General features: G+C 45.9%; 2 non-coding genes across 2 annotated transcripts; both read right to left on the reverse strand.

The window, feature by feature from the left end:
* Window positions 1-17,364: 17,364 nt before the first annotated feature.
* trnat-ugu (transfer RNA threonine (anticodon UGU)) lies at window positions 17,365-17,438 on the reverse strand. Its single transcript has one exon. It is a non-coding gene; the product is annotated as a tRNA-Thr (tRNA).
* A 5,854-nt stretch (window positions 17,439-23,292) lies between these two features.
* trnas-gcu (transfer RNA serine (anticodon GCU)) lies at window positions 23,293-23,374 on the reverse strand. The gene has a single exon. It is a non-coding gene; the product is annotated as a tRNA-Ser (tRNA).
* Between the last annotated feature and the right edge of the window lie 48,715 nt (window positions 23,375-72,089).

The raw sequence follows: 72,089 nt of genomic DNA on the forward strand, positions 1-72,089 counted from the left end.
TGTGGGATCTTACCAAAGGAAAATGCAAATACCACACATCCACTGGTTCTCCTTTATCTGTTCTAGAGGTAACATCCTCAAAAAACTCAACAGGTTTTTCAAACCTGTTTTCCTTTTTATAAATCTATGTTGACTCTGCCCAATCATATCATTATTTTCTAACTGTCTAGTTATCACATCCTTTACAATTGGTGTATTCTTCTCCATGCTGCTATTGTACACTTTCAGTGACTCAGATGGGGGTGTTCACCTGCACATCAGAGCTGACGACAAGCTGTTCAACTTGGCAAGACTGTGCGCCAAGACCAAAGTGGGTAAATTCCTTGTCTGTGAGTTGCTGTTTGCTGATGATGCTGCGCTGACATCCCATAATGAAGTTCAGTCACAGCAGCTTGCAGATCGGTTCTCCCTGGCCTGCAAAGAGTTTGGACTGACGATCAGCCTCAGGAAGATCAAAGTTATGGGCCAGGACGTAGAGACTCCACTTTCCATCAACATCGACAACCTCACTTTGGAGGTTGTCAACAGCTTCACATACCTTGGATCAACAATCACCAGCAATCTGTCCCTTGATACTGAAATCAGCACCAGGATTGTCAATGCTGCAGCTGTCATGTCAAAGTTGAGAAGACGAGTGTGAACCGACAGCAAACTGAACGATACAAAGCTCCACGTGTACTCGGCTTGTGTTCTCAGCACCCTCCTTTATCGTCAAGAAGCATCAACAACTTATATAAGCCAAGGAAAGCAGCTGAACAGCTTCCACCTCCGCTGTCTCAGATGGATATTGGACATCTCCTGGCCGGACAGAGTGCCGAATGCGGAAGTACACCAGCGTGCAGGGATCCACAGCATGTTTGCCCTCTTGAGTCAGCGGTGACTCTGTTGACTGGGCCAAATGAATGACGGTCACATTGCCAAATAAATGCTCTATGGTGAGCTTGCGATTAGCATGAGACCAACAGGTCAGGAAAAAAATTCAAGTCATTTGGAGAGGTTTGAGTTAACTAAGGAGAGTGAGCATGGATTTATAAATGGGAGTTCATGCTTGACAAATCTAACTGCATTTTTTTATAAACTATCTGAGAAAGTTGATGAAGGGAATGCAGTGGATGTTGTTTATTTGGATTTTACGAATGCGTTTGAAAAAGTACCACTTGCAAATTCCACACAAGCAGTACTCAGAACTAAACCTGGGTCATTGGAGTTGTGATATTGCAGTGCTCACCACTGTATCACCTTTAGAATGTGGATAGAATAAAAAGTGAGATTGGATGGACAGAAGCAGTCTGAAAAGATGGCTCAAACAAAAGGTGAAAACCCTGAAATGTTAATTCTGTTTCTCTCTCCACAGATGCTGCCCGAGGTGCTGAGCATTTCCTGCACTTTCTGTTTTTATTTCAGATTTGCAGGATGTTGCTTTGATCAGAAAAAAATGGATGATCGGCTGTGGGCGCCAGTGAAATTCCACAGGAGCAAATAAAAAGTTCACCAAGAGCGGCTCGTTGGTCTAGGGGCATGATTCTCACTTTGGGTGTATAAATGATTAACATATCAGAGGTCCTGCGTTCAAATCCCAGACGAGCCTTTCTCTGTTGCTATTTTTAGTTTAAGGTCATCGATTGGTTTCAGCCTTCCAGAAGGTGGAATCGATTTCCATACTGAGCCTGCTTGAGGACGGGTGAACTGGATTCAAAGAGCTTGTCGACAAAATTGAAATGAACAAAATATACAGGTTGTCAAGTGGGAATATAAAGTTGCAGCAGTAACTAAAGGCCTGCTCAGGTCTGCAAATGTAACCCGACCCAAGCCTGACAGCACCACATCCGACCTGGTCCGAGTCCTTTCATTTTTTCCCGTGCCCGAACCGACCACCAGAATGTTCAGTTAAACTTGCTTCCGTTTTTCACTTTTTAAGCTTGTGCAGATAAGGCAACAAAAACTGTAACTGGACTTGAAAGGTTGTTTAAATGTACATTAAGATTAGAGCTACATACCGGAGGTGATGAGCTGAAGATTGTTACCATAGAAGTTAGTGATTGTTAGGTCACTAGTTAAAGAGAAAGTCATGGAGTTGTGCCCAGACAGGTTGCCCCACACTGTATTGATTAAAATATTGCCCGAAGGCTAGAAAATATCATTATACATTCCCTAGACTCCTGCTTTACAGGTTGAAATACTTGCTGCAATTTATCCAGAGAGCAGCTGAGATGCAGAGACCAGGAAGGTCTTGAGTGATTAATTATTATAAAATATACATTCTTATATTAAAGAGATTGTGCTCTACCTTCAATAGAATCGCTCACTGCAGACTAGTGCAGAGTGTTTCCCACCTTGACGTCCTGGCTGTCACTGGATCTTGAGTCCAGGCCTCTGGATTACTGGTCAAGTAATCTTTGAAATGTCTCCTTTGATTTAATATTTTAGTCTGGTAAGTCAGATTTTACAAAAAAAAATTAACTTATTTAAGACTGCTTCGTATTTAGCAGTGTCAAATGAATAAAGAAATTAAAATATATTCAAAATTATATATCAACTATTAAATACTAATGCCCAGCTTTGTATATAAAAAATGCCTCTTAATTTCATTAATTATCCATAAACACTGAGGCCACATTAAACTAAAAGCAGCGATTTATCAAGTCTGACACTTAATTGATTAAATATATTCCAAATTTAGAGCATAATTCATTGTCTTTCCCCTTTAAATCTCTTAATTTGCATTACAAGCCTCCGTTACTTTACAATCTTTATTCAATACAATATGTTTTGAGGCAGGCACAAGAAGTCTTGCCAACCCCTAACGGGATGTAGTCAATTCATTTGCAAACTGTGCAATTAAAGAAAAGGGTGAAGTTGCTATTAATGCAGATTGTAGCTGTTCAACTGCTTTTGTCACCAAGAATACAAAGCACGAAGGAAAACCAAGAGAGAAACCAAAACACAAAAAGGTTAAATTTGTGTCAATGGAAAATAGAACTCATTAAAAACATCATATTACACAACAGTGCAGCAACTGATTACATTGTACATATTTCATTATGATTAAAATGGTAAAGAGCTTCAACACCCCTCGAATCAGGAAAGGGCAAGAAAGGGCTAACTGGATAATTATGTGCCTGGGGCTGAGTTCTGCTACAATGTACGCCAAAAACTGTTTATTGATTAGTACACAGTAAGTTGAAATACCAAGCAGAGTAGGAAGTACACTTCAAAAGATCTGCGGTTTCCAGTGTTTCACTAACACAATTTGAACACAAGGCATTTAGAGTATTCGAGTGTGTCTGACCCAGCCTGGCCTGACCTGAGCCCGAATGCCGAACCCAAATGCTGAACCAGGAGGAGCGACCCAAACCCGACACATGTCATCGGGACCCGTCGGGTTAGGGTCAGGCAGGTAGCCATGTTCTAGCATTAACTGAGACCTGGCTCCAAAAGCAACAATACTGTGTTCTGGTCTGGAATGGAATTCTTCAATTGTTTCTGTTTGGCTTGGATTGACTCATCGATTTTCTTGTTTTTCACTTTGTCGATGCCTTTGAATAATTGTGGCTCCTTCTTCAGGGTGTCTTCTTTCACCAGGTAGTTCTGACCTCTGATGATGTTGATCGTAATCAGCTTCAATTTGCTGATAATTTTGGAACTGAGCAGATTTCCTTTGCTTGAGTCTACAACATGTAACTCAGTCTGACATGTGGACTCATGGGAGGATTTGAAAGCTGCCCTTGCATTGGAGCATACAGTTGCATCCATCCAAACAGAGGTAGAGTAGAAGTGACAGTTCAGTCTGTCAATCATGGGACGTTTAATCTCAGGGTTGTGAGTTTGAGCGCCATTTAGTTTTTCCCTATTTTTCGGCTTCAGTAGCAGAGATGACAAGGAGTGTTTGAAATGAAGTTCAACAACAGTATGAGAAAGTCTCACTTTCATTCGGGACCCTTAACTCTCTGCAGCATCTCGCTGTGAAAGATTGAACTTTATCTCATTTCTTTTTCAGCTGGGAGTGAGTGCGGCTCAGTGGGACTTCTAGCTGTCTCCCACCTCACAATCCATCAGTACTGAGAAAGCAACGGGAAATATTACTCATGGCTGAGTAAGCAGAGGACACCGATTTAAGGTGATTGGGAAAAAAACCAAAGGCAACATGAGGAAAAACCTTTTTTTAAGCAGCGAATGGTTAAGATCTGATATGTACTGCATGAGAGTGTGACGGAGGAAGATTCAACCATAGCTTTCAAAAGGATATATGATAATTATCTGAAGAGAAAAAACAAATCAGGCTTTCATGGAATACATGAGGATGTGGCATGAGCTGAGTTGCTTGTGCAGAGAGGCAGCACAAGCACGATGAGCTGAATCCCTCCTTTTGTGCTGTAGGTATTCTGTGATCTATGATTCTATACAAAGTGAAACCAACATTCACATATGAGAAACTGACAGGTACAGTGTAAACCCCACACTAACAAACCAGCAAATGCCAGGGACAGAGTAAAACCAACAGTCCTAGACAAGAAACTGACAGATACTGTGTGAAACCCAAAAATCATTTATCAGGATTTTGCAGTTAATGTGTAAAAACCTCTCTTCAATATCCATACTGCAAGGTACAAAGAAAATTAGGGACAAAACCAGGCTCATACTTCAAAGACTGAGAGATAAAAAGCAAAACACAGACTCACCTACAAGAGACTGACCATTACAGAGAATAAAACACACTCACCTAGAGGAGGTGCCGATTAAAAACACATGCATGTAACAGAAAATGATAGGGACAGAATCAAATCCTTTCTCACACATGACACAAAAATTGGTTGTGTTGTAAATAGTGAGGAGGAAAGCTTTAGATTACAGGACGATATAGATCGTCTGAGGCATAGAATATAAGAGCAGGGTGTTGTGATGGAGCTGTATAAAATGCTAGTTAGGCCACAGCTGGAGTACTGTGTACAGTTCTGGGCACCACACTATAGGAAGGATGTGATTGCACTGGAGAGGGTGCAGAGGAGATTCACCAGGATGTTGCCTGGACTGGGGAATTTCAGCTATGAAGAGAGACTGAAAAAGCGAGGGTTGTTTTCCTTAGAGCAGAGAAGGCTGAGGGGAGAGCTATACAAAATTATGAAGGGCATTGATAGTTTAGATAGGAAGAAAGTATTTCCATTAGCAGAGGGGTTAATAACGAGGGGGCGTAGATTTAAGGTGAGGGGCAGGAGGTTTAGAGGGGATTTCAGGAAAAGATTTTACCCAGAGGGTGGTTGGAATCTGGAATGCACTACCTGAAGGGGTGGTAGAGGCAGGAACCCTCACAACATTTAAGAAGTATTTCGATGAGCACTTGAAATGCCATAGCATACAAGGCTACAGGCCAAGTACTGGAAAATGGGATTAGAATGGTTAGGTGCTTGATGGCCGGCACAGACACGATGGGCCGAAGGGCCTGTTTCTGTGCTGTATATCTCTATGACTCTATATCAGAAACTGATAGATCTGGACAAAAGCTGATGCTCACATACAAGTTGTTGAAAGATATGTGGTGAAACTCACATAGCAATAGCAGAAACAAACAGTCACAGACCAAAAACTGAAACATACAAAGTAAAAACCCACATTCTCGCACTCGAAATTCACAGTTACGAAGTGAAGTTGACTCTCTCCTCCAGGCACTGACAGGTACAAAAGAAAACACACACTAACATACCAGGAAATGAAAGGGCTGCATTTGCTGACAATGCCACCACTAGGTGGCGCTGCATCAGCACATGTGCAAAAGCAGCCTGTTCAAATCAGACCGCAATTGTTGACAACGCGATCGGTAGGTGGCGCTCTTTTGGCACATGCGCAGATACAGCATGTGCCACGAAAACGTCACAGCCTGCGACTGTTGCAGCTGCCAGGTCCAAAGATGGCGCTGGTCAAAAAATCACAGAGATGAAACCTAACAAACACGTGGCAGAATACAATGGCCGGATTGAGAGAGTGGAGCGCGCCGGGAGAGCAGTGCGGGGAGACCAGCGGTAGCGGTGCCCGGGGGGGGGGTGTGAAAGGGGGAGACCAGCGGTAGCGGTGCCCGGGGTGGGGGGGGTATGAAAGAGGGAGAGGGAGGGGGGGGGATGGGAGAGGGAGGGGGGGCATGAAAGAGGGAGGGGAGGGATGAAAGAGGGAGAGGGAGGGGGGGATGAAAGAGGGAGCGGGGGAGAAAGAGGGAGAGGGAGGGGGAGAAAGAGGGAGGGGGGGAGAAGGGGAAGAGGGAGGGGGGAGAAGGGGGAGAAAGAAGGAGAGGGAGAGGGAGGGGGGGAGAAAGAGGGGGGAGAAAGAGGGAGGGAGAGTGAGTGGGGGAGAAGGGGAAGAGGGAGGGGGGGAGAAGGGGAAGAGGGAGGGGGGAGAAGGGGGAGAGGGAGGGGGAGAAGGGGGAGAAAGAGGGAGGGGGGAAAAAGAGGGGGGGAGAAAGAGGGAGAGGGAGGGGGAGAAAGGGGGAGAGGGTGGGGGGAGAAAGGGGGAGAGGGAGGGGGGAGAAAGAGGGAGAGAGTGTGGGGGGGAGAAAGGGGAGAGAGTGGGGGGGAGAAGGGAGAGAGTGGGGGTGAGCAGCGGAACGGAAGAGGAGTGCCTTTTTCTGTGCATGCGCTATGAACGCAACAGCAAAAGACTTACTGGCCAGTCCCTGGACCCGGTGACACCAAGGTCTTCGCACGCTCGCTCCCCGCGGCTCTCTACGGCCTCTCGCTTCCGGCCCTCTCCATTCAGCCCTTCCCTCCAGCTGCGGATGCCCAATACAGTTGCTTTCTCCCTACCCAGTTGCTTTCTCTACTTCTCCTCAGTACTTCAGGCATTGCAACTGTTTGGTCCCTGCATTTTGCATGCTCCCTCTCCCACCCCTCCCCCTCTTCACCCACCCCTCCCTCTACCCCCCCACCATAGTTGAATATCTGAAGTGCAGTTGCAAAGTCGGGGAAATAACATGCAAAACAAAACCTCAACAATTCTGGGTTTAATTATTGAAAAGTTTTATTAAGTTCATTAAGTATCCGAGGAACTGCTGTGCATGGATACATGAGTGTTGTGTCCAGCATTCCCGTTAGACAGACAGGCCGAGTCTCTGCTATGCACAGCTAAAGAGATTGTTCCTGGAGAGCTTGTGGTGAATGACGCTTGGCTCTCTATTCCACTACTGTATTGTCCATGTGAAGAAGGCAAAGTCACAAGAGTCTGAGCTCAGTCTATTCTTGGTGAATGTTCCCCAAGCGCATCCCAATGTGCATTCCCAATTCATCCAAAAATGTAATGTTCCTTTCCACATCGTGATGAGCTCCGCAGCATGATCCAGTTGCCTTCGTTGCTTGAATGCTGACCGTAAGTCTCGAGGATTGTTTCTCGACGGCATGTTTTACATGAAAAGAAGAAAAGCAAATCAGAGTCAGAGCTTCCCTCCCTCCAATGAAATTACTGTTGCGCATGCTTTATGCTCTGCAGTATAGGCCAATGAATCACTTAGTACCCACCTCAGCTGTAGGAGGCAGGATGATGTAACTGCCCTTATCTCGTGATGGTTCAATGCGGCTCTCAGGGAAAACATGAATGATGTGAGGGTGCTGGAAAAAGAAGCACATTTCTTTTGGACTATGAACATAAAGCAGGCCATTTAGCCCAGCTGTTCCCTGCTAGTGGTTATGCTACTCGTGCGTCTTTCCATCCATTCCCATTTAATCCTGCCTACTACTATCAGCATCATCTTCCATTTCTTTCACTCTTATCTACCTTTGCCTAAAGCAACACTGAGGATGGAGAATGGTGTGGCTGCACTCCCACCTCACCAGTTGTGTACGCAGCAAGAGCATTCACATTTGTGCTACCACTGGACACGGCATGCTTGTTTCTTTTAGTGCTCAGTCTCTTCTTGCTGAATGTTCCCCAAGTTCTTGACCCCTTTGGACGCCTTCTCTGCTTGACAGGCAGCAGCTGGCAATTGCGGAGTCTCACAAGGCTCTGCATGGTTGTTCAAGGCGGATGGGGAAACATGTGGCAGTATGTTCACGTGCACTGCTTGGATGGGTGCAGAACAGGTGACTGTGTAACTGAACAGCAAGGAGAGGGTACTGCAGGTGGGGGAAGTGGAGCTTTGTAACAGGCAGGCATATGTATGGTCCATCAGATCATTAGGCCAGGGGGTGAAATGCTCAGGATCCATGGATTGTGGCACGCGACTGATGTCCAGCGCGTGGCCACCTCCATCCGAAGGTGCTCCGGGCAATTGTTGGGCAAATTAATTGGCTCCATCTCATCAGCCAGTCCTTGTGTCCTCCACCCTCCCCCCTTCCCCCCGTCCCTCCCTTCCCTTCCCTCCTTTCCCCCCCTCCCTTCCCCCCTCCCTTCCCCCTACCTTCCCTCCTTCCTTCTTCCGCCCTGCCCTCCTCCCTTCCCCCTTCTCTCCTCCCTTCCCTCCCCCTCCCTTCCCTCCTCCCTACCCCCCATTCCCTCCCCTTCCCTTCCCTCCCTTCTCTTCCCTCCCCTCCCTCCCCTCCCTTCCCTTTCCTCCCCTCCCTTCCCTCCCCTCCCCTCCCCTCCCCTCCCTTCCCTTCCCTCCCTTGAAATGTATTTTCAGAGCAACTTACCTTGGAACAATCTCCTCTGTCTAATAAAAATGAAGCAAATGTCCAAAATGACTAAATAATTGAGATAAAATGCCCGACGAAACCTCTCCTCCTTCCATTTTCAAAAACTCGCGCCGAAGCATTCGGAAGATTGACGCACATGCGCACACGGGCTCTGGTCATCTGCGCATGCGCTGCGGTCCGGATTGCCAGGACCAGTTTGCGCATGCGCAAAGGCCAACCTGACGTGTTCCCCGAGGAAGATGACGTTACGCGATGACGTCGTCTGCGCATGCGCAAACTGGTCCTGGCAATCCGGACCGCAGCGCATGCGCAGAGGGCCCGAGACCGTGTGCGCATGTGCGCACCGCGGCGCATTCTGATGACGTGGCGTTGTCATCAATCACTTTGTTCAAAAAAAAACGTCCCAGTCAGCGACGTTCTGGCAGCTGCCAGGACTAAAGATGGCGCTGCTCAAATAATCACACAAAGGCAATGTAAAGCAAAACAAAGGCCATGTGTTTAAATGACAGCAGGGAATGGCTGGTGAGATCGGGCGGAGGGGGTTAGGGTGGAGGGAGGGGGAGGGGTGGAATGGCCGGAGAGATCAGGCGGGGGAGAAAGACCGGAGAGATCAGGTGGGAGAGAATGTCCGGAGAGAGCGGGGAGGAGGAGGAGAGCACACCCACCGCCACCAAGGTCTTCGGCCGCTCCCTCCCCACCTCCCCCTTGCTCTCTACTTGCTTCCCCCACACTCTCTCCCCGCTTCCCCCACGCTCTCTTCCCACTTCCCCCACACTCTCTCCCCACTTCCCACACACTCTCTACTTGCTTCCCCCACACTCTCTCCCCGCTTCCCCCACGCTCTCTACTCGCTTCCCACCCCTCTCCCCGCCCTCTCCCCTCACTTCCCCCGCTATGTCCCCCCACCCTCTCCAACCCCCACTACCCCCGCCCTCTCCTTCTGTTAAGTATTTCCGTGACCTTGTCCTATCAATACCTTCTCCTTTGTTATCTCTTGCCCCACCCCCACTTTACTTGCTTAAAATCTTTTACATTTCTTATATCTGCCAGTTCTGCAGAAAGGTCACTGACCTGAAATGTTAACTCTGTTTCTCTCTCCAATGTTAACTCTGTTTCTCTCTCCACAGATGCTGCCAGACCCGCTCAGTTTTTCCAGCACTTTCTGTTTTTATCATCGATTTTCTTCTTTTTTACTTTGCCGATGTCTTTGAATATATTGTGGATCCTTCTTCAGAGTGTCTTCTTTCACCAGGGAGTTCTGACCTCTGTTGATGTTGATCGTAATCAGCTTCAATTTGCTGATAGTTTTGGAACTGAGCAGATTTCCTTTGCTTGATTCTACAACATGGAACTCAGTCTGACATGTGGACCCATGGGAGGATTAAAAGTAACTTGGATGATCCCTAGGACTGGTGGAGGAGTATCTGATCCATGGGAACCCAGGTTCAATCCCGGGTTTCAGCAATTCTGCTTCCTTATGCGTCCCTTGCCTTGGTTCTGATTTTCCAGTTGCACAATTTACTTTGAAATTATTTACCAAGCACCAGTGGATTGGATTTGAGAAACAACACAGAGTCATTTACAGCACAGAAGGTGGTCGTTTGGCCTATCACGTCCATGCTGGCTCTCCCCGGAGCAATCTAGTCAGTTCCACTCACCAGCTCGATCCCTTTCCTCCTGCAAGTTTCTTTCCTTCAAGTATCCATCCAATTTCCTTTTCAAATCATTGATTGTCTCTGCTTCACCACACTCGTGGGCCGAGACATTACCACCCACAACATAAAAAAGTTCCACCTCACCCAAGGATGCGAAATATTTATATCTTCTATATTTAGCTTATTCTCTATTTCTATGAGAATAGACTGGCAGTCAACATGAAAAGGAACCCAAAAATCTTTGAGCAGCATGTAAATGATAAGTGGGTAGTAAGAGGTAGAGTGCAGCCTATTAGGGACAAAGAGGGTAATATATGCTTCGAGGTGCAGGGCAATGTTAATCTACTTAATGAGTACTTTGTATCAGTGATCATTAAGGAAGTGGAATTGGACAAAATATCAGTAGAAGTGCAGAGAGTAGAGGCAATGGATAGGGTACAAATTGAGAGAGGGAGGTACTAAAAAGGCGGAGCAAAGCAGCACCGCAAAGTGCTTCGTGATAATATCCAGGGCATCACTAAACTAGCAATCCGCCGCCTGGTTCGCCGTGGCGGGGTCAAGCGGATTTGGTTTGATCTATGAGGAGACTCGCGGGGTGTTGAAGGTATTCCTGGAGAATGTGATCAGGGATGCGGTCACCTACACTGAGCACGGCAAGCGCAAGACGGTCACTGCCATGGATGTGGTGTACGTTCTGAAATGGCAGGGCCGCACTCCACGGATTCGGCGGCTGAACAACTCGACCCTTTCCAGCAAACACACAACAAAGGCTCTTCTGAGAGCCACCCACCGCCTCACACAGAGAGAGCAGTGACCTGGAAACGGGAGCTGGGATAGGCTGTTCAGAACTGACTGGAATAAATCTGTCCTGTATTCGGGAATAAAACTGGAATCCCCGAATTTGACATTTCATTTGCAGCAAGGATGTGCAGTGGATTTGATTTTCTAAACGGGCTGTGTAAACAGTGCCCGAGGTTCTACAGTTAGTTATTTCCCCAGTCGACACATGCCCTCAGTGAAAAGCCACATCTTCTTCTTTGGCCTCCTTGTCTCGAGAGACAATGGGTAAGCGCCTGGAGGTGGTCAGTGGTTTGTGGAGCTGTGCCTGGAGTGGCTATAAAGGCCAATTCTAGAGTGACAGGCTCTTCCACAGGTGCTGCAGATAAAAGTGGTTGTCAGGGCTGTTACGCAGTTGGCTCTCCCCTTGCACTTCTGTCTTTTTTCCTGCCAACTGCTAAGTCTCTTCGACTCGCCGCACTATAGCCCCGCCTTTATGGCTGCCCGCCAGCTCTGGCGATCATTGGCAACTGACTCCCATGACTTGTGATCAATGTCACAGAACTTCATGTCGCATTTGCAGACGTCTTTAAAGTGGAGACATGGATGGCCGGTGGGTCTGATACCAGTGGCGAGCTCGCTGTACAATGTGTCCTTGGGGATCCTGCCATCTTCCATGTGGCTCACATGGCCAAGCCATCTCAGGCGCCGCTGCCTCAGTAGGGTCTATAAGCTGGGGATGTTGGTCACCTCGAGGACTTCTGTGTTAGAGATACGGTCCTGCCACCTGATGCCAAGGATTCTCCGGAAGCAGCGAAAATGGAATGAATTGAGACGTCGCTCTTGGCTGACATATGTTGTCCAGGCCTCGCTGCTGTAGAGCAAGATACTGAGGACACAGGCTTGATACACTTGGACTTTTGTGTTCTGTGTCAGTGTGCCATTTTCCCACACTCACTTGGCCAGTCTGGACATAGCAGTGGAAGTCTTTCCCATGCGCTTGTTGATGTCTGCATCGAGAGACAGGTTACTGGTGATAGTTGAGCCTAGGTAGGTGAACTCTTGAACCACTTCCAGAGTGTGGTTGCTGATATTGATGGATGGAGCATTTCTGACCTCCTGTCCCATGATGTTTGTTTTCTTGAGGCTGATGGTTAGGCCACATTCGTTGCAGGCAGTCGCAAACCTGTCGATGAGACTCTGCAGACACTCTTCAATGTGAGAGGTTAATGCAGCATTGTCAGCAAAGAGGAGTTCCCTGATGAGGACTTTCCGTACTTTGGTCTTCGCTCTTAGACAGGCAAGGTTGAACAACCTGCCACCTGATCATGTGTGGAGGAAAATTCCTTCTTCTGAAGACTTGAATGCATATGAGAGCAGCAGGGAAAAGATGATCCCAAACAGTGTGGGTGCGAACAGTTCCGGATCCAAAACGTTAACTCTGCTTCTCGTTCCAAAGATGCTGCCAGACCTGCTGAGTGGTTCCAGCATTTCTTGTTTTTATTACATTGGTTTAAACTGTCGACCTGGCAGAAAGTTTGAATTCGCAAAAGGCGCCAACTTCAGTGTCGGAAAGAAGCGATTACTGGAAAATCTATTTAAAGTTGTTCGTAAAATATTTTCCACCAACCTTTAAAAACCTTTGTTTATTCCACTATTTTCGCCACAAATTCCTGGCGCTATTTTACGCACAGTTTTAACCTGTCATTTTTTTCCCACTTCTTATCTGTAACTGGCGGTAAAAGACTCCATTCAGCAATCCTTAAGGGACCAATAACTCAAACTTGGTGTGGAAAGGAATAAATTAGACTTTTGGTAATTCCCCTTCACACAGGGATCAGGGGGACAGTGAGAAGCCACTGAAATAGTTGCTTAAACATTTTAAATAGATCTTATTCTGTCCTGTTACAGACATGCTGGAATTAGACAGTAATCAGCCCTTTCACAGAGACTGTGGGTGGTTCTGAAAAGAGCCTTTGGGTTATTAGATGACATTTTGGCCGCTTTCCTTTTTCTGGAAGCTCTGAGCGCTGGTTTTCTTGGGCAGCAGCACGGCCTAGATATTAGGCAGCACCCCGCCCTGTGCGACGATCACTCCTCCCAGCAGCTTGTTGAGCTCCTCGTCGTTGCGGACGGCCAGCTGCAGGTGTCTGGGGATGATGCGGGTCTTCTTGTTGTCCCGGGCCGCGTTACCACCCAGCTCGAGGATTTCAGCGGTCAGATACTCGAGCACAGCAGCCAGATAGACCGGGGCTCCCGCACCCACACGCTCAGCATAGTTGCCTTTTCTCAGGAGCCTGTGAACACGGCCCACCGGGAACTGCAGTCCAGCCTGGGAGGAGCGAGACTTGGCCTTGGACCGAGCTTTTCCGCTGGTCTTTCCTCTTCCAGACATTTCCACAATCTCACAAATACTTTCACAAAGAATGGATAACTACCTCAGCATTAAGCATCCACATGGGGTAGACAGGATGGTCAAGCAGTCTGAAATGGTGCATTCAGATCACAACGCTCTCTGAATGGGTGGGTTTAAATCCCACTTCTGACAAGTTGTGCTTTGACATGACTACAGGCATTTGGGAGCAGTGGTGAAAAACACAGAGCATGAAAGAATTTTGACAAGCAAAATCAAAACGAATTCAAAGATATTTCTTCAATATATGGGAGTAAGAGGCAACAGAGGAAAATGTAGGGCCCATCAAAGAACTAAAAAGTAACCTATGTGTCAGGGTTGAAGATGTTGGTATGTTTGTTAATGAATACTTTACTGTCTTCACAAATGAGGGGGTGATGCAGACATTATCATTAAGGAGAAGGAGTGTGAAGCATTGGACATGATAAACTGAGGGGGAGAAGAAGTATAAATGGGATGAGCATCCTTGAAAGTGGATAAATCATCAGGGCCGGATGAAATGTACCCCAGGCTGTTAAAAGAAGCCAGTGAGGAAATAGTGGAAGGTCTGACCATCAGTTTCCAATCCCTCACTGGATACAGGTGTGATGTCAGAGGATTGGAGGTCTCTGCAATAAAAGCAAAATTCTGCAGATGCTGGAAATCTGAAATAAAAACTATTAGTGCTGGAAATACACAGCAGGTCTGGCAGCATCTGTGGAGAGAGAAGCAAAGTTAACATATCTGTTCTGATGAAAAGTCACTGACCTGAAATGTTAACTTTGCTTCTCTCTCCACAGATGCTGCCAGATCTGCTGTGTATTTGCAGTCCATTTTGTTTTTATTGCTAACATTGCACCATTGTTGAAAAAGGAAGCAGGAGATAGACCGAATAATTAAAGACCAGTCAGCCTAACCTCAATAGTGGGTGAATTATTGGAATTAATTCTGAGAGACAGTTTAAACTGTCACTTAGAAAGGCTCAGATTAATCAAGTATCATCAGCATGGATTTGTTAAGGGAAGCTCCTGTCTGACTATCTTGAGTGAATTTTTTGAAGAAGTAACAATGAGGATTGTGAGGATAGTGCAGTTGATGTGGTCTACATGGATTTTAGCAAGACTTTTGACAAGGGCCCACATGGCAAACTGGTTTAAAAAACATAAAAGCACATGGGATCCAGGGGAATGTAGCAAACTGGACATAAAATAGACTCGGTGGCAGGAAGCAAAAAGGAATTGGGTACGGGTGTTTGTGCAACTGGAGGTCTGTTTCAAGTGGTGTTCCACAGGGCTCAGAACTAGGTTCCCTGCTTTTTGTGGTATATATTAATGATTTGGACATGAATGTAGAGGGCATAATCAAGACGATTGCAGATGACATGAAAATTGTCCGTGTTGCTGATAGCAAGGAGGATAGCTGTACGCTGCAGGAAGATATCAATAGACTGGTCAGGTGGGGAGAATAGTGGCAAATGGAATTCAAATTGGACAAGGGTGAGGTGATGCATTTGGGAGGTCAAAAAAGGCAAAGGAATACACAATTAATGGGAGAACACTGAACGGTGCAGAGGAAGTGAGGGACGTTGGAGCGAATGTCCACAGATCCCTGAAGGTAGCAGGACAGGTCAATAAGGTGGTTCAGCAGGTATATGGAATCCTTTCCTTTATTAGCTGAGGTATAGAATATAAGGGTGACCTGGGTGTCCATGTCAATAAGTCACTGAAAGCTAACATGCAGGTGCAGCACTCAATTAGGAAAGCTAATAGTATGTTAGCCTTTATCACAAGACGATTTGAGAACAGGAGTAGTGAATTCTTGCTTCAATTGTACAGAAACTTGGTTAGACCGCACTTGGAATACAGTTTTGGTCTCCTTACCTTAGGAAGGATATTATTGCCGTGGAGGGTGTTCAACGAAGGTTCATCAGATTTCTTCCAGGGATGGTGGGACTGTTGTATGAAGAAAGGTTGGAGAAACTGGGGCTGTATTCTCTAGAGTTTATGAAGAATGGGAGGTGATCTCATTGAAACCTACAAAATACTTAAACGACATTCAGGGTAGATGCAGCTAAGATCCCTGGTTGGGGAGCCGAGAACCAAGGGAAGGAATTTCAAAATAAGGGAGTAGCCGCTTAGGACAGAGATGAGGAGAAATTTCTTTACTCAGAGGTTTGTGAATCTTTGGAATTCTCTACCCCAGAGGGCTGTGGAAGCTCAGTCATTGAGTATGTTTAAAGCAGAGATTGACAGATTTCTAAATACAAATGACATAAGGGAATATGAGGAAAGTGTGGGGAAAAGGGTATTGAAGTGGACGATCAGCCATGATCATATTGAATGGTGGGGCAGGCTCGATGGGCTGAATGGCCGACTCCTGCTCCTATGTTCCTATGTTCCTAACTCCACATGATCAGCGAGGCACAGCCTCAGGCCGACTTGGTGGGTGGTGCAAACAGATATTACTGCTTCTGATCTTCACCAGAACAGAGTGAGATGTAACTTTGAATATCAATCAGACTGTGAGAGAATACAACAGAATAAAACACATGGAGAGACACTGTGGAATAACAAATAGATTTGATTGGAATGTTGAATTCTGATTGGAATGGATAAAACAGCAGATTAAATTGGGATTCTCATTGATCTGGGACAGAAAAGAGAAACTGATGGAAAGAAGGGAAGAAGAAAGAAAAGAAAGGATGGAACTGTTCACTTTTTTCAGTTTTTTCACTCACCCATCAAAGCTGGATAAAAAAAGTTGCAAATAACAGAGAATTTCACCAGAAAGGGAGATTAAGTGCTGTCGAAACCTTGGATCGAAGGATGCCCCAACAGATCACCTGTTTAACTGTCTCCTCACTGGGGGATTTCAAGCAGTGAGTAATATTATTCTCTACGTTTGTTAAATGAACCCAGAACTGTCACTTGGAGTTAATATCTGTGTTCCGACTCCTGAATTATAAAATTGTGACTTTATCAATATTTTCTGGACACACTTCCAGCTGAAAGAACTAAGAACTCTTTTCTAATTTACACAATACTGTATACACACTCATCAAGCCTCCTAAGCTAGCATCCTTGGTGCTGCTCTCTCTTCTCCCAAATCTCATCTCATTTGACTGTTACATCATCACTCTGACAGTGGGAGGGGTTGATCCCACTGTCTTCAGCATTAACCCTTTTCACCCTTTCCTACACTGTCAGTCAGAAAAAAATGGTGAGAGGGTACTTCCTTCATTTATCGAAAAACCAGCTGCTCCCAGTTGAAAATCAACTCAAACCCATCAGCGAGAGAGAGAGACTGTCAGAGAACTTCCTGCATCCAGTCCTGACCCTGTCACACTCAGCAGCTGCTCGCCCAGACCCCACTCTCCTCAACACTGAACATTGTTACCGAGACACTTCAAATACTGTTGAGAAAAGGCAGGAAAGGTCAAAGTTCACAGCTGTTTTGAATGGAACAAAGTTTAATATCTTCTCACCGTTTCTCGGTAACCACATGAGACAATGGTTTTCTTATTTGGTTCCTTTGATTTTTCTTGTTCCTGACTGAGAAATATTCCAAACCTCAGATCAACCCTCCCACTTGTGTCGTGTCCCAGTCTCAGTTGCAAGCAACACATAATGACACACACACTTTGAAACAGACAACACGGTCACACTTTCCTTCAGTGAGATTAGGGTCGAGCTTTTTTTCCAGGTCGAATGCAACTGTGAACAAATTTGTATCAAAGAAGTTGCCTTTGAAATATCAGCACTGAATTTCTGAACGAGGAGTAACAGCCATTCCAAACTCACATCCTTCACAAAGGCTGTTTTCTCCTGTGAATGAAATTCATCATGTAATTTGAATTCTAAGTTAAAGTTCACAAGACACAGACATAAATGTTGATACGGAAACTTCTCAAGCATATTGCAAATATGAAACAAGGCTCTGCTGGGAATCGAACCCAGGATCTCCTGTTTACAAGACAGATACTTTAACCAACTAAGCTACAGAGCCAGATCACAAGTGTTGTTGCAATTGAAATCTGAGGTGGTTACTATTTATTCTCATCCCACTTCTCCACAGGTCACAACAAAAATTTTAACTTTTCCCACTTACTGATACAGTCAATCATATGCTCTATTTTTCCCAGAATAGGAGACACTTAATGAACAACAAAATTATCAGTTTCTTATAGAACAAGTTTTAACTAATCATGAAGTAAAGCATAAACACACAGGTGGAAATTTTAAAAGTTCCCTTTTTACCTTAACCAACATTTAAAGTCCCTTTCTTACCTCAGCTGAACACACGCACACATACATACTGAAAAAAAAGGGATTTTTCTATACAATTCAGGGCTCTGTTAAAGACAAAAAAAAAACACTTGGACTGATTACTTGCTCATTTCTGAAGAAAACAGCAGATGAGATATGTTGTTCCAAAATTGACATGCAGTCTAATTTCCGAGTACATGTACACAGGTCACTCGCTTCTTTTAAAAGAGTTTATTTAGAGGCGGGGTTGAGAATTAATTTTAGCAGGCTTTCTTCAAAGACAGAATATGAGACGAATTGACACAGTGAACTTCTCAGAGTCTTTTCAAGATTTGCTGCAAAACAAGGTGGGTTGCGGTCTTCTCTCATTCCTTGACACTTCTTCTGGCTAACTTTATCAGCTGCTCACTCCAGAAGGTAAAACACAATGACTGCTCCAAACAAAAGCTTGCGATTTTTCTGCCCTCTTTCGTGCACGCTGCTGCTGCCGGGCTTGTCCAATCAAGAGGCACGACTGACTTCTCTGTCCACATTTCCCCGTTACCAGGGCTTCTGTTCTGCATTTATCTTGAGTTGTGACAACTTGTCAACATAGTTGTCAAATTAATACTTTCAGTGCCCTCTTGAAAAATAACTGGTCTTACATTTATTCAGTTTGATTATAATTTCCTCAACAAAATAAAATTCACAAAAAAAAAATTCAAAGTCCCTTCCATGACATCATGTACTTTCCCTGAGCTACAGGTTACTGCAAGTCTCTCTGGCTGTGTTTTTTTCTGTTGATTTTGCACTCAGGTTCTTTCTGAATCCATGTGTTTGCAGTTCTTTGTGCGTGAGAGACATGGAGATATGCTTAAAGATTTCCCAACAAATTATTCATATCTCCGTCTTTCTCCGAACTTTGTACAAACACATTAATGTGGGAATCACACACACCAGGCCGTCAAACCTCTCCGCTAAACATTGAAAGGTGACAGTGTTTATTGTGACGGGGTTCCATTTATTCAGACACATCTGGTATAAAGGTAATAGTGATCAAGATGTGATTCACACATGTAATGTATTTGTATATTATGTTCATGAGGTAATGATGTAAATAAACAATTCCTTGCACTTCCCACACTTGGTGTATATTTTCTCTGCTGATGCCCCCTGAATATATCAGAGAAAATGGTGATGAGGATGAGATAAAAGTCCGAAAATATTGGCAGCAAACAGCAGCAGGGACGGCAGTGAACAAGATCAGCCAGCTCCTGGTGAGCTACCTGCTCGGATGATGGAGATTTTGGGTGGGTTGTGTGAAGCCTGGGCCACAGACTGTCTCCTCAGTTGAATGAGATGCCGCAGGGTCTCAGTGTGCATCCGATTCAAAGTGATATTTTGGGAAAATATGGCTACACCCATGGGATACATGGCTCGGAACATATGAGAGGGCTCGAGAACCATTCAGTTCATATATTGAAAGAATTGAAATGTTTTTCAGAGCTAATAACATCTTGGAATGTGAAGATGAAAATATAGAGGTCAAGACTCTGAATAAAGCAATTCTTGAGGGCAAGAAAGCAATTTTGCTAATGGAAATTAGCCTGGAAGTGTATGACCAGCTGACAAAGCTTCCTGCTCCCATCAAGGCAAAAGATGTGCCATTCAAAACAATCATCACCAAGTTAGAGGAACATTTCAACCCTAAGCCACGAGAGATCACGGCAAGCTAGAAATTTGGAACCAGAAAGCAGAAAAGTAGTGAATCAGTTGGTGAGTACATTGTGACACTGAAGAATTTATCACTGCATTGCAGCTTTGGCACATTCTTAGACGGTATATTATGAGACAGATTTGTGCTTATATTGGTGAATGAGAAAAGATACGAAACACACAAAATCCGACATTTGAGCGAGCGTGTCAGATTGCTCTTTCCATGGAGATAGCATCAAAGAATGCTCGGGAATTTCATCCTGTGCCAGTGATAGTAACACACTTCAGGGGAGCTTAAAAAAACTGGAAAATGGGCTTTCAAATGGCAGATAAAATTTACACAGAGAATTGTGAAGTGATACAATTTGGGAGGAAGAATAAGGAGAGGCCATCTAAATGAAATGTTACAATTCTAAAGTGGGTGCAAGAACAAAGAGACAATGTACACCAATCTTAGAAGGTTTGAAAAGGCTGCTAAGAGAAAACAGGACACTTGGCTTTATTAATAGAGACATAGAGTAAAAGCAAATAAGTTATGATAAACCTTTATAAAATACTGGGTCTGAATGGCCTACTCCTGTACCTCCACAGAAAGCTTCCATTCCAGGTTTACACACACTCGTCAGGATCACTCTCCACAGATCCCACCACTCCATGCAAGGATATCTCCCTCACGATCAGATCACAGGTCCTTAGTCCTACCACATCCAGTCATGAATGATGGTGGACAGATGAGATGAGGAAGCTCCAAAAACATCCCCATCCTCAATGATGCTGGAGCCAAAGCTGAAGCATTTCTAACAATCTTCTGTCAGAAATTGCTCAGTGGATGATTCATCTCGGCCTCCTGAGGTCCCCAGCATCACAGTTTCCAGTCTTCAGCCAATTCGATTCACTCCACATGAAAGCAAGAAACAGATGAAGGCACTCGATACAGCAAAAACTATGGGCCCTAACAACATTCCGGCTCTAGTACTGAAGACTTGTGCTCCAGAACTAGCTGCACTCTCAGCCAAGCTGTTCCAGTAGAGCTACAACACAGGCATCTACTGGACAATGTGGAAAATTGCCCAAGTGTGCCCTCTCCATGAAAAAAATCAGGACAAATGCAATCTGACCAATTGCCGCCCCATCAGTCTACTATCAATCATCAGCAAAGTGATGGAAGATGTCATCAACAGTGCGATCAAGCACCGCACACTTAGCAATAATCTGCTCATCGATGCTCAGTTTAGGTTCTGCCATGGTCTCTCGGCTCCAAGCAAATACTAGCAGGTAGAGTATAATGTGGGAAAATGTGAGGTTATCCACTTTGGTAGGAAGAATGGAAAAGAAAAATATTACTAAAATTGCAAGAGACTACAGAATGCTACGGTGCAGAAGGATCTGGGTGTCCTTGTACATGAATCACTAAAAGTTGGCATGCAGGTAGAGCAAATAATTAGGAAGGCAAATGGAATGTTACCTTTTATTTCAAGGGAATGGAGGACAAAAGTAGAGAAGTCTTGCTGCAAATGTACAGGGGTGTTGGTAAAAACACACCTAGAGTACCGTGTACAGGTTTGGTTTCCTTATTTAAGGAGGGATATCCTTGCAGCGGAGGCAGTTCAGAGAAGGTTCACTGGATTGATTCCTGTGATGAAGGGGTTGTCTTATGAGGAGAGTTGAGCAGGCTGGACCTGTACTCATTGGAACTGAGAAAAAATGATAGGTGATCGTATTGAGACATATAAAATTCTGAGGGGGCTTGACGGGGTAGATGCTGAGAGGATGTTTCCCCTCATGGTGGAATCTAGACCTCAGGGACACGGTTTCAGAATTAGGGGTTTTCCATTTAAGAAGGAAATGAGGCCGAATTTCTTCTCTCAGAGATTCATTAATCTTTGGAATTCTCTAGCGCAGAGAGCAATAGAGGCTGGATCATTGAATGTCTTCAAGACTGAGTTCGACAGACTTTTATCTACCAGGAAGTCAAGGGTTATGGGGAGCAGGAAGAAAGTGGGAGTGAGGCCATGATCAGGTCAGCCATGATCCTATTGAATGGCGGAGCAGGCTCGAGGGGCAAAATGGCCTACTCCTGCTACTATTTCTTCTGTTCTTCTGTTCTTATAACCTCATTGCAGATTGTTTCAAACAGAGACGAATGAGTGGAATTCCAGAGGAGAGGTGAGAGTGATTGCCCTTGAGTGAGTTTGGCATCAAGGATCCCTAGCAAAATTGAAGTCAATTCGAATCGGGGGAAAACTCTCCACTTGGTGGAGTCGTACCTCGCACAAAGCAAGATGGTTGTGGTTAGTGGAGGCCATTCATCTCAGCCCAGGCATTGCCTCAGGAGTTTCTCAGGGTAGTGTCCTAGGTCCAGACATCCTCAGCTGTTTCATTTTTGACTCAGAAGAGTCAGAAGCGGGAATGTTCCCTGCTGATTCACAATTCCTCAGATACTGAAGCAGTCTGTGCCCACAAGCAGCAAGACCTATACAACATTCTCAGCTGATAAGTGACAAGCAACCTTCTGGCCACACAAGTGCTAAGCAGTGAACATCTCTAATGAGAGAAAATCAAACCATCCACCTTTTGATATTCAGCAGCATTACCATCGCTGAATCCCTCACCATAAACATCTTGGGGGTTACCATTGACCAGAAACTAAACTGGACCAGTCACATCTATGCTGCGGCCATAAGCGTAGGTCAGAGATTGGGAATTCTGCAGCAAGTATCTCACCTCCTGATACACCAAAACCTGTCCACTATCTACAAGGCACAAGTCAGGAGTGTGATGGAATACACCTCACTCAACAACACTCAAGAAGCTCAACACCATCCAGGACAAAGCATCCCACTTGATCAGAACCTAACCCACCACCTTAAACATTCACTTCCTCCACCACCAGTACACAGTGGCTGCAGTGTGTACCATCTCCATATGAACTGCAGTAACTTGCCAAGTATCCTTCAACAGCACCTTCCAAGCCCGTGACCACTACCACCTCGAAGGACAAGGGCAGCAGATGCATGGGAACTCACTACCTGCAGTTTCCCCTCCAAGTCACTCACCATCCTGACATGGAACTATATCGCCATTTCTTCGCTATTGTTGGGTCACAATCCTGGAACTCCCTCCCCAATAGCACTGTGGGTGTTCCTACACCATATGGACTGCAGTGGTTCAAGAAGGCAGCTCACCACTACATTCTCAAGGGCAATTAGGGATGGGTAATAAATGCTAGACTTATCAGCGATACTCGCGCCCAAGAATGAATAAAAACCAAATCACTCTCCAAAGATTCCCCACAATTCAGGCTGGGACATTTACTTCAGGAGCACAGAGCTTTATATAACTACAACATGAGTTCCAATCTTCAGATTCCATTAGCCTTTCACATTATTTTCTACCAGTCCACTAGCTTTTAGTGATTCAGCACTCGGGTCTCTGCTTCTCCAGTTTCTAACATCTCACCACTTATAAAAAACACTCTGATCTATCTTTGGTAGGTACTAGATGACCCCTCATTTTAAACTCCATCTGCCAAAGCATTGCTCACTCACTTAATCTAACAAGAAGATTTGAAAATAAATTTCTTGCCAAAGGATAATGTTCTGCTTCTGCTCCCTCGCCGATGCTTTTCCCGTTAGTCTTTCATTTGGTGTAAATCCAGAGAAAGTAAAGATGGAAGGAAGGGAGGGAGGGAAAAATCTTCCTCCTTTTCGTGATCCCAATTTGATCTTCATTCCAGTCCAATTTGGGTGAAGAATTCCAATTGTCTGTCTCAATTTTAATAAAGTATAAACAATTCTGGAATCACCTTCTAGATATTGACAAGAACAGGTTTCCAGGCCGACTTAACACAAAATTTCCCCCCCTGGAAACAACAATGTACTAGACAGTTCATAAACAGACAACAAGGATGGGATTTGAACCCACGCGCGCGAAGCACAATGGATTAGCAATCCATCATGTTAACCGCTCCACCACCTTGTCAACTGTTTTGGCGTAATGGTCACCTTCAGCTCAGATCCTGACTGTGCAGCCAGATGTGCAATGATGGAAATGTAGCTTCTGTAAGTAAATGAAATTTCCATCACATCAGGTCATGGCCTGTTGGGAATGGAGCGGTGTGAAACATTCCAGACCACGTCCAACACGTTTCTACTCAGTGTGAAAACTCACCACGGAAAGACTGGAACATACAAACATTTGATCACACCATGATTAACATCACTCAGACATCTGAACCATTAGGTCACTGACGAAGTCATGATGAATTCTAATTTCTCATGAAATGACGACTGAACTGACTGGAAGAATTGCTTTAACTCCACATGATCAGAGAGACACAGCCTCAGCCGACTTGTCAGGTGGCGTAAACAGATATTACTGCTTCTGATCTTCACCAGAACAGAGAGTGAGATGTAACATTTATCATCAAACAGACTATGAGAGAATACAACAGAATAAAACACATGGAGAGACACTGTGGAATAACAAATAGATTTGACTGGAATGTTGAATTTTAATTGGAATGGATAAAACACCAGAAACAACTGTTTCAATTGGGATTCTCATCATTATATTGATCTGGGACAGAAAAGAGAAACTGATAGAAAGAAGGGAAGAAGGAAGAAAAGAAAGGATGGAACTGTTTACTTTTTTCAGTTTTTTCACTTGCCCATCAAAGCTGGATAAAAAGGTTGCAAATAACAGAGAATTTCACCAAAAAGGGAGATTAAATGCTGCCGAAACCTTGGATTGAAGGATGCCCCAACAGATCACCTGTTTAACTGTCTCCTCACTGGGGGATTTCAATCAGTGAGCAATATTATTCACTACTTTTTTTGTGAAATGAACCCAGAACTGTCACTTGGAATTAATATCTGTGTTCCAACTCCTGAATAATAAAATTGTGAGTTTCTCAATATTTTCTGGACACATTTCCTGCTGAAAGAACTAAGAACTCTTTTCTAATTTACACAATACTATATACACACTCATCAAGCCTCCTAAGCTGGCATCCTTGGTGCTGCTCTCTCTTCTCCCAAACCTCATCTCATGTGACTGTTACATCATCACTCTGACAGTGGGAGAGGTTGATCCCACTGTCTTCAGCATTAACCCTTTACATTCTTATGCTACACTGTCTGTCCAAAAATGGTTAGAGAACTTCCTTCATTTATCGAAACACCAACAGCTGCCAGTTGTAAATCAACTCAAACCCATCAGAGAGAGAGAGAGAGAGAGAGACTGTCAGAGAACTTCCTGCATCCAGTCCTGACCCTGTCACACTCAGCAGCTGCTCACCCAGACCCCACTCTCATCAACACTGAATACTGTTACCGAGACCCTTCAAATAATGTTTATAAAAGGCGGAAACATTGAAAGTTCATCGCAGCTGGACTGAATAGAACAAAGTTTAATATCTTTTCACCGTCACTCGGTGACCACATGAGAGACAGTCCTTAAATCAGTCGCATAAATTATCAGCTGTAAGAATGTTTGTCATTGGGTTGAATAATTTCTGTGTGAGAAATATTCCAGCATCATAAACCAGGGGAATGTGCTGACTGAGCTGTGTCTTCATCTCTTCTGGTCAGTCGGACAGTTCACCCTTCATTCTGCTCTGATTCGCTTTCCCCAAGCGGATCTTCAGATTCTCAAATAGTCATAGAGTCGTACAGCATAGAAACAGGTCCTTCGGCCCACCGCATCCATGTCGACCATAATGCCTATCTATACTAATCCCACCTGCCTGCATTAATTTCATATCCCTCTATGCCTTGCTCATTCAAGTACCTGTCCAGATGCCTCTTAATTGTCACTACTGTTCCTGCCTCCACCACCTCCTCAGGCAGCTCATTCCAGATACCCACGATTCTTTATATGAAAAATTTACCCCTTTGATCCCCTTTAAACCTCCTCCCTCTCACCTTAAAGCTATGCCCTCTAATTTTAGTCAACCCTCCTATGGGAAACAGACTCTGGCTATCTATGCTATCTATGCCTCTCATAATTTTATATACCTCTATCATGTCTCCTCTCAGCCTCCTTCGCTCCAGGGAAAACAGACCCAGCCTGTCCAATCTCTCTTGATAACTCAAGCCCTCCAAACCAGGCAACATCCTTGTGATTCTTTTCTGCACCCTTTCTAGCTTAATCACATCTTTCCTGTAATGCGGCAACCAGAACTGCACACAGTACTCCAAATATGGCCTAACCAACGTTATGTATAACTGTAACATGACGTCCTAACTCTTGTACTCAATGCCTCGGCTAAAGAAGGCAAGCATGCCATACGCCCTCTTCACCACCCTGTCTACCTGTGTTGCCACTTTCAGGGAACTATGTACTTGCACACCAAGGTCTCTCTGCTCAACAACACTCCCCAGAGCCCTGCCATTCACTGTATATGTCCTGCCCTGGCTTAACTTCACAAAATGCATCACTTCACACTTGTCTGCATTAAATTCCATTTGCCAAGCCCTTGTCCACTTTCCCAGTTGATCTATATCCTGTTGTAACCTTAGACAACCTTCTTCACTGTCCACTATACCACCAATTTCGGTGTCTTCTGCAAACTTACTAATCATGCCCCTTACATTCACATCCAAGTCATTAATATATATGAAAAACAACAGGGGGTCCAGCACCGATCCCTGCGGCACACCACTGGTCACCGGCCTCCAATCTGAAAAACAACCGTCCACTACCACCCTCTGCCTCCTATCACCAAGCCAATTTTGCATCCAATTTGCTAGCTCATCCTGGATCCCATTTGTTCGAACCTTCTGGACCAGCCTACCAAGTGGGACCTTGTCAAAGGCCTTGCTAAAGTCCATGTAGACAACATCCATCGCCCTGCCCTCGTCAATCCTCTTGGTCACTTCCTTGAAAAACTCAATCAAATTCGTGAGACATGATTTCCCACGCACAAAGCCATGCTGACTATCGCTAATCAGACCATGCCTTTCCAGAAGCATATAAATTCTGTCTCTCAGAATGCCTTCCAATAACCTTCCCACCACTGATGTAAGACTCACCGGCCTGTAGTTTCCTAGCTTATCCCTTCTTCCCATCTTAATAAAGGCACAACATTAGCTATCCTCCTGTCTCCCGGTACCTCACCCGCGGCTAACGATGACACAAAAATCTCTGCCAGGGCCCCAGCAATCTCCTCCCTTGCTTCCCATAGCATCCTAGGATACACCTGGTCAGGCCCTGGGGATTTATCCACCTTAATGCACTTCAAAACCTCCAACACCTCCTCCTTTGTAATGTTGATATGCTCCAGGATATCAGTGTTCCTTCCCTTGAACTCACTAGCTTCCATGACCTTCTCCACGGTAAATACGGATGAGAAATATTCATTTAAGACCTCGCCCATTTCCTGTGGCTCCACACATAGATTGCCACACTGATCCTTAAGGGGACCTACTCTCTCCCGAGCTACCCTTTTACTCTTAAAATACTTATAGAATCTTTTAGGATTCTCCTGTATCTTATGTGCCAGGGAAATCCCATGGCCCCTTTTCGCCCTCCTAATTTCCTTCTTAAGTGTACTCCAACATCCCCTGTACTCCTCGAGTGAGTCGCTCGATCCCAGCTGCCAATACCTGACATATGCCTCCTTCTTTGTCCTGACCATACCTCAATGTCACTCGTCAACCAAGGTTCCCTAAACTTGTCAGCTTGCCCTTCCATCTAACAGGAACATGCCTGCCCTAAACTCTTCCTATCTCATTTTTAAAAGCCTCCCACTTACCTGCAAACAGCCTCTCCCATTCAACTTTTGAGAGTTCCTGTCTGATGCCATCGAAATTAGCCTTCCCCCAATTTAGGACTTCAACCTGAGGACCAGTCCTATCCTTTTCCAGAACTATCTTGAAGCTAATAGAGTTATGGTCACTGGTCCCAAAGTGCTCCCCCACTGACACATCAACCACCTGCCCAGCCTCATTTCCTAAGGGGAGGTCGAGTGTAGCCCCTTCTCTGGTAGGGCCACCCATATACTGCTTCAGAAAACTATCCTGGACACATTTAACAAATTCTTCCCCATCTGATCCCTTAGCACGAAGGCAGCCCAGTCAATATTAGGGAAGTTAAAATCACCCACTATTACAACCCTATAATTCCTACACCTATCTGTGATTTCCCTACGTATATGCTCCTCCACTTCCCTCTGACTATTGGGGGGCCTATCGTATAATCCCATCAAAGTGATCACCCTTTTCTTATTTCTAACTTCTACCCACAGGTCCTCGCTGGACATTCCCCCCCGGATATCCTCTCTAAGTACTGCCGTGATGTCCTCCCTAATCAATAGTGCAACTCTCCCTCCTCTCTTACCTCCACCTCTGTCACGCCGAAAGCTTCGGTACCCCGGAACATTGAGCTACCACTCCTGTCCATCCCTCAACCACGTTCCCGTAATAGCTACAATATCACAATCCCATGTACCGATCCATGCTCTGAGTTCATCTGCCTTACCTGTCAGGCTTCTTTCATTAAAGTAAATGCAGTTTAGCCTACCAGACCTTCCACGCTCCCTGTCCTGCCCCTGCCCAGCCTGCCTACTGGACTTGCTTGCTTTAACCTCTACATTTGCCTCAGCCATCTCATCTGAGAGATTACTACTTTAGATCCCACCCCCTGCAAGACTAGTTTAAACCCTCCTGAGTAGTACTAGCAAACCTCCCTGCAAGGATATTGGTCCCCCTCCAGTTCAGATGCAACCCATCCTTCTTGTACAGGTCACCTCTGCACCAGAAGAGATCCCAATGATCGAAGTAGCTGAAGCCCTCCCGCCTTCGCCAGTCTTCAGCAACGCATTCATTTGCCTTATCCTCCTATTCCTACCCTCACTATCACGTGGAATAATCCTGAGATTACAACCCTAGAGGTCCTGCTTTTTAACCTTCTGCCTAACTCCCTATATTCACTTTGCAGGACCTCATCTCTCTTCCTGCCTATGTCGTTAGTACCAATATGGACCACGATCTCTGGCTGCTCACCTTCCCCTTTCTGAATGTCCTGCAGCCGCTGCGAGACATCCTTGACCTTAGCACCAGGGTGGCAACATACCATCCTGGAGTCTCGTTTGTGACCACAGAAACGCCAAACTGCACCCATTACTATAGAATCCCGATCAGTATAGCTCTTGCAACATTTTTCCTCCCCTGCTGTGCAGCAGAGCCCTCCGTGGTGCCACAAACTTGGCTGTTGCTGCTTTCCCCTGGGAGGTCATCCCCCCGCAACAGTATCCAAAGCGGTATATCTGTTTGAGAGGTGGATGGCCACAGGGGACTCCTGCACTACCTGCTACTCCGTCTGGTGGTCACCCATCTCTTTTCTGCCTGTGCAGCCATTACCTGCATTGTGACCACCTCACTAAACATGCTATCCACAACGTCCTCAGCATCGCGGATGCTCCACAGTGAATCCACCTGCAGCTCCAGTTCCGTAATGCGGGTAGTCACTAGCTGCAGCTGGATACACTTCCTGCAGACATGGTCACCAGGGACACTGGAAGCGTCCCTGATTTCCCTCAAAGCGCAGGAGGAGCATATCATGGGGCTGAGCTCTCCTGTCATGACTTACCCTTAGGTTAATTAGTTACTACCTTCATTAAAAAATACTAATTATACTAGGGTAATTGTTCTACCCACTTCAATCTAAAGTCCTTAAAAAAAAAACACTTTAGTAGTACTCACCTTATCACCAGAGGATTTTTTTTCCAACAAAAAAAAACAACTTTCCCCTTATTTTTTAAGATATTCAAACAGCTGCTTCTTACCAAGCAATCGGCTTGCAGCTCTCCTCTGATGTCACTGTTTGCCTTTTTTGTTCAATATTCCGGCGCATTGGAAGAGGTTCGACTGCTCTCCGCTCCCGGAAGGGAAGAGACTGGACCTTGATCCTCGGGGTCAATTTACAGGCTCCGCTCCCGGTGTTCCCCCCACAGGTCCGCTCTGCTCCTCGCCTCTCCGCTCCCGGAAGGTAAGAGACTGGGCCTCGATCCTCGGGGTCGATTTACAGGCTCCGTTCCCGGTGTTGCCCCACAGGTCCGCTCTGATCCTCACCTCTCCACTCTTGGAAGGTAAGAGCAAATCTGGACACTGGGTTTTCTTATTTAGTTCCTTTCGATTTTTCTTGCTCCTGAATGATAATATATTCCAACCTTGGATCAACCTTGCCCTGTCTCCCAGTCTCGGTTAAAAGTGACACATAACGGCACCAACACTCTGAAACATACAACATGGTCACACTCTGCTTCAGTGAGATTAATGCTGAAGCAATTTCCATGTCGAATGCGATTGTGAACAAATTTCTTTCGAGGAAATTGTGGGTGATTGAGTATTTGCACTGAATTTCTGTGCAAGAAGCGACAGTTTCAAACAGCCATTCCCAAATCACTTCCTTCACAAAGACAAAAACTGTGCTGTCTTAACGTGTGACTCAACTTCAAAAACAAATCTGAACTCGAAGTTCAGGAGAAGACAGAGAAGTGAATAATTGACAGTGTAATCTTTGAATCATAATTTTCTGTTTCTTCGCTGAAGTGAGGCTCAACCCGAAGACACGCGAGATTACGGAAATCTACAAATTTGGAATGAGAAAGCATAAAGTAGTGAAACAGTTGGTGAGTACATTGTGGCACTGAAGAATTTATCACTACAGGGCAACTTTGACACATTCTTAGACCGTACATTATGAGACAGATCTGTGCTATCTTGGCGGATGAGAAAAGATACTAAACGCACAAAATCCCACATTTGAGCGAGCGTGTAAGATTGCTCTTTACATGGAGATAGCATCAAAGAATGCTCGTGAATTGCGTCCTATGCCAGTGACAGTAACACACTTCAGAGGAACTTAAACACACTGGTAAAATGGGCTTTCACATAACAGATAAAATTTTACACAGAGAAGTGTGAAGTGATACAGTTTGGAAGGAAGAATGAGACAATGTACACCAATCTTTTTTGATCAAGGTTTGAAAAGGTTGCTCAGAGCAAACAGGACACTTGGCTTTATTAATAGAGGCATAGAGTAAAAGCAAATAAGTTATGCTAAACCTTTATAAAACACTGGGGCTGAATGGCCGACTCCTGCACCTCCACAGAAAGCTTCCACTCCAGTCTCAGACACCCGTGTCAGAATCACTTTCCATACATCCCGCCACTCCACGCACGGATATCTCCCTCAGGATCAGATCACAGCTCCACAGTCCTGCCACATCCAGTCGTGAATGGTGGTGGATAATTAAATAACTAACAAGATGAGGAGGCTCCAAAAACATTCACATCCTCAATGATGGTGGTGCTGAGCACGTCAGTGCAAAAGATGAAGCTGAAGCATTTGCAACCATCTTCAGTCAGAAATATTAAGTGGATTTGATCTGTGCTAATTTCAGCTCCTCATGCTCGCTGGTGCCTTGGTTCTCTGGTGCTAATTTCAGAGTAAATCATGCAGCTTGACAATTGGAGCCAAAGAAAAAGACACAGGAGAGGTTGAAAGTGCCAAAACCTGGGATTGAACCAAGAACTGTTTAACTGTTATTCGAGCACGAACTCAACAAAGCTATTTCAACAACACACTAAAGCCACCATTCTGTCACTCCTTTGGAAGACAATATATACATTAAAGTGTTTGTAAAAAGTTACAGAACACAACATGTGAGTAATATTCCCCATTGTTATCTCAGTACTGATGGATTGTGAAGTGGGAGACAGCCAGAAGTCCCACTGAGCAGCACTGACCCTGAGCTGTGAGTGAAATGAGATAAAGTTCAACCTTTTGCAGAAAGATTCTGGAGAGAGGTAAGAGTCTTGAATCAAGGAAAGACTTTCTGACATAATAAAAGCCAAATACTGCAGATGCTGGAAATCTGAAATAAAAACAAAAAGTGCTCGAAATATTCAGTAGGTCTGGCAGCATCTGTGGAGAGAGAAACAGAGAAAACATTTCAGGTCTGTGACCTTTCATCAGAACAGACAAAGGTTAAAAAAGAATTAGGTTTTAAACAAGTGAAGGGGAGGGGCATGTGGGAGAGAACAAAGGGGAAGGTGTTTGATAGGGCAGAGGGCAGGAGAGATTAAATAACAAAGCTGTCCTGGGACAAAGGCAAAGAGTGTGTTAATGCTTGTGGTTGCCTGACACCAGTCATGCTCTGAAGTTATTGAACTCAATGTTCAGTCCACAAGGCTGTAGAGTGCTGAATCGAAAGCCAGGTGCTGCTCCTCGAGCTTGCGTTGATGTTCACTGGAACACTGGAACAGGCCAAAGACAGAAATGTTGACATGAGAACAGGGGGGAGTGTTGAAATGGCAAGCAACCAGAAGCTCAGGGTCATGCTTTCGCACTGAGCAGAGGTGTTCCACCTAATCTGCGTTTGGTCTCCCCAGTTTAGAGGAGACCGCATTGTGAGCAGTGAATACAGTATACATAATTGAAAGAAGTACAAGTAAATCGCTGCTTCACCTGAAAAGAGTGTCTCGGGCTTTGGATAATGAGCAGAGAGGAGGGAAAAGGCCAGGTATTATATCTCCTGCGATTGCATGGGAAGGTGCCTTGGGAAGGGGACGAGGTGTTGGGGTAATGGAGGAGTGGACCAGGGTGTTGTGGAGGGAACAATCCCAGCAGAATGCTGACAGGGGAGGGGAGGATGCGTTTGGTGGTGGCATCACGCTGGAGGTGGCGGAAATGGTGGAGGATGATCCTTTGGATGTGTAGGCAGGTGGGGTGGAAAGTGAGGACAAGGGGAACCCTGTCGCAGTTCTGGGAGGGAGGGGAAGGCGGAGGGCAGAGGTTGAGGGTCCTGTCAACTACACTGGGAGGGGGCCGGGGCGGGGGTGGTAGTTGAAATCTGATGAAGTTGTTGAATTTAATTTCAAACACTCCTTGAACTCTCTGCCGATGAAGTCTGAAAAAGGGAAGAACAACCACACAACAAGGGTCTCAAATCCAAGACCCTGAGATTAAAAGTCTCATGCTCTACCAACTGAGCTAACAAGACCTGATACAGTACTTCTACTCTGTCTGTTATTGAACGGATGCAGCTGTTGGCTCCACCCCAAGGGCGGGAGTTTGTTCCACCAACCATGAAGCAGCTTCCCATCAATTCCCCAGATTATCAGTAAATCCACTTCCAGAAGCCCCAAGGTGTGATATATTCCTCTCACTCTTCAATAATAAAACTGAAATCTTTTTACCTTCCAAATGCTGCCATCTATTTTGTCAGTATTTATTTCTCTCTCCTTTTTATTTAGTTCATGCATTCCTTAGGAATTTGTTTTCCAATTATTTCTGAGGGAAGAAATGAACAGATCTGGCAGCTCAAAACTGGGCATCCATGAGGCACTGTGGGCCATCAGCAGCAGCAGAATTGTATTTAAACACAATATGTTACCTCATGGCCTGACATATCCCTCACTCTACCATTACCATCAAGGCAAGGGAACAATAGTGGTTCAATGAAGTGTGCAGGAGGGCATGTCAGGAACAGCACCAAGCAGACCTAAAAATGGGGTGTCAACCTGGTGAAGCTACAACACAGGATTACTTGCATGTCAAACAGTGGAAGCAGCATGCAATAGTCAGAGCTAAGCGATCTCACAACCAACAGATCAGATCAAAGCTCTGCAGTCCTGTCACATCCAGTCCTGAATGGTGGTGGATAATTAAACAATTAACAGGAGGTCAAGGCTCCACAAATATTCCCATCCTTAATGATAAGGGAGACCAGCATATCAGTGCAAAATACAAGGTTGAATCATTTGCAACCACCTTCAGCTAGAAGTGCCAAGTTGATGATCCATCTCGGCCTCCTCCTGAGGTCCCCAGCATCACAGATGCCAATCTTCAGCTAATCCAATTCACTCCACATGATATTTGCAGCGGTTCAAGAAGGCAGCTCACCACCACCTTCTCAAGGGCAATTAGGGATGGCGCCCATATCCCATGAATGAATAAAAAGAAAATCAAGAAATGGCTGAAGGCTCTGGATACTGACAACATCCCGGCTGTAGTGCTGAAGACTTATGCTCCAGAACTAGCCGTGCCACCAGCCAAGCTGTTCCAGTACAGCTCCAACACTGGCATCTACCCGGCAATGTGGAATATTGCCCAGGTGTGTTCTGTACACAAAAAGCAGGACAAATCCAACCCGGTCAATTACTGCCCCATCAGCCTCCTCTTGATCATCAGTAAAGTGATGGAAGGTGTCGTTGACAGTGCTATCAAGCAGCACTTACTCAGCAATAACCTGCTCTTCATTGCTCATTTTGGGTTCCGCCAGGGCCATTCAGTTCCTGACCTCATTATGTCCTTGGCCCAAATATGGGCAGAAGAGTTGAATTCAGGAGGTGAGGTGAGGTGACAGTGACTGCTCTTGCCAAGAGCATCAAGGAGCCCTTGCAAAATTGAAGTCAATTTTAATCAGGGGAAAACTCTCCACTAGTTGGAGTCATACATCGCGCAAAGGAACATGGTGATGCTTGTTGGTGGCCAATCATCTCGGTCCAAGAACATCACTCAGGACTTCCTCAGGGTAGTGTCCTAGGCCCCAACCATCTTCAGCTGCTTCATCAATGACCTTCCCTCTGTAATAAGGTCAGAAGTGGGGATGTTCGCTGATGATTGCAAAATGTTCTGTCGCATTAACATCTCCTCAGATACTGAAGCAGTCCAAGTCCACATGTAGAAAGACCTGGACAACATTGGGCTTGGGCTAACAAGTGGCAAGTAACATTCACGCCACAAAAATGCCAGACAATGACCATTTCCAACAAGAGAGAATCTAACCATCTCCCCTTGATATTCAATGACATTACCATTGCTGAATCCTTCTCTATCAACATTCTGGGGGTTACCATTGAGCAGAAACAGAATTGGATCAGCCATATAAATAGCATAGCTACAAGAGCAGGTCAGAGGCTGGAAATTCTGCTGTGACTGACTCACCATCTACAAGGCACAAGTCAGGAGTGTGATGCAATACTCCCCACTTGCCTGGATGAGTGGAGCTCCAACAACACCAAAGAAACTCAACACCGTCCAGGACAAAGCAGCTCGTTTGATCAGCACCTCATCCACGACTTTAAATATTCATTCCCTGCACCACCAGTGAACAGTGGCAGCAGTGTGTGCCATCTACAAGATGCACTGCAGCAACTCACCAAGCCTCCTTCAACAACACCTTCCAAACGCCCGACCTTGAGAACCTGGAAAGACATTGAATGAATGGGAACACCACCATCTGCAAGCTCCCCTCCAAGCTACACACCATCTTGACTTGGAACTATATCACCGTTCCTTCACTGTCACTTGATCAAAATCCTGGAACCCCCTTCCCAACAGCACTGTTGTTTTACGTACAACACATGGACTGCAGTGGCTCAAATAAGCTGCTCACCACCACCTTCTCAAGGGCAATTAAGGATCGACAATAAAGGCTGCGTTTGCTGACAACACAACCACTAGGTGGCACAACTCGCTTTCTCCCCCTCCTTCTCACCGGCCGCTTCCACCCTCCACAGTCGCTCACTCCAGACCTCACTGCTCCCTCCACTTCCCTGGACGATTGTCCCCCGATCGCGTCACCCCATTCTCTGGTCGCTTGCTCACTCCCCACCCCCCCCTCCCCTCCAGCCGCTAGCTCTATGCTGCGCTGCTTCCCTTCTCTCGGCCACTTGCTCCCACGTTTGTCCAGTCTCCACGCGCCGCCCGAAGAAGTAAGGTGGGCTGCGAAGTGTGACGTAGGAGCGAGTAGTGAGTGGCCTAGAGGAGGGAAGTGGCACAGCCTAGAGCTATCAGTTGGAGCGGGGATTGGGAGGTTGAGAGAGAGCAGCCAGAGAGCTCGGTGACGCGAGTGGGAAACGATCGGCCAGGGGAGCATCGAGGTTTGGAGCGAGCAGCTGAGAGGAGGAAGCGTCGAGGCCTGGAGCGAGTTGCCGAGGGGGGAGAGCTCCAGCCTCAAAGTCTCCTATTCAGCCGCTTCCTCCAGCTGAGTGAGGGGCTGGATACCCGATGACGCTTTAGCGCACATGAGCGAAGATGGACCATGCGCGGATATGCGATGATGTTGGCGCTGCGCAATGACATCATCCTGCGCATGTGCCACTTAATCCTGGCAAGATGTAGCTGTGCCTATGAGCAGCTTGGCACAGTCCGATGATGTCAGCGGGCCGCTGCATTGACAGGAATCACATTGTGTCAGCAGTGCCCACATCCCATGAAAGAATAAAAAAGAGATTTACCACAATGGTAGCAGGGTGAGGGATTTCAGTTATGTGGAGAGATTGGAGAAGCTGGGGTTGTTCTCCTTGCAGCAGAGAAAATACAGAAGAAATTTGACACATTTGTTCAAAATCATGAAGTTCTTTAATAGTTTAAATAAGGAGAAACTGTTTCCAGTGGTAAAAGGGTCAGTAAGCAGAGGACACAGATATCAGGTGATTGGCAGAAGCACCAGAGATGACATGAAGAACCATTGTTTACACTGCAATGTGTTGTGATAAAGAAAGAAAAGACTTGCATTTATATAGCACCTTTCAAGACCACTGGACATATCAAAGCACTTTGTAAACAATGAAATACTTTTGAAGTGTAATCACTGTTGTAATGTCAGGAATGCAGCAGCTGATACCCACAAACAGCAATGTGATAATGACCAACTGATCTGATTGAGAGGCAAATATTGATCACAACAGAGTGAATAATTGATGCGTCAGTTTCTGTATCTGAACTGTGACTTAGATCTGCTGTTATTAACCGAGGCAGCGCTGCAGAAGGATATGTTAATAATCTCTCACTAATCAACTGCAAACAGTCAGAATGTATAACTGTGAACAGCACTTTCTGCAATGTCAGGGCTGGAAAATTGAGGGAGGGAGAGACACTGTCAGTATCTGAGTGTAAACAGCACTGCACAGAGAAAGAGCCAATATACCGGGGCTGAGACACAGTGCATCTTTTCACATTTAATCACAATAATATCCACAGTCAGGAATTGAAAAGGATGAAAAACCAAATAACAAGAGCAAAAGTAAGAAAACTAAGCAATTATAGATAAGCTGATAAGCTTTCACTGTGTTACCTGGTAGTCTACTGTTTTATATTCAATGCTCTCTCCACTGTGGCCAGGGAATGATTTCTTCTCAAGGGCTGAAAATTAACAAAACTTCTTAGAATTTAAAATCTTTCAAAATTAATTCCATGGAGCTAATGGGGAAAAGTCAAATAACTGCATCAATTACAGGAGAGCTGGTTGGTGATGACGTGGATGTGTCTGCAGTGTGCAGGACCAGACTGTTTCTATCGATTCACAATGAATGTTCCACCCTTTATTTGGAACAGTAAAACTGATCGTGGACAATGGCTATTCTGGTTGCAGCAACCTGAAGATTTAACTCATTAACACCCTGCTTTAGGGGAATCGAGAAAGCATAACACCCAGCTCTGTCAGTTAGTGTGCTTGTTTGCTAACCCACAATTTGTTGGTTCAAGCTCTTAAAAGGATGAGGCATTATTAACTTAAACTCTTCTACATCTGCTATATTACTCTTGCTGTTGATTCTTCAAAGATAAGGTTAATCAAGACTTTCTTTGTGAAATCCATGCTGACTGTGTTTTATTATATTTTCATTTTCATATGTATTTTCTACTTTTGGGGATTACAGGATATTGTCATTTTTTATTGATTTTATTTTTATTTATTGCATTTATTGCCCATCCCTAATTCCCTCGAGAAGGTGGTGGTGAGCTGCCTTCTTGAACCACTGCAGTCGATGTTGTGCTGTTAGGAAGGGAGATCCAGGATTTTGACCCAGCCACAGTGAAGGAACGGTGATATAGTTCCAATTCCAGGATGGTGTGTGGCTCAGAGGGGAACTTGCAGGTGGTGGTGTTCCCATGCATCTGCTGCCCTTGTCCTTCTAGGTGATAGAAGTCATGGGTTTGGAAGGTGCTGTGTAAGGAGGCTTGCTGCGTTGCTGCAGTGCATCTTGTGCATGGTACACGCTGTGTGTTGGTGATGGAGAGAGTGAATATAGTGAATGAGGCGCCAATCAAGTGGGCTGCTTTGTCCTGGATGACGTTGAGCTTCTTAAGTGTTGTTGGAGCTGCACCCATCCAGGCAATGGAGAGTATTGCATCACACTCCTGACTTGTGCCTTGTAGATAGGGGACAGGCTTTGGGGAGTCAGGAGGTGAGTTACTTGCCGCAGGATTCCTAGTGTCTGACCTGCTCTTGTAGCCATGATATTTATATGGCTACTGCAGTTCAGTTTCTGGTCAATGGTAACCCCCAGGATGTTGATAGTGGGGGATTCAGCAATCGTAATGCTGTTGAATGTCAAGGGGAGATGGTTAGATTCTCTCTTGTTTCAGAAGGTCATTGCCTGGCACTTGCGTGACTCGAATGTGAAATATCCTTATTGTAGGGTATTGTATTGTACTGTACAGTGACTACACTTGGAAAGTCCTTCATTGGCTGTAAAAGGCTTTAAAAAGTCCTGTGGTCGTGAAATGCATGTGTTGCTTTTTCCATTGTTCTCAGTGTCATTTTGATCAAAAGATAGGTTTCGTGAGCACAAGGTTTAAATCAATGTTGATTCAAATAATGTAAAAGCATCTATATTCTTGCACTGTACTTAATAATTACCATCTTCCCATCCTTACAGAGTACAATGTTTTTGACCCTGAAATTGATTCCACAATCTCAGTCCCTCAGACAATTTCAGCCCAGTTCTGATGAAAGATCACAGATCTGAAACGTTAACTCTGTTTCTCTCTCCACAGATGCTGTCAGACCTGCTGAGTATTTCCAGCATTTTCAAGAGTCTCGATTTAATGAACAGGAAACTTGTTTCAGATCAGATTGGGAGACAGTGTGAAACCACTCCATTGTACTCATGTCTGAGATTCTGAGGACAGTTGGCTGTTAGTGGAAGACATTAATTAAATGTACCTAGCAACAGCTCAGACCAATTATTATTTTACATGGTGGTGTGATGGCCATCCAGGGATTAAAAGTCGGGATCTTGCAAGGTTTCAGTGTGCAGGAACACTAGAAGACCTCAGGGGTAAAGGATCAGATCATCAACCAAGTTCTCCACCTGATGAGGGATCTAGACTGGACAAAGAGGACCGTGACACTTTGAGACCAAGCTCGAACAGTCCACACACCTGCTAGAGCTGTCAAGTTATATTCCCCAAGTTTGTTAAGTATAATTTTACTTCCAATTATTAAGTACTATTTGACTCTCAATAAAAGTTCTGGACTTATTAATCAAGTATCCTGTTGATTTAATTGGTTAAAGTCATGCCCAAAGAGATTGTCCACAATCGACTTTCCAGAACTGAAAGATAAGTCTGCAAGGATTGCTAATTTTACAGCCCTGTTTAAAAAGAGAGATAAACCCAGGAACTACAGACCAGTTCATCTAATGTCAGTGGTGGGGAAAGTTTTAGAGACAATTATCCAGGAGAAAATTAACTGGCACTTGGTAGAACATGGGCTAATAAATGACAGCCAGTACAGATTGGTTAACAGAAGATTGTGTCTGAAATAATTAATGAATTAATTTCTTTGATGAAGTTTCACAGAGAGTTGACCAGGGTGGTGAGGTTGATGGTGTGTGTCTGCACTTCAAAATTGTGTTTGAAAAAGTACCATAAAATAGACTTGTTAACAAAATTTGAGCAGATGGGATTAAAGAGGCAGTGGCAGCGTGGATACAAAATTGGCTGAGAGACGGAAAGCATAAAGTAGGGTGAATGCTTGTTTTTCAGAATGGAGGGACTAATCCAGTAATGTCACTGTTGTTGCAGTGTGTGCAGTGTCTGACCCTGAGCTGTCCTAAGGAGGGGGCTGTTTGTGATGTTCCTGTGGGGTGTATTATCATCAGGGTATCTCTCTGAGCTGTCACAGGGATGGGGCAGTGTGTGAGATCCTTGTGCATGTCATGCAGGCCCACTGGCGTGTGGTTCCATCCTGATGCCAAGAAACAGAGCCCCATCTATGGGCAAAAAGTCTCACTTCCCTGTGGGTGTCTTGAGAGAGAAGAAGGCTTAGGGAGTAAACCTGGACAGTAAATCCGGAGTGGAGTCCCGTAGGCGGTTACCTGTTACTTATCAGGTAGTTTTCCAGCAACTCCTACAGCAGAGCTGGTACCAAACAGTGCTGTTTTTTCCTTTCCTTTGGACAATACTAGCAATGCTGAGAGGGGGTCCTGATGCTCAGTGTCTCCATACGATTTGCCCAGGCCTGTGCCCTGGAGAGGACACTCCAGCTTCATGGTTAAACATCAGCAAAACATGGGAAGAAACAGTTACCGATTATAAGCTCTCACTCAATTGGTGTAGAGTATGAGCACCAGGGGTTACTTTTGACAGTGGGAGAGATCATCGCATCTCAATGGATAACTACTACCTACTCCAAGCTGTGCAGCCGCCAGTCAGTTAGGTGCTGTCCTGCCACGACCTACCTGCTTCAATGGGTGCTTGCACCTTCGAGAGATATCTCTCAACTGGCGGATTGATAATCTATGCACCAGGCAAGACAAACTCAACAAAGAAGACACCAGTGCTTCGCATCACAAGCTGGAATGTAAGGACCATGTGTCCTGGCCTTACCGACAACCTTCTGCAGCACACACAAGACAGCTGTGATTGACAAGGAACTCACAAGGCTCAATGTGGACATTGCTGTGCTGCAAGAAACTGGACCCATTCAAAGTGGATCCCTCAAAGAGAAACACTACACCTTCTTCTGGCAGGGGAAATCCCAAGAGGCAACTCGTGAGCATGGAGTGGGTTTCACAGTAAAAAAAACACGCCACTTGCAATGAGTGAACCCTCCACAGTTGGCTCAGAGAGATTTCTTCCCCTTCACTTGTTAACAAGCGTGGGCCCAGTTAATCTCATGTGCATCTATGTCCCGACACTCACCTCCACCTCAGATGTCAAGGATCAATTCTATGAGACACTTGACACTGCCATCAGTAGAATTCCCAGCACTGAGGGACTGTATCTTCTAGGGGATTTCAACGCAAGCTTGGGTACTGACTACAGCTTGGCCAATGAGCATAGGGCACCAGGGGATTAGCAAGATGAACAAAAATGGACAGAAGTTTTGGAGCTATGCTGTCACCATGGACTCTGTGTGACGAACAGCTACTTCCAGGTCAAGCTGTGCCACAAGGTGTCCTGGAGACATCCGAGATCATGCCACTGGCACCAGCTAGAACTTATCATCACCAGACATACCACCCTCAGCAGTGTCCTCATCACTCGCAGCTATCACAGCGCTGACTGTGACACTGACCACTCCCTGGTGTGTAGCAAGGTCAGGCTTCAGCCAAGGAAGCTTCATCCATCCATGAAGAAAGGTCGTTCTCGGATCAACACTCACCGAACCACTGATCCAGAAAGGACCCAGGAGTTCCTCAACATCCTAGATCAGGCTCTTTCAGAAAACACCCAAGGCTTCAGTGCAGTGTCAAAGTGGAATCATCTGCACGCCACCATCTATAACTCTGCACTCACTGTATGGGAAAAGAGATGGGAGGAATGCTGACTGGTTTGAGGCTTATTGGACTGAAATGGAGTCAGTTACTGCAACTAAGAAGAGAGCCCTCATGAACTACAAACAAGTCCCCAGCAAACAAACTCTTGATGCTCTCAGAGCTGCCAGAAACAAGTCTCTGCAGACTGCTCGGCACTGCACCAATCAATACTGGTTAAAACTCTGCAACAGCATACAATCTGCCACTGAATCTGGGGGATGCCAGAGGGACATATGAAGGAATTCAACACACCAAGGTTCCTTAGACAGCACCTTCCATACCCGCAACCTCTACCAACTAGAAGGACAAGGCAGCAAATTCATGGGAACACCACCACCTGCAAGTTCCCCTCCAAGCCACACACTATCGTGACTTGGAACTATATCGCCTTTCCTTCACTGTTGCTGGGTCAAAATCCTGGAACTCCCTTCCTAACAGCACTGTGGGTGTACCTACCTCACACAGACTGCAGCGGTTCAAGAAGGCAGCTCACCACCACCTTCTCATGGGAATTGAGGGATGGGCAATAAATGCTGGCTTAGCCAGTGATGACCACATCACATGAATGAATAAAAAAAAATTATGAAAGCAACGGGCCCAGCAGTAACTAAATCAGCACCTTTGAAGACAAAGACAGGGACGATCATCACTGAACCGAACAAGCAGATGGAAAGGTGAGTGGAGCATTACCTTGAACTCTACATAACGGAGAACATTGTCATTGAAGTAGCTCTCAGCACCATTCCAGACTTCCCTGTCATGGAGGAGCTGGACAGCGACACCACCATAGAGCTCAACAACGCCATTGACCGTCTTGCCAGTGGTAAAGCCCCGGGAAATGATGGTATTCCACCTGGAATCATCAAAAGTGGAAAAGCAGCTCTGCTGCAGCATCTCCATGAACTTCTGTGTCTCTGTTGGAAGGGGAGATCTGCGCCTCTAAACATGCGTGATGCAAACATTGTCACCTTGTGCAACAATAAAGGTGATCGCAGTGACTGCAGAAATTACCGAGGCATCTGCTTGCTAAGTATTGTGGGGAAGGTCTTTGCTCGCATTGCTCTGACCAGATTGCAGACCCTGACATCACACATCTATCCTGAGTCTCAGTGCAGCTTCAGAGCTGGTAGATCGACAGTCGACATGATTCTCTCACTTCGGCAGTTACAGGAGAAGTACTGTGAACAGTACAGACCACTCTACATTGTCTTTATAGACATCACCAAGGCCTTCAGTCTTGTCAGCAGAGACGGACTCTTCAAACTGCTGTGGAAACTAGGCTGCCCTCCTGAACTCTTGGGCGTCATCTCTTCTTTCCACGAGATCATGCACAGTTCCGTCAGTTACAATGGAGCAACATCAGACACTTTCACGATCAGCAGTGGGGTAAAACAGGGCTGTGTCCTGGTGCAAACTCTCTTCGGAACGTAGGAGGAGGCAGTTTAACCTGTCGAGCCTGCTCTGTCATTCAATTACATCCTTGCTGATCATCTACCTCAACACCACTTTCCCGCGCTCTCCTCATCTCCCTTGATGTCATGAGGATCAAGGTTTCTATCAATTTCTGTCCTGAACATGCTCAATGATTGAACTTTCACAAACCCCTGAGGTAGAGAATTCCAAAGATTCACCACCCTCTGAGTGAAGAAATTCCACCCTATCTCAGTTTTAAATGGCCTTTTAAATGAAACTTTAAGGAATACAATCTTAGTTTCCTCATAAGACAATCCCACCATCCCAGGGATTAGTCTGGTGACCCTCTGTTGCACTCCCTCTGTGGCAAGTATATCCTTCCTTAGATAAGGAAACCAAAACTGTACACAATACGCCAGCACGATCTCACCAAGGCTCTATACAATTGCAGCAAGACATCTTTACTCCTGTACTCATGACCCCTTGTGTTAAGGCCAACATACCATTTGCCTTCCTAATTGATTGCTGCACCTGCATGCGAGCTTTTAGTGTCTCATGAACAAGGACACCCAGGTCCCTTTGGACATCAACACTTCCCAACCTCTCACCATTTAAGAAATACTCTGTCTTTCTGCTTATTCTACCAAAGTGGATAACTTCACACTTATTCACATTATATTCCATCTGTCATTTCATTCACTTATCCTGTCCAAGTCCCCTGGAAACCTCCTTGTAACCTCCTCACAGCTCACATCCTTTACAATTGGCATATTCTTCTCCATGCTGCTATTTTAAACTTTCAGTGACTCAGATGGGGGTGTCCACCTGCATACCAGAGCTGATGACAAGCTGTTCATCTTGGCAAGACTGCGCACCAAGACCAAAATGAGTCAGTTCTTGGTCTGTGAGTTGCTGTTTGCTGATGACGCTGTGTTGACATCCCATAATGAAGTTCATTAACAGCAGCTTGTATATCGGTTCTCCCTGGCCTGCAACGAGTTTGGACTGACGATCAGCATCAGGAAGATCAAAGTTATGGGCCAGGCCGTAGAGACTCCACTTTCCATCAACATCGACAACCTCACTTTGGAGGTTGTCAACAGCTTCACAGACCTTGGATCAACAATCACCAGCAATCTGTCCCTTGATACTGAAATCAGCACCAGGATTGTCAATGCTGCAGCTGTCATGTCAAAGTTGAGAAGACGAGTGTGAACCAACAGCAAACTGATCGAAAATACAAAGCTCCGCGTGTAACAGGCTTGTGTTCTCAGCATCCTCCTTTATAGTAGAGAAGCATCAACAACTTATACAAGCCAAGAAAAGCAGCTGAACAGCTTCCACCTCCGCGGTCTCAGATGGATATTGGGCATCTCCTGGCAGGACAGAGTGCCGAATGCGGAAGTACACCAGCGTGCAGGGATCCGCAGCATGTTTGCCCTCTTGAGTCAGCAGTGACTCTGTTGACTGGGTCATGTGTGCTGAATGGATGACGGTCGCTTTGCCAAAGACACGCTCTTTGGTGAGCTTGCTATCAGCACGAGACCAACAGGTCACCTACGTCTGTGATACAAGGACATCTGCAAAGCGAGATCTCAAGCTGACTGGGATTGGAGTCGATGCATGGGACGTCCTTCCTGCTGACTGGAATTCCTGGAGAAAGGCATTCAGGAAGACCATGGGAAAAGCAGAGGACAAAAGAAATGACCAGATGGTGGGAAAGAGAGCTCAGAGGAAGGAAAAATTATCAGTCGACCTCGGGCCAATGATATTCATCTGTACCAGCTGCGGAAGGGATTGTCACTCACGAGTCATCCTCTACAGCCACAACAAACGATGTTTCATACAGAAGTGACGTACACCCCGGGTGTAGCCCATCGTCTTCCAAGACGGACGGTTGCCTATTACAATTAAAACGACAGCTACAACTACAAGAGCGAGTCAGAGGCTGAGAACTCTGCCGTGACGAACTCAACTCTTGACTCGCCAAAGCCTGCCCACTATCTACAAGGCCTTCCACTGATTTCAATTATACACACATTTGTGATCTGGCTCTGTAGCTTAGTTGGTTAAAGCACCTATCCAGTAAACAAAAAATCTTGGCTTCAACTCCCAGCAGAGCCTTGTTTCACAGTAACAATATGCCTGAAAAGTTTCATTATTAACATTGACATTTGTTAACTTTAATTCAAAATACATGATGAATTTCAATTACATAAAAAAAACAGCCTTTGTGAAGGATATGAGTTTGGAATGGCTGTTCCTCCTTGTGCAGAATTTCAGTGCTGATACATCAAAGGTAACTTCTTTGACATAAATTTGTTCACAGTTCCATTCAACCTGGAAAACAGCTTGATATTAATCTCACTGAAGGAGAGTGTTTGTGTCATTATGTGTTGCTTTTAACCGAGACTGGGACATGACGCAAGTGGGAGGGTTTCTCTGAGGTTTGGAATATTTGTCAGTCAGGAACAAGAAAAATCAAAGGAACCAAATCAGAAAACCTATGTCTCATGTGGTTACCGAGAAACGGTGAGAAGATATTAAACTTCGTTGTATTTAATACAACTGTGTGAACTTTGATCTTTCCTGCCTTTTATAAACAGTATTTGAAGGGTCTCAGTAAAAATGTTCAGTGTTGATGAGAGGGGGGTCTGGCTGAGCAGCTGCTTAATGTGACAGGGTCAGGACTGGATGCAGGAAGTTCTCTGACAGTCTCTCTCTGATGGGTTGAGTTGATTTTCAACTGGCAGCTGTTGCTGTTTTGATAATTCAAGTTCCCTCCACCAATTTTTTTGGACAGACAGTGCAGTATGAGGATGTAAAGGGTTAATGCTGAAGACAGTGGGATCAACCCCTCCCACAATCAGAGTGATGATGTAACAGTCACATGAGATGTGGTTTGGGAGGAGAGAGAGCAGCACCAAGGATGCTAGTTTAGGAGGCTTGATGAGTGTGTAGATAGTATTGTGTAAATTAGAAAAGAGTTCTTAGTTCTTTCAGCAGGAAATGTGTCCAGAAAATATCGCGAAACTCACAATTTTATTATTCAGGAGTTGGAACACAGGGATATTAACTCCAAGTGACAGTAGTGGTTTCATTTAACAAAAGAAAAGTAGAGAATAATATTGCTCATTGATTGAAATCCCCCAGTGAGGAGACAGTTAAACAGGTGATCTGTTGGGGCATCCTTCCATCCAAGGTTTCGGCAGCATTTAATCTCCCTTTTTGGTGAAATTCTCTGTTTTTTGCATCTTTTTTTAATCCAGCTTTGATGGACCAGTGAAAAAACTGAAAAAAGTGAACAGATCCATCCTTTCTTTTCTTCCTTCTTCCCATCAGTTTCTCTTTTCTGTCCCAATTTAATCTGCAGTTTTATCCATTCCAATCATAATTCAACATTCCAATCAAATCTATTTGTTATTCCACAGTCTCTCTCCATGTGTTTTATTCTGTTTTACTCTCACTCTGTTCTGGTGAAGATCAGAAGCAGTGTTATCTGTTTGCAACACCCGACAAGTCGGCCTGAGGCTGTGTCTCATAGATAATGTGGAGTTAGGAACATAGGAACATAGGAGCAGGAGTCGGCCATTCAGCCCATCGAGCCTACCCCACCATTCAATATGATCATGGCTGATCATCCACTTCAATGCCCTTTTTCCAACACTTTCCTCATATTCCCTTATGTCATTTGTATTTAGAAATCTATCAATCTCTGCTTTAAACATACTCAATGACTGAGCTTCCACAGCCCTCTGGGTTACAGAATTCCAAAGATTCACAACCCTCTGAGTAACAACATTTCTCCTCATCTCTGTCCTAAGTGGCTTGCCCCTTATTTTGAAATTGCGTCCCCTGGTTCTCGACTCCCCAACCAGGGGAAACATGTTAGCTGCATCTACCCTGACTGTCCTTTAAATATTTTGTAGGTTTCAATGAGATCACCTCTCATTCTTCAAAACTCTAGAGAATACAGCCCCAGTTTCCCCAATCTCTCTTCATAGGACAGTTCCACCATCCCAGGAACAAGTCTGATGAACCTTCTTTGCACTCAATCTGTGGCAATAATATCCTTCCTGAGGTAAGGCGACCAAAGCTGCACACAGTACTCCAAGTGCAGTCTAACCAAGGTTCTATACAATTGAAGCAATAATTCACTACCCCTGTACTCAAATCCTCTTGCGATAAAGGCTAACATACTATTCGCCTTCCTAATTGCTTGCTGCACCTGCATGTTAGCTGTCAGTGACTTATTGACATGGATACCAGGTCACCCTTATATTCTATACCTCAGTTATTGACCTGTACTGCTACTTCAGGGATCTGTGGACATTCACTCCAACGTCCCTCACTTCCTCAACACCGTTCAGTGTTCTCCCATTAATTGTGTATTCCTTTGCCTTTTTTGACGCCTGCTCTCGCTGTTCCCTGCTCTCCGAGTGAACTCTTGCTCCCTCTCTCTCCTGGGCTCTTTATGCTCCACTCTGCTCTCACTGTTTCCTGCTCTCTTAATGTATCAATATTTGTTTGCCTTGTGTTTAATTTAAAATATGGATTAACTGTATTTTACAGTTGTAGGTTTTATTTGGTAGTCCTGTGCAAGTTGTGGATTGGTATTTCATATTTAGCTCTGTGAAAACGATTGTGAATGAAAATATAACTTTCAATCTTATACATGGGCTGGTCTGCAAGCTCCAAGTCCTTCATTTTGTAGTAATGGAATTGATACTGTATCGTTCAGTCTTAATCTCTGTGGGATTTTTGAACTGGTATGTAATGCATAACTTGGTCTAACGTCTGATGTGCATTATTGGGATTCATAGGATCATAGGAAATAGGGGCATTAGGTCATTGAGCCCATCAAGCCTGCTCCAACATTCAAACAGAACGTGACTGATCATCTACCTCTACGCCATTTTTCCCTGCTATCACCATATCCCTTGATCTTGTTAGTATTTAGAAATCTATCGATTTATGTCTTGAATATGTTCAATGATTGATCTTCCACAGCCCTCTGGGATAAAGAATTCCACAGATTTCTCACCCTCTGAGTGAAGAAATTCCTGCTCATCTCAGTCTCAAATGGCCTGCCCTTATTCTGAGACTGTGTCCCCTTGTTCTAGACTCACTAGACAGAGGAAACATCCTATCCATATCTACCCTGTGACACCCTGTAAGAACTTTGTCTGTTTCAATGAGATCACCTCTCATTCTTCAAAACTCCAGAGAATTTCGGCCCAGTTTCTGCAGTCTCTCATCATCAGACAATCCCACCATCCAAGGGGATGAGACCGGTGAATCTCTGTTGCACTCCTTCTGTGACAAGTCTATCCTTCCTTAGATAAGGAAACCAAAATTGTACAGAATACTCCAGGTGCGGTCTCATCCAGACTTCATACATCTTTACTGATGTACTCAAATACGCTTTCAATGAAGCCACCATACCATTTGCCTTCCTGAATGCTTGCTGCACCTGCATACTAGCTTTTAGTCTCATGAACAAGGACACCCAGGTGCCTTTGGACATCGACACTTCCCAGCCTCTCACCATTTAAGAAATACTCTTTCTGTTCATTCTACCAAAGTGGAGAACTTCACACTTATTTACATTATATTCCATCTGCCATGTTCTTGCCCATTCATTTAACCTGTCCAAATCCCCTTGAAGCCTCCTTGCATTCATTCTGTACCTTTCAACCAGGTAAATTTTGTCTGTTCTATTTCAGATTTTATATTTAAAATGTAACCATGGTGACAGAGTTTATTTAGATCTGATAGTGAGTTTGTTTTTGGACTGTGATTGATGTATCAACCTGTCAGCTGTATTGAATTGGAGTGAAATGGAAACAACTTCTGTCTCTCCTGCTGTTGTTTGACTGTTGGATTGAAAATGTGTCTCTTGACTTTGGGATCAGTGTCTGTCTGACTACTTATTTTGTTTGCTCCAGTGGAACTGATGAGCTGGCAGTATCTCTGTGCTTTGGGAGTGATCCTGTACCGACTGTGTGTTGGAACGAGATCACTTTCCTTGTGTCCAAGAATCACCACATCCATTCAGGTTCCTTCGTGTATTTTCCTGCAGGAATGAAAGAACTGGTGAGATAGAAGATACAAAAGCGATCAATGTAATCGTCCCAATAATAATCATTATGAACAATCACAAAATGAAAACCAGGAACACAAACAGTGTCAGTGTCTGACTCCACTGCAGTACTGCAGCATTCAGCTTCTGTTTACCAGGTGTTTGCAGAGGTTTTACAAACACTCCCCGACTCCCCCTCAACTTCCCGCCACTCAATGCTAATCTCTGAGCACATCTGCGGACACGCTCCCAAAGCAGTGGCTGCTGGAAGCAGATGCTGTTTGTTCCCTTCCCCCGGGCCCGGGAAGTCTCCATTAGCAGCTGATTTAAAGCATCTTCCCCTGATTGAGTGAATGGCCTCACAGACTGGTTTGGGGAAGGACTGCGCATGCGCTCCACTCCTCATTGTGACGTCCCACTGGGGCGGGGCTGCATCGCGCGTGCGCAGATCTTTGCAGCAATTCAGCATTCAAACATCAATGGGAACTTTCCCCATTTCACCCTCATCAAAGTCCCAAAGAAAGTGAAGAGGGGCTTGGACTGGAGGGAGGGAGGGGCGGGGTAGGGGGAACCTAGAACCCAGAAAGCTCCCACTTGCCCCATTTTGATGCTCAATTTGCGGTCATTCCCTGCAGGGGGTTTGTTATTATTGAGCCCCTCCTGGTAAAACAATCCGATAGAAAGAGGGGAGAAAGGAGGGAGCCGGTGTGTTTGCTGGGACCTTGCAGAATTCATTTCAGCAGCAAAAGTCCCGGGTTATATTAACCCGAGTGAAACACGCTGTCAGTGAGAGGGAAACCGAACGGCCCTTTTCATCTTTTCATTGGAAACAAAGTAGAGCCGGAAGTGCGGCGAGCAGAGCAGACACACAAGCTCAATGACAGGAGAGCTCGGCCGTCCCTGAGTTTCAGCTTTTGGCTCTTACATGTCTTCATCCACACTGTCTTTACTGTGGATGTTCAGGGGTTCCTTGTCGGATCTGAGGACTGTATCCATTAAACATTCTGAGTCAGGGGATCCATACACTCTCTGTTACCAAGATTTATGGGCAGGAATGTTTCAAAACTTTGTCTATTAAATCATTGTATTATTCACAGAACTAATGAGGTAATCGGTTCATTATTCAGGCCTTGAACTTGGTTTGGGTAGACCGAAAACTGAGAGGTTCAGCACCTTTCCACTTCTTCACTAATATAACTGATTTTTTGATGAAGTAACAGAAAAGGTTGATGAAGGGAAAGCAATGGATGTTGTCTATATGGATTTAAAGAAAGCGTTTGACAAACTACCACATAAAAGACTGGGTAACAAAACTGAGGCTCCTGGAATAGGAGGGTCAGTATCTGCTTGGATTTAAAAATGGATGAAATATCAAGAAAAGCGAGTTGTGATATTTGGTTGTTTTTCAGAATGGAAGATGGTGAACAGTGATGTCCACAAGGGTCAGTGTCAGGACCACCATTTATATAAATGACTTGAATATTGGAATCACAGAATCACAGAATTGTTACTGCACAGAAGGAGGCCATTTGGCCCATCGTCTCTGCACTGACTCTCCAAATGAGCAATTCACCTCATGTCACTTCCTCGTCTTCTCGACATAATCCTGCACATTCTTCCTTTTCAGATAACAGTCTAATTCCCCTTTGAATTCTTCAATTGAACCTGCCTCCATCACATTCTCAGGCAGTTCATACTTTAACCACTCGCTGTGTGAAAAAGTTTTTCCTCATGTCGCTTTTGCTTCTTTTACCAATGACTTTAAATCTGTGCCCTCTCGTTCTCGATCCTTTCACAAGTGGGAACAGTTTCTCCCTATCCACTCTGTCCACACCCCTCATCATTTTGAATACCACTATGAAATCTCCTCTTAGCCTTCTTTTCTCCAAGGAAAACAGTCCGTAACTTCTCCAATCTATCTTCATAACTGAAGTTCCTCATCCCTGGAACCATTCTCATGAACCTCTTCCATAATCTCTCCAATGCCTTCACATCTTTCCTAAAGTGTGGCACCCAGAACTGGATGCAATACTTCAGCTGAGGCTAGTGTCTTATACAAGTTCGACATGACCTCCTTGTTCTTGTACTCTATTTTTCTATCACTAAAGCCGAGGATACTGTATGCTTTATTAACCACTCTCTCAACCAATAACATATAACCCCAGGTCCCACTGCTCCAGCACCCCCTTTAGAATTGTACCCTTTATTCTATATTGTCACTCCATGTTCTTCCTACCGAAATGAATCAATTCACATTTCTCTGCATTGAACTTCACCTGTCATCTGTCCTCCCATTCCACCAACTTGTCTATGTCCTTTTGAAGTTCTACACTATCATCCTTGCAGTTCACAATGCTTCCAATTTTCGTATCATCCATAAACTTTGAAATACATCCCTGTACACCAAGGTCTAGGTCATTAATATATATCAGGAAAGGCAAGGGTCCCAACACTGACTCCTGGGGAACTCCACTACAAACCTTCCTCTAGCCCGAAGAACATCCATTGCTCACTACTCTTTGTTTCCTGTCACTCAGCCAATTCCATATCCATGTTACTGCTGTCCCTTTTATTCCATGAGTTATAACTTTGCTCACAAGTCTGTAGTGTTGCATTGTATCAAATTCCTTTTGAAAGTCAATAAAAGCAAAATACTGCAGATGCTAGAAATCTGAAATATAAACAGAAAGTGCTGGAAATACTCAGCAGGTCTGGCTGCATCTGTGGAGAGAGAAACAGAGTTAATGTTTCAGATCAGTGACCTTTCAGATGCTGCCAGACCTTTTGAAAGTCCATGTACACCACATCAACAGCATTGCCCTCATCATCCCTCTCTGTTACCTCATCAAAAAACTCCAGCAGGACAGTTAAACATAACTTTCCCTTAAGAAATCCATGCTGGCTTTCTTGAATTAACCCACATTTGTCCATGGGGCGATTAATTTTGTCCCGAATTATTCTTTCGAGAAGAGAGTGAGACGAGGTGAGTTGCTTTAGCAGAGAGCCAGCATGGGTTCGTCAGGCCGAATGGCCTCCTTCTGTGCTTTAGCCATTCTGTGATGGTATGATTCTAGCAGCAACTGTTGGTGGAGAGGCAGTGATGCAGGAATGGGTTGACAGAAAGGGGAAAGTCTGGGCTGGTGTGTGTTTGCAGCATTTGCAGCTTGTGTTCGGGTTTGAATAAAGGTGATTTGGAAGCTGTGTTCCAAATTGAAGTGTTTATTGGAAGCCTGAAGTTGATGTCAATGAAGAATAAAATGTGTTAAGATGAAGCGTGGTGTGATTGTGGATAGCAGTAAATATATTGTTGGTGAATTATTTGTGTTAATAAACTTCCACTACACCCTCTGCTGCAGGCTGCTGTTTATATCCAGCTGTGTATTAGAATTTAGAATTAGAATATTACAGCGCAGTACAGGCCCTTCGGCCCTCGATGTTGCGCCGATCATCTGACCTACACTATTCCATTTACATCCATATGTCTATCCAATGACCACTTAAATGCCCTTAAAGTTGGCGAGTCTACTACTGTTGCAGGCAGGGCGTTCCACGCCCCTACTACTCTTTGCGTTAAGAAACTACCTCTGACATCTGTCCTATATCTTTCACCCCTCAACTTAAAGCTATGTCCCCTCGTGTTTGCCATCCTCATCCGAGGAAAAAGACTCTCACTATCCACCCTATCTAACCCTCTGATTATCTTGTATGTCTCTATTAAGTCACCTCTCCTCCTCCTTCTCTCTAACGAAAACAACCTCAAGTCCCTCAGCCTTTCCTCGTAAGACCTTCCTTCCATACCAGGCAACATCCTAGTAAATCTCCTCTGCACCCTTTCCAAAGCTTCGACATCCTTCCTATAATGCGGTGAACAGAACTGCATGCAATACTCCAGGTGCGGCCTCACCAGAGTTTTGTACAGCTGCATCATGACCCCGTGGATCTGAAACTCGATCCCCCTACTAATAAAGGCTAACACACCATATGCCTTCTTAACAGCCCTATTAACCTGGGTAGCAACTTTCAGGGATTTATGTACCTGGATACCAAGATCTCTCTGCTCATCTACACTACCAAGAATCTTCCCATTAGCCCAGTACTCTGCATTGCTGTTACTCCTTCCAAAGTGAATCACCTCACACTTCTCCGCATTAAACTCCATTTGCCATCTCTCAGCCCAGCTCTGCAGCCTATCTATGTCTCTCTGTACCCTACAACACCCTTCGACACTATCCACAACTCCACCGACCTTCGTGTCATCCGCAAATTTACTAACCCACCCTTCTACACCCTCATCCAGGTCGTTTATAAAAATGACAAACAGCAGTGGCCCCAAAACAGAACCTTGCGGTACACCACTAGTAACTAAACTCCAGGATGAACATTTGCCATCAACCACCACCCTCTGTCTTCTTTCAGCTAGCCAATTTCTGATCCAAAGCTCTAAATCACCTTCAACCCCATACTTCCGTATTTTCTGCAATAGCCTACCGTGGGGAACCTTATCAAACTCCCTTACTGAAATCCATATACACCACATCCACGGCTTTACCCTCATCCACCTGTTTGGTCACCTTCTCGAAAAACTCAATAAGGTTTGTGAGGCACGACCTACCTTTCACAAAACCGTGCTGACTATCGCAAATGAACTTATTCTTTTCAAGATGATTATAAATCCTGTCTCTTATAACCTTTTCCAACATTTTACCCACAACCGAAGTAAGGCTCACAGGTCTATAATTACCAGGGCTGTCTCTACTCCCCTTCTTGAACAAGGGGACAACATTTGCTATCCTCCAGTCCTCCGGCACTACTCCTGTCGACAATGACGACTTAAAGATCAACAACAACGGCTCTGCAATCTCCTCCCTGGCTTCCCAGAGAATCCTAGGATAAATCCCATCTGGCCCAGGGGACTTATCTATTTTCACTCTTTCCAAAATTGCTAACACCTCCTCCTTGTGAATCTCAATCCCATCTAGCCTAGTAGGCTGTATCTCAGTAATCTCCTCGGCAACATTTTCTTTCTCTACTGTAAATACTGACGAAAAATATTCATTTAACGCTTCCCCTATCTCCTCTGATTCCGCACACAACTTCCCACTACTATCCTTGATTGGCCCTGTTCTAACTCTTATCATTCGTTTATTCCTGATATACCTATAGAAAGCCTTAGGGTTTTCTTTGATCCTATCCGCCAATGACTTCTCGTGTCCTCACCTTGCTCTTCTTAGCCCTCCCTTTAGATCCTTCCTGGCTAGCTTGTAACTCTCAAGCGCCCTAACTGAGCCTTCACGTCTCATCCTAACATAAGCCGCCCTCTTCCTCTTGACAAGCGCTTCAACTTCTTGAGTAAACCACGGCTCCCTCGCTCGACAACTTCCTCCCTGCCTGACAGGTACACACTTATCAAGGACACGCATTAGCTGCTCCTTGAATAAGCTCCACATTTCGTTTGTGCCCATCCCCTGCAGTTTCCTTCCCCATCCTACACATCCTAAATCTTGCCTAATCGCGTCATAATTTCCTTTCCCCCAGCTATAATTCTTGCCCTGCGGTATATACCTGTCCCTGCCCATCGCTAAGGTAAACCTAACCGAATTGTGATCACTATCGCCAAAGTGCTCACCTACATCTAAATCGAACACCTGGCCGGGTTCATTACCCAGTACCAAATCCAATGTGGCATCGCCCCTGGTTGGCCTGTCCACATACTGTGTCAGAAAACCCTCCTGCACACACTGGACAAAAACAGACCCATCTAAAGTACTCGAACTATAGTATTTCCAGTCAATATTTGGAAAGTTAAAGTCCCCCATAACCACTACCCTGTTACTCTCGCTCCTGTCGAGAATCATCTTCGCTATCCTTTCCTCTACATCTCTGGAACTATTCGGAGGTCTATAGAAAACTCCCAACAGGGTGACCTCTCCTCTCCTGTTTCTAACCTCGGCCCATACTACCTCAGTAGACGAGTCCTCAAACGTCCTTTCTGCCGCTGTAATACTTTCCTTGATTAACAATGCCACACCCCCCCCCCCCCTCTTTTACCCTCTTCTCTGTTCTTTCTGAAACATCTAAATCCCGGAACCTGCAACATCCATTCCTGCCCCTGCTCTACCCATGTCTCCGAAATGGCCACAACATCAGGATCCCAGGTACCAACCCATGCTGCAAGCTCACCCACCTTATTCCGGATGCTCCTGGCGTTGAAGTAGACACACTTTAAACCAAGTTCTTGCTTGCCAGTGCCCTCTTGCGTCCCTGTAACCTTATCCCCTACCTCACTACTCTCAACAGCCTGTACACTGGAACTACAATTTAGGTTCCCATTCCCCTGCTGATTTAGTTTAAACCCCCCCGAAGAGCACTAACAAATCTCCCCCCCAGGATATTGGTACCCCTCTGGTTCAGGTGAAGACCATCCTGTTTGTAGAGGTCCCACCTACCCCAGAAAGAGCCCCAATTATCCAGGAAACCAAAACCCTCCCTCCTACACCATCCCTGCAGCCACGTGTTCAACTCCTCTCTCTCCCCATTCCTCTCTTCGCTAGCACGTGGCACAGGCAACAACCCAGAGATAACAACTCTGATTGTTCTCGCTCTAAGCTTCCACCCTAGCTCCCTGAATTTCTGCCTTAAATCCCCATCTCTCTTCCTACCTATGTCGTTGGTGCCTATGTGGACCACGACTTGGGGGTGCTCCCCCTCCCCCTTAAGGATCCCAAAAACACGATCGGAGACATCACGTACCCTGGCACCTGGGAGGCAACACACCAACCGTGAGTCTCTCTCGTTCCCACAGAACCTCCTATCTGTTCCCCTAACTATGGAGTCCCCAATGACTAATGCTCTGCTCCTCTTCCCTTTTCCCTTCTGAGCAACAGGGACAGACTCTGTGCCAGAGACCTGCACCCAATTGCTTACCCCTGGTAAGTCGTCCCCCCCAACAGTATCCAAAACGGTATACCTGTTGTTGAGGGAAACGGCCACAGGGGATCCCTGCACTGCCTGCTGGTTCCCTTTCCTTCCCCTGACGGTAACCCATCTACCTACTTCTTTTACCTGAGGTGTGACTGCCTCCCTATAACTCCTGTCAATAATCCCCTCCGCCTCCCGAATGATCCGAAGTTCATCCAGCTCCAGCTCCAGTTCCCTAACGCGGTCTGCGAGGAGCTGGAGTTGGGTGCACTTCCCGCAGATGCAGTCAGCAGGGACACTCTTGGCGACCCCTACCTCCCACATTCTGCAGGAGGAACATACAACTGCCTTTACCTCCATTCCCACTATTCTAGATTCCCAATAAATCTACTGAAAAACCAAACGAAAAAAAAAAGTCAAAACTTGTTCGCTTAGCAATCCGACGGACTGAACTTTTTAAATAAAAAGCTTACCTTATCAACACACTAGAGTCCTTTTTTTTTTGGTTAGAGGAGGAGGGTGGGTGGGAGACAATACACGTGTAGTGTCTCGGGTACTGCCACTGCCCAAATAAATAGTTTTCCCCTACCCAGCAGTCCCCGGTCCTCCGAAACAAAAAAGGGATTAACTTGTAACTTACTGAAATTGACCGCTCAGCTGAAAGTCCGCTCCGCACCCCGTTCTATCAAGGCTGCTCCTCGCAAAAGACAAAGATTTTAAAACTGCCCAAATAAATAGTTTTCCCCTACCCAGCAGTCCCCGGTCCTCCGAAACAAAAAAGGGATTAACTTGTAACTTACTGAAATTGACCGCTCAGCTGAAAGTCCGCTCCGCACCCCGTTCTATCAAGGCTGCTCCTCGCAAAAGACAAAGATTTTAAAACTGCCCAAATAAATAGTTTTCCCCTACCCAGCATGTCCCCGGTCCTCCGAAACAAAAAAGGGATTAACTTGTAACTTACTGAAATTGACCGCTCAGCTGAAAGTCCGCTCCGCACCCCGTTCTATCAAGGCTGCTCCTCGCAAAAGACAAAGATTTTAAAACTGCCCAAATAAATAGTTTTCCCCTACCCAGCAGTCCCCGGTCCTCCGAAACAAAAAAGGGATTAACTTGTAACTTACTGAAATTGACCGCTCAGCTGAAAGTCCGCTCCGCACCCCGTTCTATCAAGGCTGCTCCTCGCAAAAGACAAAGATTTTAAAACTGCCCAAATAAATAGTTTTCCCCTACCCAGCAGTCCCCGGTCCTCCGAAACAAAAAAGGGATTAACTTGTAACTTACTGAAATTGACCGCTCAGCTGAAAGTCCGCTCCGCACCCCGTTCTATCAAGGCTGCTCCTCGCAAAAGTCAAAGATTTTAAAACTGCCCAAATAAATAGTTTTCCCCTACCCAGCAGTCCCCGGTCCTCCGAAACAAAAAAGGGATTAACTTGTAACTTACTGAAATTGACCGCTCAGCTGAAAGTCCGCTCCGCACCCCGTTCTATCAAGGCTGCTCCTCGCAAAAGACAAAGATTTTAAAACTGCCCAAATAAATAGTTTTCCCCTACCCAGCAGTCCCCGGTCCTCTGAAACAAAAAAGGGATTAACTTGTAACTTACTGAAATTGACCGCTCAGCTGAAAGTCCGCTCCGCACCCCGTTCTATCAAGGCTGCTCCTCGCAAAAGACAAAGATTTTAAAACTGCCCAAATAAATAGTTTTCCCCTACCCAGCAGTCCCCGGTCCTCCGAAACAAAAAAGGGATTAACTTGTAACTTACTGAAATTGACCGCTCAGCTGAAAGTCCGCTCCGCACCCCGTTCTATCAAGGCTGCTCCTCGTATTAGTGCTGTGTGTTAGATAAATGTTTATTTCAACGCTGTTTATAAAGCAATAGCATTGCACTCAAACAGTCCCAGACATAGCAACACACGAACAAAAGCAAAATACTGCGGATGCTGGAAATCTGAAATATAAACAGAAAATGCTTGAAATAGTCAGCAGGTCTGGCAGCATCTGTGGAGAAAGAAACAAAGTTAATGTGAGCTAAGGAAACAGACCTGAACTGTTAACTGTTTCTCTCTGCACAGATGCTGCCAGACCTACTGAGCATTTCCAGCATTTTCTGTTTTTATTACAACAACACCTTTGATCAGCAGTAGCGTTGATAGTGTGAGCCTGGGGGCAGCCGGGAAGGTACGTTTCACTATAAAGTACTTACCTGGCGATTCGGCGGACGCGGACACGGGGACTGCTGGGTAAGAGAACTTATATATTCGGGCAGTGGCTAAACCCGAAACACTACACGTGTAGTGTCTCCCACCCACCCTCCTCCTCCAACCAAATAAAAGGACTTTTGTGTGGAGGGTTTGGTAAGGTCAAGTTTTCCTTTATATTTTTTTATTCTCTGTTGTCAATTTAGAGCAGAGGGGATGGAAGCTAGGGCAGTTGCATGCTCCTCTTGCAGGATGTGGGAGGTAAGGGTCACCACTTGTGTCCCTGCTGACTTCACCTGTGAGAAGTGCACCCAACTCCAGCTCCTCACAGACCACGTTAGGGAACTGGAGTTGGAGCTGGATGAACTTCGGATCATGCGGGAGGCAGAGGGGATGATAGAGAGCAGTTATAGGGAAGTACTGACACCTAAGTCACAGGATAAAGGTAGCTGGGTGACCGTCAGGGGAGGGAAAGGGAATAGGCACACAGTGCAGGGATGCCCTGCGGCCGTTCCCCTCAATAATAAGTATACCGTTTTGGATACGGTTGGGCGGGGGACCTACCAGGGGAAAGCCACAGCGGCCAGGTCTCTGGCACTGAGCCTGGCTCTGCGGCTCAGAAGGGAAGGGTGGAGAATAGGAGTGCGATAGTGATAGGTGATTCAATGGTTAGAGGAACAGACAGGAGATTCTGCGGTCGCGAACGAGACTCCCGGATGGTATGTTGCCTCCTGGGTGCCAGGGTCAGGGATGTCTCAGATCGAGTCTACAGGATTCTTAAGGGGGAGGGGGAGCAGCCAGAAGTCGTGGTACATATCGGCACCAATGACATAGCTGGGAAAAGGGATGAGGAACTGAAAAGCCAATATAGGAGTTAGGTTGGAAGCGAAAAGGCAGGACGAGCAGAGTAGTAATCTCAGGATTGATACCGGTGCCACGTGCTAGTGAGGCTAGAAACAGAGAGCGAGCGCAGCTGAACACGTGGCGACAGAGCTGGTGTAGCAGGGAGGGCTTCAGTTATGTGGATCATTGGGATACCTTCTGGGGAAGGTGGGACCTGTACAAGAAAGACGGGTTGCATCTGAACTGGAGGGGCACCAATATCCTGGGCGGGAGGTTTGCTAGAGCTCTTCGGGAGGGTTTAAACTAGTTTGGCAGGGGGATGGGAACCGGAGCTATGGATCAGTGGATGGGGTAGCTGTTGAACAGGCAGATACCGAGTGCAGAGAGTCTGTGAACAAGGTTAGACAGTTGACAGGGCAATGTTTCAGCCAGTATGATGGGTTGAAGTGTGTCTATTTTAATGCAAGAAGTGTCAGGAATAAGGGTGATGAACTTAGAGCATGGATCAGTACTTCGAGCTACGATGTTGTGGCCATTACGGACACTTGGAGATCACAGGGGCAGGAATGGATGTTGGATGTTCCGGGGTTTAGATGTTTCAAAAGGAATAGGGAGGGAGGTAAAAGAAGTGGGGGAGTGGCATTGTTAATCAGGGATAGTATCACAGCTGCAGAAAGGTAGGTCATCGAGGAGGGTTTGTCTAGTGAGTCATTATGGGTGGAAGTCAGAAACAGGAAAGGAGCAGTCACTTTATTGGGAGTTTTCAATAGACCCCCCAATAGCAACAGAGACACGGAGGAACAGATTGGGAGGCAGATTTTGGAAAGGTGCAGAAGTAACAGGGTTGTTGTCATGGGTGACTTCAACTTCCCTAATATTGATTGGAACCTCCTTAGTGCAAATAGTTTGGATGGAGCAGTTTTTGTCAGGTGTGTCCAGGAAGGTTTCCTGACTCAATATGTAGATTTTTTTTTTATTTCCAAAATATACTTTATTCATAAAGATCTGTAAAAATTACATTGCCAAACATTTTCCAAACAGCACCAAAAAATACAAACATTGCCAGGGGGATCAGTTTCCTTCAATACTGTCATGAGTTTCTTCCCAACCCTTCCGTTTCACAATTGTCATGTCAATTACAGTTTTACATTTACACCAATTGAGAATATTAACGATACAGTTCGAGGGATTTCCCATGGATCCAGCCCCTCAGTCCAGCTTGGTGGGGGAACCAGACACTGTGGTCTTTCCCCATTGAGCCTTTGCTGCGGCTGCCCCAAGCTTTATTGCGTCCCTCAGCACGTCGTCCTGGACCTTGGAATGTGCCAGTCTGCAAAATTCGGTGGTGGACAACTCTTTGCGCTGGAAGACCAGCAAGTTTCGGGCAGACCAAAGGGTGTCTTCCACCGAATTGATAGTCCTCCAGCAGCAGTAGATGTTTGTCTCGGTGTGCGTCCCTGGGAACAGCCCGTAGAGCACAGACTCCTGTGTTACAGAGCTGCTTGGGATGAACCTTGACAAAAACCACTGCATCTCTTTCCACACCTGCTTTGCAAAGGCACATTCCAGGAGGAGGTGGGCGACCGTCTCTTCCCCACCACAGCCAACGCGGGGGCCCTGTGCGGAGGGGGCGAGACTTCGGGTGTGCATGAAGGATCTGACGGGGAGGGCCCTTCTCACCACCAGCCAAGCTACATCTTGGTGCTTGTTTGAAAGTTCTGGTGATGAGGCATTCCGCCAAATGACTTTGACGGTCTGCTCGGGGAACCATCCGACAGGATCCACCGTTTCCTTTTCCCGTAGGGCCTTGAGGACATTCCGTGCAGACCACTGCCTGATGGACCGGTGGTCAAAGGTGTTTCCCCGCAGAAACTGCTCCACGAAGGATAGGTGGTGCGGCACCGCCCAACTGCATGGAGCGTTCCGCGGCAATGTGACCAGGCCCATCCTTCGCAACACCGGGGACAGATAGAAACTCAGCACGTAGTGACACTTGGAGTTTGCGTACTGGGGATCTACACACAGCTTGATGCAGCCGCACACGAAGGTGGTCATCAGGATGAGGGCCGCGTTGGGTACATTTTTCCTGCCCTTGTCCAGAGATTTGAACATCGTGTCCCTCCGGACCTGGTCCATTTTAGATCCCCAGACGAAGCGGAAAATGGCTCGGGTGACTGCCACGGCACAGGAGTGGGGTATGGGCCAGACCTGCGCCACGTATAGCAACAACGTGAGCGCCTCGCACCTGATGACCAGGTTCTTACCCACAATGGAGAGAGATCGCTGCCCCCACATGCCCAACTTTTGTCGTACCTTGGCTACTCGCTCCTCCCATGTTTTGGTGCACGCCACGGCCCTTCCGAACCATATCCCCAGCACCTTCAGGTAATCTGACCTGACGGTGAAGGGGACAAAGGATCGGTCAGCCCAGTTGCCAAAGAACATGGCCTCGCTCTTGCCGTGGTTAACTTTGGCTCCCGAGGCCAGTTCGACCTGGTCGCAGATGCTCATCAGTCTGCGCACGGACAGCGGATCCGAGCAGAAAACGGCGACGTCATCCATGTACAGGGAGGTTTTGACCTGAGTGCCTCCGCTGCCTGGGATTGTCACCCCTCTTATGCTCGCATCCTTCCTATAGACTCAGCAAAGGGTTCAATGCAGCAAACAAACAAGACCGGGGACAGAGGGTAGCCCTGTCTGACTCCAGATTTGATCGGGAAACTTTCCGATTCCCACCCGTTGATTGAGACTGCGCTACTGATGTTTGTGTAGAGCAGTTGGATCCAATTGCAGATTCCCTCCCCAAACCCCATTTTGGAAAGCACGTCCATCATGTAGGTGTGCGATATCCTGTCAAAAGCCTTCTCGTGGTCCAGGCTGATGAGGCAGGTGTCCACCCTCCTGTCCCGTACGTAGGCGATCGTATCCCTGAGTAGCGCGAGACTATCAGAGATCTTCCTGCCGGGTACAGTCCAGGTCTGATCGGGGTGAATCACCAACTCCAGAGCAGACTTGACTCGACTGGCTATGACTTTGGACAGAATCTTGTAATCAACATTAAGCAGTGAGATGGGCCGCCAATTTCTGATTTCTGCCCTCTCCCCCTTCTGCTTGTAAATGAGGGTGATGATGCCTTTTCTCATGGATTCTGACATGCTGCCGGCCAGGAGCATACTCTCGTATACTTCCAGCAGGTCCGGGCCGACCCAGTCCCACAGGGCCGAGTACAACTCGACCGGTAAGCCGTCGCTCCCGGGAGTTTTACTCGTCTCGAAAGACTGGACGGCCTTTGTCAGCTCGTCCAGAGTTAGCGGCTTGTCCAGTCTCTCCCTCCTGCTGTCATCTAAGACCTCTGTGATAGATGACAGGAAGGACTGGGAGACTCTGCTGTCTGTGGGCTTCGCGTCATACAGCCCAACATAAAAGGATTTGCTGATCCTTAGTATGTCGGACTGCGAAGACGTTACCGAGCCATCTTCTTCCTTCAGGCTGCTGATAACAGAGCTCTCTCTGTGTACCTTTTGGAAGAAGTAACGCGAGCACGTCTCATCCTGCTCGATGGAACGGACTCTGGATCGGAAGATGATCTTGGAGGCCTCCTTGGCAAAGAGCGAGGCCTGCTGGCTCTTCACCTCTTGGAGGTCCTCCTTGACCTCGACCCCCATTGACTGCAACCGGAGTAGATTTTGCATAATTTTCTGGAGTCGGGACAGTTCCCTCTGTCTCTCTCTCGCCTTCTGAACACCTTTGTGGATGAAGAACCTCTTGATGTTCTCCTTAATCGCTTCCCACCAGTGAACTGTAGACTCAAAGAGGGGTTTCACGGTCCTCCAACCTTTGTAATCCCTTTTGAGTTCCTCAACGTTCTCTGGGGTCAGCAGTGTCGCATTGAGCTTCCACGTCCCTCTGCCAACCCGCTGGTCGTCCTGTCAGTGACAGTCGGCCAGTAAGAGGCAGTGGTCAGAGAAGAACACCAGCTTGACGTCGGTGGATCCGACCGTGACAGCACGGGACACAAACAGGAAGTCAATCCTGGAACGGGCAGACCCGTCCGATCTTGACCATGTGTATCAGCGCTGCGCTCCGTCTGCAGGTTTGCTGAAGACGTCGTGCAGTTTGACATCCTTAATTGTTTCTATTAGGAATCTGAACGTAGCGTCCAGTTTGCTGTCGTCACTGCTGGATCGTCCAGCCGCATCGATGATGCAGTTGAAGTCACCGCCGAGGATGACCGGCCTGGACGTCGCCAGCAGCAGTGGGAGCTGCTGTAAGACGGTCAGCCGCTCGCTGCGTTGTACCGGGGCGTACACGTTGATCAACCGGAGCGGAGCGTTGTTGCACATCACGTCTGCTATGAGGAGGCGGCCGCCCACCACCTCCTTAACTTCGGAGATGGTGAAGTTACCTCCCCGCAGCAGAATACCCAGGCCGGAGGAACGGCAGTCATTACCCCCCGACCAGATCGATGGCCCGTGGGACCACCATCGCGACCACTGCGTGTAGGTGCTGAGGTGTGGTATTCCACACTCCTGCAGAAACAGTAGGTCAGCTTTGACCTTGGCAAGGTAATCCAAGGTTGAAACACATCGCGTAGTAGATTTAATGCTACGCACATTAATGGAAGCAATTCTTACACCCATGTTTTACTAAAAATTAGTTGTTGCTTCCCATACCATTTGTCCTCGCTAGTCCCAGTCCTTCGGGATGTTCCTGCATACCCATCGTGTGCGCAAGCAGTTTCACGTTGGTTATGCTCAGAAACCCCTCCTGATTTTTCATGCAGGGTTTGTGCCGCTCGGGTGACATCGGGGGGGGGGGGGTCTTGTAGGCAGAGAGCATTGGGTTGTCCTCAGCTGCTTCCATCTGTTCCTCCTCGAAAACATCACAGCTCCCGGTCTCCCGGAGCTCAGGTGCGCCAGACGTGTCTTTGCTCCCGGTGTCCCGGAGCTGAGATGCGTTGGCCACGTCGTTCCGTGTGGGGCATTGGGGTTGGGCCACGCCGGGCCCATCACAGCTTCCAGTGCCCGGGGGCTGGGATGCTTTATCATCCATCTCGGAGTTCTGCCGCCTCTTTTGAAGGGGCTGTCGTTCCAGCATTTCCCCGTCCAGTGAAGAGGGGTTGTTGCAGTCTGATTCAGAAGAGAGCCTCCTCTTGCCACTGGTTTGGGTGGTGGCTTTGGGATGTTTTTTCTTTGTGGTTTTCCTCTGGACCACTTGCCACTGACCTGTTTGTGTAGATAGGCTGACTGGAGGGGAAGCTCTGTCGGATTTGGTGCTTGGCAACGAACAAGGCCAGGTGGCAGATCTCTCGGTGGGAGAGCATTTCGGTGATAGTGATCACAACTCCCTGACCTTTACTATCGTCATGGAGAGGGACAGGAGCAGACGGGATGGGAAAATATTTAATTGGGGGAGGGGGAATTACAATGCTATTAGGCAGGAATTGGGGTCCATAAATTGGGAACAGATGTTCTCAGGGAAATGCACGACAGAAATGTGGAGGTTGTTTAGGGAGCACTTGCTGCGGCTGCTGGATAGGTTTGTCCCGATGAGGCAAGGAAGGGATGGTAGGGTGAAGGAACCTTGGATGACAAGAAATGTGGAACAGCTAGTCAAGAGGAAGAAGGAAGCTTACTTAAGGTTGAGGAAGCAAGGATCAGACAGGGCTCTAGAGGGTTACAAGGTAGCCAGGAAGGAACTGAAGAATGGACTTAGGAGAGCTAGAAGGGGACATGAAAAAGTCTTGGCGGGTAGGATTAAGGAAAATCCCAATGCGTTCTACACTTATGTGAGGAACAAGAGGATGGCCAGAGTGAGGGTAGGGCCGATCAAGGATAGTGGAGGGAACTTGTGCCTGGAGTCGGAGGAGGTAGGGGAGGTCCTAAATGAATACTTTGCTTCAGTATTCACTAGTGAGAGGGACCTGGTCGTTTGTGAGGACAGCGTGGAACAGGCTGATGTGCTCGAACAGGTTGATGTTAAGAGGGAGGATGTGCTGGAAATTTTGAATGATATGAGGACAGATAAGTCCCCGGGGCCAGACGGGATATACCCAAGGATATTAAGGGAAGCGAGGGAAGAGATTGCCGCGCCTTTGGCGATGATCTTTGCGTCCTCACTGTCCACTGGAGTAGTACCAGATGATTGGAGGGTGGCAAATGTTATTCCCTTGTTCAAGAAAGGGAATAGGGATAACCCTGGGAATTATAGACCAGTCAGTCTTACGTAGGTAGTGGGCAAATTATTGGAGAGGATTCTGAGAGACAGGATTTATGATTAGTTGGAAAAGCATAGTTTGATTAGAGACAGTCAGCATGGCTTTGTGAGGGGCAGGTCATGCCTCACAAGCCTTATTACATTCTTTGAAGATGTGACAAAACACATTGATGAAGGAAGAGCAGTGGATGTGGTGTATATGGATTTCAGCAAGGCGTTTGATAAGGTTCCCCATGGTAGGCTCATTCAGAAAGTAAGGAGGCATGGGATACAGGGAAAGTTGGCTGTCTGGATACAGAATTGGCTGGCCCATAGAAGACAGAGGGTGGTAGTATATGGAAAGTATTCAGCCTGGAGCTCGGTGACCAGTGGTGTTCCGCAGGGATCTGTTCTGGGACCTCTGCTCTTTGTGATTTTTGTAAATGACTTGGATGAGCAAGTGGAAGTCTGGGTTAGCAAGTTTGCCGATGACACGAAGGTTGCTGGAGTTGTGGATAGTGTGGAAGGCTGTTGTAGGTTGCAACAGGACATTGACAGGATGCAGAGCTGGGCTGAGAAGTGGCAGATGGAGTTCAACCTGGAAAAGTGTGAAGTGATTCATTTTGGAGGGTTGAATTTGAATGCAGAATATAGGCAAAAAGACAGGATTCTTGGTAGTGTGGTGGAACAGAGGGATCTTGGGGACCATGTCCATAGATCGCTCAAAGTTGCCACCCAAGTTGATAGGGTTGTTAAGAAGGCGTATGGTGTGTTGGCTTTCATTAACAGGGGGATTGAGTTTAAGAGCCGCGAGGTTATGCTGCAGCTCTATAAAGCCCTGGTTCGACCACACTTGGAATATTGTGTTCAGTTCTGGTCGTCTCATTATAGGAAGGATGTGGAAGCTTTAGAGAGGGTGCAGAGGAGATTTATCAGGATGCTGCCTGGACTGGAGGGCATGTCTTACGAAGAAAGATTGAGGGAGCTGGGACTTTTCTCATTGGAACGAAGAAGGATGAGAGGTGACTTGATAGAGGGATACAAGATGATGAGAGGCATAGATAGAGTGGATAGCCAGAGACTTTTTCCCAGGGTGGAAAGGGCTATCACCTGGGGGCATAATTTTAAGGTGATGGAGGAAGGTTTCGGGGAGATGTCAGAGGTAGGTTCTTCACACAAGAGAGTGGTGGGTGCATGGAATGCACTGCCAGCGGTGGTAGTAGAAGCAGATACATTAGGGACATTTAAGCGTCTCTTGGATTGGTACATGGATGATAGTAGAATGAAGGGTATGAAGGTAGTTTTGATCTTGGAGTAGGTTAAAGGTTCGGCACATCATCGTGGGCCGAAGGGCCTGTACTGTGCTGTACTGTTCTATGTTCTATGTTCTATAACACAGGTGTTGGGAGGCTCAGCCTGGCTACGCAATGTTACAAGGACGCTGAGTGACACCATCGACAACGGGACAGAGAGAAAAACACACAGAAAACGAATAGACTGTGAGGAAGCAAAAGTGAGGAACGGAGAGAGAGAGACAGACAACGAAACTGAGATGGAGAAACAAGGCATTTGTACGATTGTGCTCTCCCTGTTGTCTAAAGGTATTTCCTGTTGTGTAAATATGTTTTCTGTTGTGTAAAGATGTACCCTGTTGTTGTGTAAAGGTTTTCCCTGTTATTGTTTTATTTTCTGTTGCTGACTGTCTCCTCACTGTGACCATTTGTCCTGGTTTTATTGTGGCCAAAGTCACCATCTGGTGGTGGAGAGGAGACTCTGCAGGAAGGGGTTGACAAAGTGGGAGAGATTCGGCTGGTCCGTGTTTGCAGTTTGTGTTCATGTGAGCAAAAGTGATTTGTTACTGATTGATCTGTTCACTCGAAGGAAAAAGCTGATTGCAATCGAGCGCGTCTTGTTATTATGAGGAAACACTTGATGTTTTGAAAGTGAACTGTTTGTGTTACTACCAAACATAAATAGCAGAGAATGGTTTCGATCCATTGACCTCTGGGTTATGGGTCCAGCACACTTCCGCTGCGCCACTCTGCTAACTGCTGTTTTCAATTTTAGCTGCCTGTTCGTGAAATATGTTCATTTCTCCAATGTTTTTATAAAAATAGGATTGTGGTCGCATTTCTCAAGAATCCCGGACTCAGCAACACACGTGCTGACGGACTCACCCTCACTGCACAATGACACAAGGACACTGAGTAACAGCACCGACAATGAGGCAGGCAGAGAAAGACACACAGAAAACCAGGAAGATATTATCAGGACCCAGAAAGGAACAGACAGAGAAAGGTACTGAGCAAACCAGCAAGAGACAGCGAAAGACTGATGATTTATGTAATTGTGTTCTCTGTTGTGTAAAGATGTTCCCTGTGTTCTTTTAAAGATATTTCCTGCTGTGTAATATGTTCTCTGTTGTGTTACTGTATTCGCTGTTGTGTGAAGATGTTCTCTGTTATTGTGTAAAATGGTTCCCTGTTGGGTAAAGATCTTCTCAGTTGTGTAAATATGATCTGTCTTGTGTAAAAGTGTTCCGGGTTGTTTAAATATGTTCCCTGCTCTGTAATGTAGCGCTGAGTCTGCACTAATGGAATTGCTACAGTATCTTCCAGTCTGATACTGTATGAGGGCTGGAATATGATCCAAAGCACAGTCTATACAAATGGAATTGCTATTGTATCTTTTAGTTTCACAATCCGGGTGAGTTTTAAACTGAATTCTCAGTTTGTATCTCAGGTTATACTATCTTTCAGATTCTCTCAATCTGATATCGCACTTGAGATTTAGACTGAAGAAAGGATGTACTGGCGTTGGAGGAGTTCAAAAGCGATTCACTCAGCTGATTCCTGAGATGAAGGGGTTGACTTATGAAGTACGGCTAAACAGGTTATTCATTAGAGTTTAGAAGAATGAGGGGTGATCTTTTTGAAACGTACAAGATTCTGAGGGGGCTTAACAGGGTGAAGAAGGGTCTCTGACCTGAAACATTAACTCTGCTTCTCTCTTCACCGATGCTGCCAGACCTGCTGAGTATTTCCAGCATTTCTTGTTTTTATTAACAGGGTCGATGTTGAGAAGATGTTTCCACTAGTGGGGGAATCTCAAACTAGGCGACAAAGTTACAGAATAAGGGGACACTCATTTAAAACTGAGATGCAAAGGAATTTCTTCTCTCAGAGGGTAGTGAATGTCTGGAATTCTCTCCCCCAGACAGTATTGGAGGCTAAATCACTGAAAGTATTTAAAGAGGATGTAAATAGATTTTTGAAATATTGGAGAGTTGAGGGCTATGAAGAGCTGGCATGAAAGAGGAGTTGAGGTCTGGGGCAGATCAGCCATGATCTTACTGAATGGCAGGGCAGGCTTGAGGGACCGAATGGCCTACTCCTGCTCCTATTTCCTCTGTTCTTATGTTATGTTATATCTAATGTATATGTCAGGATGCACTATGGGAATTAATACTGAAACTTATAAAATCATAATGTGTGTAAATATTGGGCTGATATTTAACTTGAATCTCAGAGTACATTATTGTAGTTAATTCTGTAAGTTTGAAAAGGGAACTCTGTGCCATAATGAAAACAAGAAATGCTGGAAATACTCAGCAGGACTGGCAGCATCTGCACAGAGAGAAGCAAAGTTAACGTTTCAGGTCAGTGACCTTTCAGATGCTGCCAGACCTTTTGAAAGTCCATGTACACCACATCAACAGCATTGCCCTCATCATCCCTCTCTGTTACCTCATCAAAAAACTACAGCAGGACAGTTAAACATCATTTTCCCTTAAGAAATCCATGCTGGCTTTCTTGAATTATCCCACATTTGTCCATGGGATTATTAATTTTGTCCCGAATTATTCTTTCGAGAAGTTTTCCCACCTCCAAAATTGAACTGACTAGGGAGTGAAATGAGGTGAGTTGCTCTAACAGAGAGCCAGCACGGGTTCGACAGGCTGAATGGCCTCCTTCTGTGCTGCAGTCATTCTATGATTGTATGATTCTCGCAACAACTGTTGGTGGAGAGGCAGTGATGCAGGAATGGGTTGACAGAAAGGGGAAAGTCTGGGCTGGTGTGTGTTCGGGTTTGTGAATAAAGGTGATTTGGAAGCTGTGTTCCAAACTGAAGTGTTTACTGGAAGCAAGAAGTTGATGTAAATAAAGAGCAAAACGTGTTAAGATGAAGTGTGGTGTGATTGTGGGCAGCAGTAAATATAGTGCTGGTGAATTATTTGTGTCAATAAACTTCCACTGCGCCCTCTGCTGCAGGCTGCTGTTTATATCCAGCTGTGAATTCGTGCTGTGTGTTAACGAGATAAATGTTTGTTTCAACGCTGTTGAAAAATCAATAGCATTGCACTCAAACAGTCCCAGACACAGCAACACACGTACAAAAGCAAAATACTGCAGATGCTGGAAATCTGAAACATAAACAGAAAATGCTTGAAATAATCAGCAGGTCTGGCAGCATCTGTGGAGAGAGAACAAAGTTAATGTGAGTTAAGGAAACAGATCTGAACTGTTAACTGTTTCTCTCTGCACAGATGCTGCCAGACCTACTGAGCATTTCCAGCATTTTCTGTTTTTATTACAGCAACACAGGTGTTGGGAGGCTCAGCCTAGCTACACAATGTTACAAGGACGCTGAGTAACACCATCGACAACGGGATAGAGAGAAAAACACACAGAAAACCAAGAATAGACTGTGAGGAAGCAAAAGTGAGGGACAGAGAGAGAGGCAACGAGACTGAAATGGAGAAACAAGGCATTTGTATGATTGTGTTCTCCCTGTTACCTAAAGGTATTTCCTGTTGTGTAAATATGTTTTCTGTTGTGTAAAGATGTAAACTGTTGTTGTGTAAAGGTTTTCCCTGTTATTGTTTTATTTTCTGTTACTGACCGTCTCCTCACTGTGACCATTTGTCCTGGTTTTATTGTGGCCAACATCACCATCTGGTGGTGGAGAGGAGGCTCTGCAGGAAGGGGTTGACAAAGTGGGAGAGACTCGGCTGGTCCGTGTTTGCAGCTTGTGTTCGTGTGAGCAAAAGTGATTTGTTACTGATTGATGTGTTCACTGAAAAGAAGAAGCTGATTGCAATAGAGAGCCTTTGGAAGCATCTTGTTATTATGGGTAAAATACTTGATGTTTTGAAAGTGAACTGTTTGTATTGTTACCAAACATAAATCGCAGAGAATGGTTTCGATCCATCGATCTCTGTGTTATGGGCCCAGCACGCTTCCCCTGCAGCACTCTGCAGACTACTGTTTTCAAGTTCAGCTGCCCGTTAGTGAAATATGTTCATTCCCCAATGTTTTTATAAAAATAGGATTGGAGTTGGATTTCTCAAGAATCCCGGAATCAGCAACACACGTGCTGACGGACTCACCCTCACTGCCCAATGACACAAGGACACAGAGTAACAGCACCGACAATGAGGCAGGCAGAGAAAGACACACAGAAAACCAGGAAGATATTATCAGGATCCAGAAATGAACAGACAGAGAAAGGTACTGAGCAAACCAGCAAGAGACAGCGAGATAAAAGCAAAATACTGCGGATACTGGAAACCTGAAATAAAAACAATAAATGCTGGAACCACTCAGCAGGTCTGTCAGCATCTGTGGAAAGAGAAGCAGAGTTAACGTTTCGGGTCAGTGACCCTTCATCAAGGAGGCGAGGACAAATAGTATGGGAAGCAACAACTAATTTTTAGTAAAAAATGGGTGTAAGAATTGCTTCCATTAATGTGCGTAGCATTAAATCTACTACGCGATGTGTTTCAACCTTGGATTACCTTGCCAAGGTCAAAGCTGACCTACTGTTTCTGCAGGAGTGTGGAATACCACACCTCAGCACCTACAGGCAGTGGTCGCGATGGTGGTCCCACGGGCCATCGATCTGGTCGGGGGGTAATGACTACCGTTCCTCCGGCCTGGGTATTCTGCTGCGGGGAGGTAACTTCACCATTTCCGAAGTTAAGGAGTTGGTGGGCGGCCGCCTCCTCGTAGCAGACGTGATGTGCAACAACGCTCCACTCTGGTTGATCAACGTGTACGCCCCGGTACAACGCAGCGAGCGGCTGACCGTCTTCCAGCAGCTCCCACTGCTGCTGGCGACGTCCAGGCAAGTCATCCTAGGCGGTGACTTCAACTGCATCATCTGGAGATCTAAAATGGACCAGGGCGGGAGGGACACGATGTTCAAACCTCTGGACAAGGGCGGGAAAAATGTACCCAACGTCGCCCTCATCCTGATGACCACCTTCGTGTGCAGCTGCACCAAGCTGTGTGTGGAGCCCCAGAACACAAACACCAAGTGTCACTATGTGCTGAGGTTTTGCGAAGGATGGGTCTGGTCACATTGCCGCGGATCGCTTCATCCAGTTGGACCATACCGTACCAGCTATCCTTCGTGGGAATGTTTCTGCGGGAAAACACCTTTGACCACCAATCCATCAGGCAGTGGTCTGCACGGAATGTCCTCAAGGCCCTACGGGAAAAGGAAACGGTGGATCCGGTCGGATGGTTCCCCGAGCAGACTGCCAAAGTCATTTGGCAGAATGCCTCATCACCAGAACTTTCAAACAAGCACCAAGATGTAGCTTGGTGGTGGTAAGAAGAGCCCTTCCTGTCAGATCCTTCCTGCATGCCCGAAGTCTCGCCCCCTCCACACGCGGCCCTCGAGGTGGCTGCGGTGGGGAAGAGACAGTTGCCCACCTCCTTCTGGAATGTGTCTTTGCAAAGCAGGTGTGGAAAGAGATGCAGTGGTTTTTGTCGAGGTTCATCCCAAGCAGCTCTGTAACACAGGAGTCTGTGCTCTACGGGCTGCTCCCAGGGATGCACACCGAGATAAACATTAACTGCTGCTGGAGGACCATCAATTTGGTGATAGACACTCTTTGGTCTGCCCGAAACTTGCTAGTCTTGCAGCGCAAAGAGTTGTCCACGACCGAGTTTTGCAGACTGGCACATTCCAAGGTCCAGGACTACGTGCTGAGGGACGCACTAAAGCTTGGGGTAGCCACTGCAAAGGCTCAATGGGGAAAGACCACTGTGTAAGGTCCCCCCGCCATAGTGCACTGGGCAGCTGGACCCATTGGAAACCCCTCGTGCTGCATACACCAGATATGGGTTTGCTGTAAAATGTCCATGTCAGGTAAAATGGAGTGGAAGGGTTGTGAGGCAACTCACTCCTGTATTGAAGAAAACTGATTTCCTTTGCACTTTTTGGAATGTCAACTTGGTGCTGTTTTGAACTGTTGTATAATGCATTTTTTACAGATTTATATGAAGAAAGCATATTTTTAGGAATAAAATCCTGGGGATTCATATGCATAGTTCTTTGACGGTGGCAGGACACATTGAGAAAATAGTTAGCAAAGCATATGGGATCTTGGGCTTCATAAATAGAGGTACTGAGTACAAAAGTAGGGAAGTTATGCTGAACCTGTATAAATCTCTAGTTGGGCCACAACCAGAGAATTGC

Source organism: Heterodontus francisci, chromosome 28 (genome assembly GCF_036365525.1).
Source record: "Heterodontus francisci isolate sHetFra1 chromosome 28, sHetFra1.hap1, whole genome shotgun sequence".
In the NCBI taxonomy this organism is placed as follows: Eukaryota; Metazoa; Chordata; class Chondrichthyes; order Heterodontiformes; family Heterodontidae; genus Heterodontus; species Heterodontus francisci.